Source organism: Perognathus longimembris, chromosome 13 (assembly GCF_023159225.1).
Source record: "Perognathus longimembris pacificus isolate PPM17 chromosome 13, ASM2315922v1, whole genome shotgun sequence".
Taxonomy (NCBI): Eukaryota; Metazoa; Chordata; class Mammalia; order Rodentia; family Heteromyidae; genus Perognathus; species Perognathus longimembris.
Genome location: NC_063173.1, coordinates 13,664,594 through 13,736,682, shown reverse-complemented (window position 1 = coordinate 13,736,682; position 72,089 = coordinate 13,664,594). Strand labels below are relative to the sequence as shown.

At 37.1% G+C, this 72,089-nt stretch overlaps 5 protein-coding genes and 2 pseudogenes across 5 annotated transcripts; all 7 read left to right on the top strand.

The window, feature by feature from the left end:
- The first annotated feature begins 15,567 nt into the window (after positions 1–15,567).
- LOC125362007 lies at positions 15,568–16,514 on the top strand (annotated as a pseudogene).
- A 13,413-nt stretch (positions 16,515–29,927) lies between these two features.
- Positions 29,928–30,887, top strand: LOC125361613 (olfactory receptor 52Z1-like). The gene has a single exon (XM_048360176.1). The coding sequence runs from the start codon at positions 29,928–29,930 to the stop codon at positions 30,885–30,887; it is 960 nt and encodes a 319-aa protein (XP_048216133.1).
- Positions 30,888–36,571: 5,684 nt separating this feature from the next.
- On the top strand, positions 36,572–37,522 carry LOC125362019 (olfactory receptor 52A5-like). The gene has a single exon (XM_048360676.1). It carries the CDS (start codon positions 36,572–36,574, stop codon positions 37,520–37,522), a length of 951 nt encoding a protein of 316 aa, XP_048216633.1.
- An 8,528-nt stretch (positions 37,523–46,050) lies between these two features.
- LOC125362174 (olfactory receptor 51G2-like) lies at positions 46,051–47,010 on the top strand. Its single transcript, XM_048360876.1, has one exon. It carries the CDS (start codon positions 46,051–46,053, stop codon positions 47,008–47,010), a length of 960 nt encoding a protein of 319 aa, XP_048216833.1.
- Positions 47,011–48,590: 1,580 nt separating this feature from the next.
- LOC125362386 lies at positions 48,591–49,387 on the top strand (annotated as a pseudogene).
- A 7,860-nt stretch (positions 49,388–57,247) lies between these two features.
- On the top strand, positions 57,248–58,204 carry LOC125362385 (putative olfactory receptor 52P1). Its single transcript, XM_048361239.1, has one exon. The coding sequence runs from the start codon at positions 57,248–57,250 to the stop codon at positions 58,202–58,204; it is 957 nt and encodes a 318-aa protein (XP_048217196.1).
- Positions 58,205–66,074: 7,870 nt separating this feature from the next.
- Positions 66,075–67,022, top strand: LOC125362199 (putative olfactory receptor 52P1). The gene has a single exon (XM_048360908.1). It carries the CDS (start codon positions 66,075–66,077, stop codon positions 67,020–67,022), a length of 948 nt encoding a protein of 315 aa, XP_048216865.1.
- Positions 67,023–72,089: the final 5,067 nt, after the last annotated feature.

Below are 72,089 nucleotides of genomic sequence, written 5' to 3'. Positions count from 1 at the left end.
ATGGCCATACCCACTAGCCACATGGGTTTCTCATAGAAACAAAGTGAATCAGGTACTTATTTTATTTTCCTTATATCATCGGGGATTTTTTTCCCCTCTTTGCTGTTAGGAAACTGAATCATAAAGGTATTGGAATAAAGAAAGAGCAAGAAACAACCTCAACATACCAGATGAACTTGAAAGGAAAGTTGAAGAGGGAAACCCATACCATGAGTTGAGGAGAGTCAGAAGACAAGAGGCATGGCATAATTGGAGGAGGTGTGAGGTAGGGATAATGGTGGGGAAAGTCCCAGAGAGCTGGAGGGCTCAAAGAGCTTCCCAGGTTAATGATACAGAGCCTATTGTTTGAGCAAGTTTCCTTCGCTGTGTCTCAGGTGTCTATCACCTGAGAGGATGGGAAAGTGGGCTTGCATGTTTAGACTAAGATTCTGGGCTAGAGATGGGGCTGGAGAATTTTGGGAAGATACCCCTGGGGAAGGATAGTCAGTGGGCCAAGCCATGGAAGCCATATGGAGTTATGAGGCCAGAGAAGATTTCTATCACTATCCAACTTCTAATTTTTATCCTAGTTTTTGCCTCTTTTAATTATTGCCAGAATCTTGAATTATTATCCAAAAATAAGATTCTGTAAATGTTGGGATCCATCTTTCTCGCCTTGATTGAAGGGGCTTGATGAACCTCCCCCAGCCCTGGGAATGCGGCCCTGCTACCCTCTCTGGATCAGAATCCAGAGAAACCGGTTGGGCAAACAGCCCCCAACCCACGCTAGCCAGCCCGGCGCCTACCAACCCCGCCCTGGCTCAGCGCGCTTGAGTGACGTTAGCCCTTGGGGGTCAGGTGATACCTTTCAGCCTATCGACATCCTGGCTAAACCCCTCCCTCAGAATCATTTCCCCTTGTCCTTGTCTCAATAAAGTTAGTTCACTCTAAGAAGCTAGCCCCGTTGCATGTGTATGCCAGACTTCTAGCGTAAGGAGGCGGGCACACATCTGCGGCAGATCACGTGCGCGACAGGTCGGAGCTATCTCCCCTGTTCCACTCTAGCTTATCTGCAGGTCGGATGACTAGGGGAGAGGGCGTGAAAGGGAGGGTGGAAAGGAAGAAGTAAGAGTCCGAGCTGGGAGGGGCAAAAAAGCCCAACATGTAAATATTTCTGGTTAAAAATTGAATCGAGCAGGCTGGGAATGTGGCTTAGTGGTGGAGTGCTTGCCTAGCTTGCATGAAGCCCTGGGTTCGATTCCTCAGCACCACATAAACAGAAAAAGCCGGAGTGGCACTGTGGCTCAAGGGCTAGCCTTGTGCAAAAAGAAGCTCAGAGACAGTGCTCTGGCCCTGAGTGCAAGCCCCAGGACTAGCAAAAAAAAAAAAAAAGAATCAGAATTAACAAATACATATATGGACAGAGATTAAGGGTTAAATCCCTAGATTTAGCAAAATGAGATAGCCTGTATCAGTGCTTCCCATAATATAATGTTGATATCTGGAGGGAGATAAAAATGGAATCAAATATATCACATATAAATCACATGAGTACATTACTATTCTTCTTTGAAAATCAAGTGGTTTGCATGTCATATGAAAAAGAATCTTAGGTTTTGATAGCTATCAAGCAGTATGGAACACTTTTTTTTTTCAAATTTTTATTATCAAACTGATGTACAGAGAGGTTACATTTTCATACGTTAGGCATTGGATACATTTCTTGTACTGTTTGTTACCTTGTCCCTCATACCCCCCTCCCTCCCCACCCTTTCCCTTCCCTCCCCCCGGAGGTGTTCAGTTCACTTACACCAAACAGTTTTGCAAGTATTGCTTTTGTAGTTGTTTCTCTTTTTTACCCTGTGTCTCTCAAATTTGGTATTCCCTTTGAATTTCCTACTTCCAATACCAGGAAACACGGTTTCCAATATACTCAGATAAGATTACAGAGATAGTGTAGGTACAACCATAGGAAGGTGATACAAGAACATCAATAATAATAGAAGCTACAGATACACATAGGACATTGAAAGTAGTTACAACTGTGATATAACAATTGTTTCCATAACATGGAGTTCATTTCACTTAGCATAATCTTATGTGTTCATAAGGGTATAGCTATTGGGCCTTGCAATGCTCTGCTATGACTTGCCTAAACCTGTACTAATTATTCCCAATAAGGGAGACCATAGAGTCCATATTTCTTTGGGTCTGGCTCACTTCACTTAGTATAACTTTTTCCAAGTCCTTCCATTTCCTTACAAATGGAACAATGTCATTCTTTCTGCTAGAGGCATAAAATTCCATTGTGTATATGTACCACATTTTCCTGATCCATTCGTCTACTGAGGGGCATCTGGGTTGGTTCCAGATTCTCGCTATGACAAATTGTGCTGCGATGAACATTGTTGTGCTGGTGGCATTACTGTGATTTTGTTTGTGGTCTTTTGGATAGATACCCAAAAGTGGGGCTGCTGGGTCATAGGGGAGTTCTATATTTAGCCTTCTGAGGAATCTCCATACTGCTTGCCAGAGAGGCTGAACCAGTTTACATTACTATGGAACACTTAATTATTCACATTACTAAAATGAATCAGAGCCAGAAGTGTGCCAAAATTACTTTGGCTTCTGAAGTTTGTTTTATAAATCTAATGATTTATTCCCCCAGAAGTTATTTATGTTTATTGACTGGTTGTGTGTAAGTGGTAGTCAAATGAACACTTACAATAAGCCCATATAACTATGTTGGAAAGACAATTCCCATGTAGATGAAGTGGGATTAAATTTGAATATGACATGAAATTCTGTCACAGCTAATTTTGTTGAGGGGGATTGGTTGAGCTCACACTGGATTTCTGGCTATTTTGAAGAGAAAAAAATTTCTAAGTCTTGGAGTGATTAGTTGACAGGGTTTTCAGAAAGCAATGGACTCTGTAGTGAGAAATATACTGAACAGAGCACAGAGGCAGCTGATGTTTGTCAGGGCTGGAGAGCTTGAGGTAGTCTGGTCCAGACAGTAAAATCTAATATTATGACATTTAGCGAAATCAAGTGATTCATGGCAAAGCAAATGGTTAATGATGTACTTCAAAGTTAAACAAAACTTAACACACAAAAACTTTAAGTATTTTCTACCCAGATGCTGGTGAGCATTGTGGACTCAGAGGACTGGTATAACCAAAAGTGGTTAGATTCTGTAACTAAAAATGTGAATGACTGTGTAAAAGAAACAAGATGGAGTAAAAACAGCTGATATACCAAGACACACAATGGATCCTTACAGAAATTAGCTGTAGTGGTTCCAGTGCTTTGGATATGGGTAATACAGAATTCAAGGCAGTTGCTGCTAGAATGGCCAGAAAGTAGAATATGGCCTGATGTTCCAAAGGGTAAATGAAAAAAATGGTGGTGATAGATAATTAATTGCCTTAGGAATGCTGCTAGCTTCAGCAAGCATATAGTGATGAGGATTCAATCATGCCAACAAGAATTTGGGAGAATTGACATTGGAAAAGACAGAAAAGAATGAATACAATGTCACAGGCCAATAGACATGGATGAATTCATAAGTAATGACTTATTGTAGTTCATGGAATCATGAATTCTAAGCATTTGGTCAGCACTGAACTACAATCCCAGCTTAACTTTTCTGTTAAACTAGAAGTAAAAATCTATACCAAATGAGAATTCACAAAGCATGAGTTGGTTCTTTTAACCAACTGATCATCCTAATCTCAGGCTGGTATGAGAATATTGAAAAAAGGAATTTTGAGAGCTGGATTTTAAGAAAACTTGCCAGCAGTGTTCACAGGAGTCAAACATAGAAGAAGCTCAGTCAAATTAGCAGAGAAAAGAAACAGGCCAAGACATCATCAATCAGTTTTTTTTTTTTTTCATCAATCAGTTTAAAAATGTAAGTTAGTTGTCTGATGGATAGGCAGGCCATTCCAGGTTCTCTGTCATATTGTGCATTCTGGAGTGCTTTCCAGAACAAACTACAAATAATAGCACTCAAATATTACTGAGATCCTAACAAATTTGAAATCCTGCAGTGCCTACAGGAATATTGTTCAGAGAATTATTGAGTCCTTCAAAACTTCACAAGCTGCTGTGGCATGATCTCAATGAAGGTTGCATCTATATCTTTCAGACTTCAGATCTGGGGTTGATTTCTTCTATTTTGGAGATTTTTTTAAGGGCCACATATAACATGTAACTCAGAGATAATACAAGAGAACAAAGAAGATATATGGGATTTGGAATATACAGAGACTTTGAAGTGGTAGAGAAGAAGGCAATGATTTGTAGAATTCTCCCCGAGGAATTAGTTTTGGTAAAAGATAATTTGCAGAATTATTGGAAAAATCACTTGTCTTTCTGGTTTCTTAAGTGATATTTTGCCAAACTCTCTGTCTTCTTGTTCCCTTATCTTTCTTGTAATGGATAGTACATGCATAAAGATACTAATGTATACCAAATTATGGCTTTTTGTCGTTGTTTCCTCCCCTTTGATTACTTTTAGCTCTCTCTAGGCATACTTCACACATCTTTTCATAGAATTAAAGTCAGCTAATTTTTAGTCCCTATAGTTGTTCTTTGAGATGGGTCTCAATATGTTTCCCAAGCTTGCCTTAGGCATCAGCCTTCTGAGTGCTGGACTCCAGCTCATTTTCCACAGGTATCAAAATATAAATTCTTAGATGAATTATCAGAGCAACTTGTTGATACTTTACCTTCTTTTACATCTTACATTATTCTTTATATTCTATTTTTCAGATACATGTGACATTTATAGATATTTGTGCAAGTTAATCTAACTATCCTTGGTCTTTTCTGCAGTCTAGGATTGTTTAGTCCCCTCTTTAAACAGAATTTAGATTCATGGCAAAGATTAAGACATGCCCCATGAAAGTGCAAGAGGAAAAAAATGGAGGAAAATCTGGCTTTGCTTTATTGAATTTTCAACCTAATACCTGACCATCTAGTTTTCTACAAGGCCCGGATTAGTTATCTTTCTCAATGCTCAGAGAAAGGCGGAGAAGGTGAGACCCTGTGCAGATACTAGCCAGTTCTGCTCTCTTTCCTCTTTCTGTTCCTCTATCTGCCTATTTATTTTGGATAGTGATAATCAGGTTCATATTTTACCACAGTAGCAGCTTGTACAGCTAAGTCAGCAGTGAACATTCTTAACATTAGGTTGGAAAGGAAGAACGTCCTTGTATAGGATGTGACATTTGTGAATTCTTAGATGTTCTAGTCATTCTTTCAATGGGGCCAGCTTGTCTTCCACTGGCAGGGTAAGAGTTTGTTTTCTAGAATTCCAAGTAAAATGTACTTCAAGCATATCTTCACATTGTATTTTCATAGCAAGATAAATCCATAAAGAACCTAAAACTTTTCCCTCCTCTGTGCAATGAGAATAATAATAATTTTCTGCACAGGTCTCCTATAAGAACTAAGTAAAATTAAGTTGAGAAAGGGGCCAGTTCAAACCCTCGAAACCCATTGGCTGCCATCATGGAAATTTTATTTGGTAACCTTCACATTGAAGTTACCAAATAAAATTATTTTAGTGGGAGCACACAGAGTTTGCTAGTGTACAGTAAAGTTGAATGCTCCATATGTCAGAAACATTTACACAACTATATACACATAATATAAATATATTAGAATATTTACTGCAATGTTTTAGACCACATTTAGAAAGAACACTAATATTATGTCAATAGACAAATCAGTAAGTATACTGTAATACAGTAAGCACACCCTATTAGAAGGTATATTTCCTGTAGTTTTCAACGATAATGAATGAAAACAAAACAGATTTTCAAGTCAAATTTTTAAGTTCTTGTACAAACTAAACATCTTAGTGGACTCAGGGACAGTCCCAGTCAATCCCACTTTGCCCTCAAGTGTGTTTAAAGCATTGCATAATCTGTAAAACATCACCATGTCCTTAATTTTGTGAAAAAGTCATTTCCACAAAGAATATGTTTTCTCCAAAGCAATGTAGAAAGAAATGTGCTTAGGTTAGGTGATAAAATGAAGATTTTAGGTTTGTAGAATGTGGGCACTGGAAGTTGGGGAGGATCATAGGAAAAATAAAACCAGGCATCTTTATTAGTGAGCTCTGTATACCCAGAACGTGCAGTGTTTCTGCTCCATGGCTATCTCCTTGGAACTATATATACCTACGGGTACCAGGTTTTACTGTGTGTGTGTATGTGTGTATGTATGTGTGCACGTGTGCACACATCTGTAAAAGCATGTCTGTTCACAAACACACACACATTTACGAAGCATCACCATTAATTAAAAATTCTCAAGCATAGTCATGAAACATGGAACTAGTGTGATGGTTTACGCCTGTAACCCCAGCCCTAGGGAGGGCTTGAGAGTGAGGCCAGCATAGACTACATAGAAAAAGGAAAGTGGTTTGAGACTTGGAGTGTGAGCCATGCCTATAATCCAAAATACTTGGGAGATGGATGTGGAGAGGGTTCTGGTTAGAGGCAGCCTAAGTAACAAGCAAACTAGATGCCATCTCCTCTCTTCCAAAGCTGGAGCTGGAGGTGTGCTCTTATTGCAGGGATGCAACCAGGAAGGTTGTGGTTCAGACTGTCTGAGGCAACCATTGACCATCCTACCTAAGAAATAATTTAAGCAAGCAGGGATGGTGGTGTCTCTTATGTGGGAGATATGCTGCGTACCTCAGTTTAAATCCTAGTAATTGAGCTGCCTGCACATAGCATATGTTCAGTTGTATCTGTAGAGTACAATTAAATAGTCTAATAAAAACGAAACCAATGGAATAACTTAGGCTTTTCTTTAGAACATCACATACTGAACACTGATTCTGACAATAGCCTCCTAACAGGGCCTTCAGTGGTGAGGCTTCCAGTCTCACCATTGTATCACCTTTTATCCTTAAACCTAAGAGGACAATCTTGAAAGTAAATAATTTTTAAAAAGTTTATCTCTTAGAAGTGGTAAATAAATGATTACCAGAAGGCAAAGCCAAGTAGTGCACAAGAGAGATAGGAAAAGTTGTGTGTTGTACAATGGGTATAAGGTTGCTGTTGGAACTGGTGAATAAGTATTAGTTACTGATTACACTGCATGTTGACTAAATTAATATGAATACATTCAGCTTTCCAATTTGCCATAAAAGATGTTTTTGGCATGTCATAAAAAAATGACCTATTGATGAGCTGAGCATGTGACTCAAGTGGCAAATCACTTCTCATCAAGAGCCAGGCCCTGAATTCAAACCCTCCACCATACCTCCCTCCCCAAATGACAAATTGGTGACATGATGAATATACTAATTAGCTTAAATGGATCTTTGTATATTGCGTACCTAGATCAAAGTATCATCTTCTGCTCCCTAAATATGTACAATCATAATTTGCCAGAAGTTTATAAGACATAAATTTAAAATATTTCCTTTTGTTTCTCACTTATCTGCTTGCTTTCATTTTTGACTCAGCACTCACCAGTTTTTAATGGTCAGTTTTATATCATCTCAAATTTTCTGAAAAGAAAAAGTACTAAACCAAAACATAATTTTCTATAAGAGAGACAGCTGTTGTTATAGTGCAATTAAATAGTCTCAGCTTCAATGGAAACTATTGAAAACACACATATGATCACAGTTTACGAGCCCTACTATGTCACACATTTTTATTATCATGCTTCCAAATTACAAATAATACTCTTCCTGTTTCTACACAGTGGGAGTATTATTTATACATGCCTCATATTCTGTACAATAAATAAGGTGATGAGCAGTAAATTAAAAAAAGATTATAAAAACAACAGTTTTAAGTATTCATGTGAAGTGGGATTCTAATTGCACCTTGAGTTTGTGTTGAGCAATTGTCTTGATGTCAGTGTATTCAGAATCTAGAAGCATTTAGTTGTTTGGATTTGCCTTACATGAGTTTATCTCTTCAGCCATGCATAGACCCAAGAGCAACAGACCTCATTTATGCTCATGCTGGGAAATACAGCTGCTTCCTAAATGAGAGAGAGAGAGGGAGAGAGAGGAGAGAGAGAGAGAGAGAGAGAGAGAGAGAGAGAGAGAGAGAGAGAGAGAGAGACAGACAGACAGACAGAGACAGAGAGAGAGAGAGAGAGAGGGAGAGAGACACACACACACACACAGAGAGAGAGAGAGAGAGATAAGAAGGTCAATAGCACATGTCTGCCCCCTGCTGGTGCAGGAATATCCTTTCCCCGGGTGACCACATAATGTGTTGTAGGAAGCAAGCACAGCTTGTGTGGATAAATACCTCAATTACCCTGAAAGAAGAAGCAAAACATCTAATAAGAAAGAGGCATCTTTGGGCTGGGAATGTGGCTTAGCGATAGAGTGCTTGCCTAGCATGCATGAAGCCCTGGGTTTGATTCTTCAGCACCACATACACAGAAAAAGCCAAAAGTGGAGCTGTGGCTCAAGTGGCAGAGTACTAACCTTGAGCAAAAAGAAGACAGGGACAGCGCTCAGGCCGAGTCCCAAGCCCCAGGACTGGCAAAAAAGACAGAAGGAAAGGAAGGAATAAAGGAAGGGAGGGAGGGAAAGAGGGAGGGAGGGAGGGAGGAAGGAAGGAAGGAAGGAAGGAAGGAAGGAAGGAAGGAAGGAAGGAAGGAAGGAAGGAAGGAAGAATCTTTGAACTCTGAAACAATGATTTGTATAACCACAGGATGGCTTTCCAAATCAGCATTCCTGACAAAGGAAAGAAAATAAGTGCATTCCCATCACAGTCCCAGATTCCTACTACTATTATTTGTCTTCTCAACTTGTTTTCTGCCCAAGAAACTAACCAAAAAAATCATACATCTAATGCTGAGACACCACAACAGAGTGTTTGAGAACTGTATTTTATATTTTACTTTGAGATTCTGGTTTGTTTGACAGATCCCATCACTTTACTTTTTATTTCCTTTCTTGGCCTCAGCATAAGGCCCATCCTGTGTCTCACAATACATGAAAAATTTCCCCAACACTGAAATTAATGCTCTTTCATTAATATGATAAAGCTGAACCACTTTACTCCTTATTATGAACCAAGAAACATTAAGAGTTTACCTAAGCACATTATCCCAATGGAAAAAATATATAGTTGTGTGTGTGTGTGTGTGTGTGTGTGTGTGCGCGCCTGTCCTGGGGCTTGAACTCAACTGTGCTCTCTTCCTAAGTTTTTGTGCTCTAGGGTTGCACTCTACCACTTGAGCTCACTCCCAGCTTTTTGTAGTTAATTGGAGATAAGAGTCTCATGGCTTTTTCTGTCAAGGCTGGCTTCAATTCTCAGATCTCAGCCTCTTGAGTAACTAGGATTACAGGCATGACCACAGGTATCCAGCTAGCATCTTACATTTTTATTTAAATTATGGACATTTCCCAATTAAATAAGTGTTAATTTAGCATCATATTGCATACCCTAACTATCCACAATGTTATCCCCTTTAAAATGTGAAGGGCTCTTGCCAGGTGCAGGTGCCTCCCGCCTGTAATCCTTAGGTACTCCGGAGGTTGCGATCTGAGGATCACCGTTTCAAACCAGCCTGGGTAAGGAACGCCCTGAGACACTTATCTCCAATTAACTGTCCAAAACACACACACACTGTGGGCTCTCTCTCTCTCTCTCTGGACTTCCCCTCGCTTGGGGGGGGGGGGTGGGAAGGGGCTTATCCGCCCCTTCCTGGGTGGTCCTCTATCGCTCCCACGTGGGAGCGATGGCCACAGATAGCCTCGGTGGCGTGTGGTCGCAGGGTGCCCCAAAACCGCCAAGAACTACACGGATGCGCGGCCACTGGAGAAAACCTCTGGGGCTTCTGTTTATTCAAATGAGGAGCCTCCCAGATATACCCCAAAGGCGGGCACAAGAGAGGGGCCCCTGATTGGTCCCAAGGGGCTGTCCCTCAAGTGATGTCAGACTTCCTTCTCTTCTGGTTAAAGACAAGAAGGGGAGGGACAGGCTGAGGTCAGCTGTGGCCCCTTAAAGGTGTAGCTGACCCCAACAACACACAACACACATACACGCACACACACACAGAAAAATCTGTTAATGGAGCTGTGGTTCAAGTGGTAGGGCATTAGACTTGTGCAAAAGAAACTCAGGCCAGCACACAAAACCTGAGTTCAAGCTCTAGGACCAACACACACACACACACACACACACACACACACACATTAAGGGTTCCATTATTTCTATATATTGCTTTGAAGTCATCAGTGCCATTATTTTTTTCTAATCATTTAAAAAAACAAATGGAGGACTAGGGATCTAGTTCCAGAAAAGAGCTCAGGCCTAGCAAGTGCAAGGCCCTGAGTTTGGTCCTCAGCTCCGCAAGTAAGTAAGTAGGTAAGTAAGTAAACAAATAAGTAAATGGAATCATTTGTTTTCTTAAAAAACAGAAACAAAAATCTCTCCTAAATTGCTTTACTTCCTTTTACAGTGTACGGTGATTTCTACTTCTCTCAAATACTTACAGAAATAATTTTAAAATATAATGTTTGAAGACATGAACATATCTAAAATAGTGAGTCATATCATTTCTAAAATACATTGCTTCTCAAATGTCTTAATGGGTTTTCATAAGTGAATATCAGAATATTTTTGTCTCTGGCATTCTATATCATTACGATTCCTTGAATTCAAACGTTTTAGTGTTACCGTCCAATACATCTGCACCTGTTTAGTTATATTGCATGAGAAAAGTGTGCTGATTTCAGGAGATGGTGACCTGGTCTGTACATGTTTCAGGTTCTATCTGAAAAATATCTTAGTTTTGATGAAAACAATTCATTTTATTTTGATTGATTCCCATATTTAGGTTGATTGCTCATTTTTCTTGTGCAAGGATTTCAGAGATGACTACTTTCAATCTTCAAAGACCATGTTAAATATAGTCTTGGACACACTCATGATAGTGGGCTAATATGATAGATGGAACATTGCTGTAAGTATTGAAATGTCTGACATAGAAATGGTGAATAGAATAGGATGGGATGATACACAAATTCAAACTTAACATTTCTGTGGTAATAACACTTAAAATGTAATGTCTTACCAATTTTAGTCACAATCCTGTCCCATAGACTTCTTAAATTTATTGTGTCTGTCTAACTGAAATTTTGTGTCTTTTGACCTGTATCTTCCCAAACAACTTCTTACCCTGTTTTTGGTTAGCTAACATTTCACTCTTTCCTTCTGTGAGTTCAACTTTAAAATGACCTCCCTAAGGCAAAAAATACCATTTTTTTTTCTTCCAACTAAATAGAGGCTCGATTCATTTTGAGTTCATAGATACTATAATTGACACTAAAGTTATTGAGAGAAGTACCCAGTCAAAATTATGAGGTTGGGGGATGATTTAGAGAGAGTTGGCTTTAATTCAACAAAATTTAAGTTGAGTTTCAGAGGCTGGAAGTAGATTGAAGCTCTGAGCTGTGCTTTCTAAAATGAAGACCTTATGTAGGGATAAAGTAAGCATCATTATTGTGCTGAATTACTGTAAAATTCCTTGCATTCCTCTCAGCATGTGTCCTCACTTATGATCCCAAATAACTCAAGACATTTTCATTTCCCTTAATAACTTGATATTTTTGTAAATATGTGCCCTTGCTTTATTTATTTATTTTAAGATTTTGTCTTTTCTTATGAAATTTATAAAAAAAAAAGGAGGTCATTTGGTTCAAGGTCCAAATTGATAACAGAGTTGGAGATAACAAGAAAGATACAGAACCCATGTTAAAAAAAAAAGACTATTCTAAATGTTAAAGTATATTAAGATTTTTATTGTTGTTGTTTTTCCCCCCTAGCAGTGAACATCCAACCGAAGACCTGATAAATGATACACAAGCAAGCACTGTATCCCTCAGCCCCAGCTCCAGCCCATTAAAAATAGTTCTTCCCAAAAGAGCACTCTGAGATCAGTGATGAGAGAAACCTATTCCCACATGGGTACCCTAGCATATAAAATTCTCATCCTCCACTGGCTCAGGCATTAACCTTTCTGCCCTTGTGAGTGCTGCCTGTATTTTCACAGGTTACACTGGTATGGCTGTGGGCTTGAGATTGTGCCTGGTGAGTAGGGAAAGGGGGATTTGTTCTGATGGGAAAAAAATACCTTGGAGGATTTCTTAAGAAGGCAGGATGGCAGAATAATCCACAGTATCTAAAAGTTGGTGTTCAACTAAAAACATCTGATGTGGTAGTGCTAATGAAGGATGAGATGACAGTTTTAAGGTGAGTTTAATAAATTCACCTTACATGTTATCCAGTGGATAACATTTGAGGTGATATTAAGTGGGAAGTTTCTTTGCCAAAAGGTTATATCTGCTTAGACTGGAGAAGATTCACAAGAAATTCTTGGTTTGCTATCAAATAGTTGATGATATCAGATATTTTTTTTTTTTTTGCCAGTCCTGGGGCTTGAATTCAGGGCCTGAGCACTGTCCCTGACTTCTTTTTGCTCAAGGCTAGCACTCTACCTCTTGAGCCACAGTGCCACTTCCAGCTTTTTCTCTTTATGTGGTGCTGAGGAATCGAACCCAGGGCTTCATGTATACCAGGCAAGCATTCTACCACTAGGCCACATTCCCAGCCCCAGGGGACATTTTAAGAGAGGAAGATAGAATTCTGAAGGTTAATAGCTGCCCTTACTGACAGAGTAATATGTTTTATACTTAAAAAGGGTATTTTGTTTGATTTTTGACAGTCTTCTTTTAATGTATTTCTACCTATACACCTTACTTTACCCATGACAAAATGACATTTAAAACTGACTCAAGTGTGTGAAAGCTAGTCAACAGCAGGTAGGGGATTTGAACTATGCTCCTGGCTTTTGATTCTGTATAATCATCTTATAAACTATGGCAAATGTCTATTATGGAAACATAAACCTAGAATCATGATGGGAAATTAAGAGGATAGATTTGGTTTAAGTATGAAGAAGCTCTACTTGACTTTTTCAAAGCTCTATTTTGACTTTTGTCTAAGGTGGCAGACAACTGTAGAAAAACAGAAGTTTTCTGTCACAGGAGCGCTATAATTGAAGAGATGGACTGGTGAACCTCAGGGATGGAGTAATGGGAGAGAGTTTTATTATGGCTGTGTGGATTAGTCCTCATAGTGAATTTGGGTTGAGATTTATAAATGCCTTAGGAATTTTAGAAGCTAGAATCAGAGTGAGGAAGAACTGTCATAGATATTACTATAGTTCTGGATAAGTTCATGCAGGGAAGATCCACATTTCCATATGGCTTAACTTGACTCAAATATAGCAATGCTGAGAGGGGAGAGAGGAAAGGTTAGGGAATGCAGTTACAATATTTAATGTATACATGTGAAAATGGAACTAGGAAAATTGAGGGGATGGGTGGGGTTGGAAGAAATGGGGGAGAAAGATAGATAGGGTAATATATATATATATATATTGGCCAGTCCTGGGGCTTGGACTCAGGGCCTGAGCACTGTCCCTGGCTTCTCTTTGCTCAAGGCTAGCACTCTGCCACTTGAGCCACAGCGCCACTTCTGGCCATTTTCTGTATATGTGGTGCTGGGGAATTGTACCCAGGGCCTCATGTATATGAGGCAAGCACTCTTGCCACTAGGCCATATCCCCAGCCCCAGATAGGGTAATATTTGAGCAAGATACATTGTATTCATAAACTCACATCTTGCACAGGTACCTCTTTGTACAACTATTTAGAAAAAACTATAACATGTTAACTTATGTTTCTTATGTTATGCATTCATTGATAAACACACACTCATTTAAAATGTTTTATTAGCATGATAGGGTAAATATGGAAGCATCAGAACAGGAGGAAATTATTCAAAGATCCTAAGGGAATACATGTTATTTAATGAATGGCAGATGCTATTTTTTGTAATTGGAGGACCAGGAGTAATTTGGAATAATCATAAATTACTGAATGAACTTATCTAGGAAATGAAATTCAACTTTATATATAATAGTGATTTTCTAATGTAAGGATGACAAAGTTTAATGGAATTATATAATGATAAAATGTTATAAACTCCTAAAGTGTAGCTTTGATTATATTTAGACATGTTTGAGGAAGAAAGGAAGAAGCAAATGCTGCTGCAGTCATGCTAGAAGGTGTTCAACCACAGCTGCCCCTGTGCTTCTCTGACACAGTCTAAAGAGACCGGGGTGAAGGAAAAGCAATAGACACACAGATGAAGAAGGTTGATGAGGGCATTTTTCAGTCACCATCTCAGTCCTCCCTTACTATCTTTATCTATTTTATATTTCATGTAAATGGTGTCAGAAAACGAGCTCTAGTTACTAAAAGAAAATGAATATATCTTGCTAGATACTGAAGATTTTACATATTCTGGGTTGGGAATATTTCTTGAGAGACGATTACAGATTGCAAGCAACCACAAAACAGAAAATAACATTTTGTGGAAAGATAAAACAAAGCCTATCTTCACTGCAAACTACGTCTCTGGGTAATGAAGTAGAAGTTTGAAGCATGCTGGCTGGAAGAGAACAGAGGACATCAGAAACACTGTGGAGGATGCACATAAAATGATCAAGTTAAAAATATGGAGAAGGGAATGTTTGCCTGTACAGAAATCATTGTATGAATAGATGTAATGTGCATATGGATGTGAAAAAAATCACTTTTCATAGAGGATTCCATGTTATTTCAAGTGGTTGAGTAGAAATAAATGCTCAGGCTTAGAAAGGTAAAATGTAAGTGCTGAGGAAGAGAGAAAAGTAGAGTGTGCAAGATGTCCCTTGATACTATATACAAGTGCTGTAACATGGTAGGAGATGGAAGGTCAGCATTCAGAGGCAAATTGCTCATCAAGATTAAATAGTATGCAGATAAGTGGTTTAGTTTGGGAATAAACAAGAACTTTTAGATAATAGCTTGAATACATTCTTACTCTGTGAAGGAAGAACCAGACTGTAAGGAGATGACAGAGCAGAAGGAGTGGAATAATATTCTGGAAAAATATTGCTCTGACATTGAAAAAACTCAGTGATCTTCCACTACTGTGGGAAATTCACACTTATGGTAAGGTGAAGTGCAACTCTGAGAATGTCTTGATATTAAATGCTTTTATTCCAGTACCAACTAGCAGATCACAAAGATGCATACATGAGGAATAGTAATCATAAACCTAAGGAAATCTGTTTGCAGATTTTCTTTCTCAGTGTTTGTAATCCAACATAGTACATTGCACATACTAGGCAAATGTTCTACAACCATGTTACATCATGAGCCCAGTATAAAGGGACTCCCTTAGGTCCAATAGGCATGGAGCCAGAAGGAAGCTAGTGATATGATTTTGTTCATTACAAATGGTGAAGGAATGGAGAAACATATTGTCTGGTGGTTGATCTTTCAATAATAATATTTCAAGAGGAGACAAAATTAGAGAGAAGTTGTGGGAATAAAATGGAGAATAATTTTATATCTAATTAAAACATAGTTTGCTAATATGAATTCACTTTTATTGTTTGTAATCCATCACGTCTTAACTTGACATAGAAGTGGACACAACAGTATCAGCTCTTCCTTCTCCTGCCCAGCTTACCATGCTGACAGTGAATGGCTCAGTCTCCTTGCCTCCTGATGCTCGTTGGAATTCCCGGCCTGGAGCCTGCGCAGTGCTGGATTGGGATTCCATTCTGTGTCATGTATGTCATTGCTGTGATTGGGAATTCCCTCCTTTTATTTATCATCAAAACTGAAAAGAGCCTCCATATTCCCATGTACATTTTTTTGGCCATGTTGGCAGCCACAGACATTGGACTAAGCACCTGCATTCTTCCCAAGATGCTAGGCATCTTCTGGTTTCATTCACCAGGCATTTTTTTTATGATGCCTGCCTGTTGCAAATGGGGTTGATTCACATTCTCCAAGCAACAGAATCAGGCATCCAGCTGGCCATGGCCCTGGACCGCTTTGTGGCCATCTGTAATCCACTGAGACACGCTACTATCTTCTCTCAGCAGCTCTTGACTAATCTGGGAGTTGGGGTGACACTCAGGGCTGCCATTCTTATAATACCAGTCCCACTGCTCATCAAATGTCGCTTTAAACACTACCAAACAACAGTGATCTCCCATTCTTACTGTGAACACATGGCCATTGTGAAACTGGCAGCCGAAGATGTGAGAGTCAACAAGATCTACGGTCTGTTTGTTGCCTTCACCATCCTGGGCTTTGACATCATCTTTATTACCTTGTCCTATGTCCAAATCTTCATCATGGTCTTCCAGTTGCCCCAGAAGGAGGCCCGACTCAAGGCCTTCAATAGTACATTGCTCACATCTGCGTCTTCCTGCAGTTCTACCTCCTGGCCTTCTTCTCCTTCTTCACACACAGATTTGGCTCTCATATACCACCGTATGTCCACATCCTCCTGTCCAGTCTTTATCTGTCAGTCCCACCCTTCCTCAACCCAATTGTCTATGGGGTAAAGACTAAACAAATCCGTGACCATGTCCTGTCCATTCTATTTCCCAAAAAATGTTCTTAGAATTAATAATTCCTTCTATATAATTGTTTGGTTCAAGGAACTTGAATGAAGTAAAAACTCATTTTCTCCATAAGATTAATAGAAGGAAATGGTATTATTTACTTTAAGATAAACTGATCAGTGGAGATAGATTTTTAGCTCCCCCCCTATATTCTGATTAAAGATAGAATCATTTCAAGGTATTAAGATTAAGAAAGAAACATTAAGGGCTGGGGATATGGCCTAGTGGTAGAGTGCTTGCCTCATATACATGAAGCCCTGAGTTTGATTCCTCAGCACCACATATACAGAAATAGCCAGAAGTGGCACTGTGGCTCAAGTGGTAAAGTGCCAGCCTTGAGCAAAAAGAAGACAGGGACAACACTTAGGCCTTGAATTCAAGCCCCAGGACTGGGAAAGAAAGAAAGAAAGAAAGAAAGAAAGAAAGAAAGAAAGAAAGAAAGAAAGAAAGAAAGAAAGAAAGAAAGAAAGGCAAAAACTTTAAGTGTTTTATTTCCATCACACTGAAATTTTACTGATGTTTGTAGTTTTTTGCAGGCATTTCATCTTAATAAATTCATTTGCAAGGAATATCTAAAATATTGTGTTATTACATTTCATAATAAAATATAAAAATAAATACAACACTTATTTTCTACAATTATGTGATTTAGAAAAATTATGCTTCATATCTTCATATCTGAGATAGATAATTCTTAAAACAATAATTTTGACTAATTTATGAAGGATATTCTTATGTTGTGATATAAAATTATTCAATGTATCCTTCTGTTTTTGTCCTAATTATTGAAACCTGTAAATATCTCATCTACCCTTCTTGGCCATTTATTTATTTTTGTTTGTTTTTTAATTGTCAAACTGATATACAGAGCAGTTACAGTTTCATACATTAGGCATTGGATACATTTCTTGTACTGTTTGTTACCTCCTCCCTCATTCCCCCCACCCCCCTCCCCCTTTCACTTTCCCCCATGAGTTGTTCAGTAGATATATATATACTAAACAGTTTTGCAAGTATTGCTTTTGTAATCGTTTGTCTTTTTTACCCTGTGTCTCTCGATTTTGGTATTCCCTTACAGTTTCCTAGTTCTAATACCTGTATACACGGTTTCCAATGTACTCAGATAAGATACAGAAATAGTGAAGGTATGACCACAGGAAGGGCATACAAGAGGATCATCAATAATAGAAGCTAAGGTTTCACATGGCATATTGAAAGTAATTACAACAGTGATATGACAGTCGTTTCCACAACATGGAGTTCATTTCACTTAGCATCATCTTTTGTGTTCATAAGGGTATAGCTATTGGGCTCTTGTGATCCTCTGCTGTGAGTAGCCTAAACCTGTGCTAATTATTCCCTATGAGGGAGACCATAGAGTCCATGTTTCTTTGGGTCTGGCTCACTTCACTTAGTATAATTTTTTCCAAGTCCTTCCATTTCCTTACGAATGGGGCAATGTCATTCTTTCTGATAGAGGCATAAAATTCCATTGTGTATATGTACCACATTTTCCTGATCCATTCATCTACTGAGGGGCATCTGGGTTGGTTCCAAATTCTAGCTATGACAAATTGTGCTGCGATGAACATTGTTGTGCTGGTGGCTTTAGTGTGTTCTTGTTTGTGTTCTTTTGGGTAGATGCCCAAAAGTCCTCCTTAGCCATTTATAAAAAACAAAATTTTGGGGGGGAGGGAGGGGGGCATGAGGGACAAGGCAACAAACAGTACAAGAAATGTATCCAATGCCCAACGTATGATACTGTAACCTCTCTGTACATCAGTTTGATAATAAAAATTTGAGAAAAAAAATTTTGGAGAACAGAACTTAATTTCAATGGATCATGCTTTACAGTAGTATAATTAAACTGACAGCTCAACTCATTTCTATAATTTTATTTATGTTTAATTCCCAGCATTTGCTTTTACATCTATAGTTTAACAACTTTGAAATTATTTTTCTAATATATAGCTCTATATCTGTCTATCTATCCATCTATCTACCTACCTACCTACCTACCTACCTACGTATCTATATTTTGCCAGTCCTGAGGCTTGAACTTGGGGCCTGGGTACTGTCCTTGAGATCTTTTAGTCAAGGCGATACCTCTACCACTTGGGCCACAGCTCTACTTCCAGCTTCTTAGTGTTTAATTGGAGATTAGGTCCCACACATTTTTCTGCCAGGGCTGGCTTTGAACTGTGATCCTCAGATCTCAGTCTCCTGAGTAGATAGGATTATAGGTATCAGCCACCAGTGCCCAGGTAGTGCACATACTTTAATAAAATGTTTCTGTAACAATAATATAAAACCAATAACTCAAAATACATTTTATAATATTACCCCAAAGTTATACACAAGGGGAAATTTGCATACGAAAGAATGCAGGAAGTGGTGCTGTGGCTCAAGTGGTAGAACACTAGCCTTCAGCTGAAGAGCTCAGGGACAGTGCCCAGGCCCAGAGTTCAAACTCCACAACTGACCAAAAAAAAAAAAAAAAAAAAAAAAAAAGGAAATGCAGAGAAACTGATTAGAAAACAATTGGAATATTCACAAATACTTCTTTTTAGACAAAAAGAATCAGCAGAGATAGAGACTTTTTAAGAAACATGTTTATTGGACTGTATGGTCTCCCTTATTGGGAATAATTAGTACAGGTTTAGGCAAGTCATAGCAGAGGATCACAAGAGCCCAATAGCTGTACCCTTATGAACACATAAGATGATGCTAAGTGAAATGAACTCCACGTTATGGAAAAGATTGTTATATCACAGTTGTGACTACTTTCAACGTCCCATGTGTATCTGTACCTTCTATTATTGATAATGTTCTTGTATCACCTTCCTGTGGTTGTACCTACACTATCTCTGTAATCTTATCTGAGTATATTGGAAACCGTGTATACTGGTATTAGAACTAGGAAATTGAAAGGGAATACCAAAATTGAGAGACACAGGGTAAAAAAAGACTAACAACTACAAAAGCAATACTTGCAAAACTGTTTGGTGTAAGTGAACTGAACACCTCAGGGGGGGAAAAGGTAAGGGGGAGGGAGGAGGGGGGTAAGAGGGACAAGGTAACCAACAGTACAAGAAATGTATCCATTGCTTAATGTATGAAAGTGTAACCTCTCTGTACATCAGTTTGATAATAAAAATTTGAAAAAAAAAGAAACATGTTTATGGTGTCACACATTTAGTGATTTTTACACAGCCCCAATTTTGCTAATATTTGGAAATTTAAATATCTAAAGGAATACAGTCACAAAGAAGTTATGTGACAGTGAACATTAAATGTTTCCGGGGTTTTGAATATGAGATCTGTGTCCTGCCTCTCCTCATGTCAGCAATAGATAGAACAATGTCTGGGGCTTCTTAAAATCTCATTAAAATTGGCATTAAATGATGAACATATGAAGCATTTTCTTGCTGCTAATGGAGTCAAAGGCAGCGTATTTGGAGCCTATGTTGTACCATGAAATCTATACCTAGGCAATTCTATTAAAGTGACGGATACATTCAGGATTGAAAGAATAATTCTGTCGTCCCAAAATAAATTATGAGGCAAACACAAAACTGGCATTGGAGTAGGGCCATTGGACCTTTGTGCATACACTTCTTAGCTGTTCTTCCTTTCCATCTTCATTCTGTCTCTTGAGGAATTATGTATAACTTTTCTTCAGTCAGCCTCCAAGTCTGAGAACTAGACAATTCAAAACAAAATGGAAGAGTCAGGTATGGTGACAAATACCAGTAATCTCAGCTATTTAGGAAAGAGAAGTAGGAAGACAGCATGAGGCTAGTCTGGACAAAAGTGAGAGACACTATCTGACAGAAGAAGCTAGAATCCAAAGGTCTGGATGTGTAGCTTAAAAGGCAGAGAGTTTTCTGAATAATAGCAAGGCCCAGGTTCAAGCCTACATTAATAAATTAGGAAACCAAGAAAATAAGAAAACATGCCTGAGTACCTCATTTTGTAATGGAGGTCAAAGAAAGATTTACTATGACAAGGCATCTCTGTCTGTGTCTGTCTATCTGTCTTTCACAAACACAGATCATATTATCACAGAGAAATATCTATTGCAATTATAAAATTGAAGAATAAGTGATATAGAAATAAATTCAAGCCTGATATTTTTGTGTTTTTTTGATAAACTATATATAGTTTATACTATAAACATAAACTACATTTGGAAGAAACAGTACAATCACATAAAAGGGGGGAAATCCCAACCTATTTGCTGATGGGGAAAAAAGTAACTGAAAAATTCATGTTTATTCTGCATTGGAGAATTAGTTATTCTGGTATTTATGAAATCAATTGTTCAGAATGGGAAATCATCCTTTAAAATAAATTAAAATATAAGAGTATAAATTCCTTTAGAAAGATTTTTGGCTATAATATATCATAGTAAGCATAAAACGAATATGGCTCTTTCACAGTTATAAAAGAAATAGGAGGTAGGTTATATGGCCTTATGATAAACATGTGATATAGGATTAAGTGTACATATACCAGGCTTTTAAATTGATGAGATGAACTTATATATATGCCCATGAACCCATTACTACAATTAAAGTACAGGAATTAAAATACAGGAAGAACTGTCTCAGGTGAATTTGCCCTGTATCAGTTGTTATTTCTAGGAAATAATTTAACTGAATATAATTAATAAAGACAAGTTTCAATATTTAGATTTTTTTCATGCAAATGTGAGCTATCTGATTGTATTTGGTCCAATTTATTTTATTTTCAGAATTACATTTTACTTATAATAATTCAATTTTATGCAAAATATTCATGGATGTAATATTTTCCATGTAGATGTGGTGTGTTTTTTTCCCAAGTGTGGGGCTCTTCTAAATAAGCCAGCTAGTCACATTTATGCCAAACCTTTTTGCACCTGTGTTTTCATTGGTGGCTAGATACCTAGGTGCGAAGTTATTGCATCATAGGCTGGATTTATGTTTGCAATTTAGGAGGTAGAGAAAGATGGAGGAAAGCAAGATACTCTAATGATGGTTTACTCACAGAGACAAAAGTTTAGACTGTTGTACATGCCCCAAACCACCTTCAAAGTCCTTAGGAAGCAAGGTGAAAGACCACAGTGCCTGGTTTGGGTAAAATAGATAAGAATACATACATTGAAGAAGACAGGAAGGAAAGAGTTGCCGGTGCCAAGCCTCACACAGCGCAGTTGTAGGAGTACAGTATAAGAGGATAAGCATCCAGCTTAGAGTAGGGACAAGGAATGAATTCCAGACCTTAGAATTAAAACCCATTATCATTATCCTTTGTTTCACCATGTTGATGGTCCCCTTTCCTAATTCAGATAAACATATATACAACACCCAAGGTACCAAAATCAAATACAGTGACAATAGGGGATAAACCATAGGAAAGAAAACCAAAATAAAAAATAATAATTTCACATAGTACATTAAAAACAATAGCAATAAAGAAAAACCTCTTGTTTCCATACCTTGGAGTTCATTTCACTTAACCTCATCTTATATGATCATATGTACATAGCTATTGAGCTATTGTGATCCTCTGCTAGGATTATCCTAGACATATACTGAACATATCCTAAACCTATACTGAACCAACCCAACAGCAATACTCACAAGACAATACATTGGATATTAACTGTATAATTAGGTGGTGGGAGGGAAGATCAGAGAAAAATGAGGGAGAGGGTAACAAGTATGATAGGAAATGTACTCACTACCTTAAAGCCAAAAGAGGTCTTATAAAATACATATATAAGTACTTTTCAGAATGTACCTCTAGAGGGATAAGAGACAGGTTCAGCCACAATGGGAGAAATCTGTTCAGTCATTTTACTTTGAAGAAATAAATACAAATGAGCTTATAGCCATGGAAACATGTCAGTATGGAAAAAATACAAATATGAAAGATGAATGTGACTTGTGTCTCAAAAAGATTAGAGGGAATAAGGCTAACAGAAGAGACAATGCAATGTTCTAAGTATGAGTTAGTCATGGGGCTTGATCTCAGGGCCTGGGCACTGTCCATAAGTTTTCTTGTTCAAGGTTAGTGTTGTGCCACTTGAAGCACAACTCCACTTCTGACCTTTTGATGCTAAATTGAAGGTAAGGGTATCATGGACATTCCCATTTGGGCTGGCTTTGTATTGTGATCCTCAGATCTCAGCCTCCTGAGTAGCTAGGATTACAGGCATGAGCTACCAGCTTCTGGCTCAAAAAATGTATGCTAATGAAAAGAGTATGAATCTTCAAGGGAACATGTCACTTAAGGGCATAGAATAACAAAGTTTGAAATTACCCAAGTAAGTTATGGGAAGTTCTTATGTTCACCTGTGCATCCTATTCTTTGTTATTGTGGTCACCAACAGACCATCAGATGGAGAGGCCAAGTTCTATCAATATGTAAACCTCACTGCCCCTCCAGCATCTCTTTCCCTTAAATATATTTCTTCCTCTGTTTTCCCAGGATAGATGAAAATATCGGTACTGATTTTTGTTTGTTTGTTTATACACAACAAAGTAAGGAAAAGCTATCCAATTAACCACATGTGATCTTAAGACCATTGAAGGCAAAGTATTTAGAACATAGAAAACATTTAGTGTCTCCAAGCTTCTCTGTATCAGTAATTTCTTACATGACTATTCAGGAGATTCGGAGCATGGCCTAGCATTGAGCATCCAATCTTGATCAGATGATTGTCAGATGTCCTGTTTATGGGCACGTTCTAGTAACATAGGCAAAAGATAAATAGAAAAAAATGCCCCAGATTTCAAGGAATCATTGACAAATTACAGAAAGTCATGGATATTCAGAAAGTTCTATCTGAGAGAATGTAATGAAAAGTTTTGCTTACACATAATTCTTTTGTCTGCATAGAAACCGCTTTGAATCCTATGACTAATGGCATTTGTGCTTTCCATCTTCCTCCATCTTTATCTTTTATTAAAGGTCATTTCAAAGACTGTGAGAATACTGATGGGCTTTCGGAATTATTCGCATGTTGACCAATTCTACCACTTGACCAGTGCAAGAGAAGCAGGGTGAGGGAGCCTTAAGATTTCAAGGGAAATGAAATGAGAGGATTCAGTTTGGTTGCTTTTTTATTTTTTTTTTGACCTTCCCTTTTTTTTTTCTTCAAATTTTTATTATCAAACTGATGTACAGAGAGGTTACAGTTTCATACATTAGGCATTGGATACATTTCTTGTACTGTTTGTTATCTTGTCCCACATACCCCCCTCCCCCCTCCCCCTTACCCTTTCCCCCCTGAGGTGTTCAGTTCACTTACACCAAACAGTTTTGCAAGTATTGCTTTTGTAGTTGTTTCTCTTTTTTTTTACCCTGTGTCTCTCGATTTTGGTATTCCCTTTCAATTTCCTAGTTCTAATACCAGTATACACTGTTTCCAATATACTCAGATAAGATTACAGAGATAGTGTAGGTACAACCACGGGAAGGTGATACAAGAACATCATCAATAATAGAAGCTACAGATACACATGGGATGTTGAAAGTAGCTACAACTGTGATAAAACAATTGTTTCCGTACATGCAGTTCATTTCACTTAGCATCATCTTATGTGTTCATAAGGGTATAGCTATTGGGCCTTGTGATGCTCTGCTATAACTTGCCTAAACTTGTACTAATTATTCCCAATAAGGGAGACCATAGAGTCCATGTTTCTTTGGGTCTGGCTCACTTCACTTAGTATAATTTTTTCCAAGTCCTTCCATTTCCTTACAAATGGGGCAATGTCATTCTTTCTGATAGAGGCATAAAATTCCATTGTGTATATGTACCACATTTTCCTGATCTATTCGTCTACTGAGGGGCATCTGGGTTGGTTCCAGATTCTCGCTATGACAAATTGTGCTGCGATGAACATTGTTGTGCTGGTGGCATTACTATGATTTTGTTTGTGGTCTTTTGGATAAATACCCAAAAGTGGGGCTGCTGGGTTATAGGGGAGTTCTATATTTAGCCTTCTGAGGAATCTCCATACTGCTTGCCAGAGTGGCTGAACCAGTTTACATTCCCACCAACAATGAAGTAGGGTTCCCTTTTGGCCACATCCCCTCCAACAATTGTTATTGTTAGTTTTCTTGATATATGACATTCTTACTGGGGTGAGATGGAATCTCAATGTTGTTTTGATTTGCATTTCTTTTATGGCCAGTGATGTAGAGCACTTTTTCATATGTCTCTTGGCCATTCTCATTTCCTCATCAGAGAAGTCTCTTTGTAAGTCTTTTTTTTTTTTTTGGAATCTTTATTTTTTATTTTTTTATTTTTTAAGTTTTTATTATAAAACTGATGTACATAGAGGTTACAGTTTCATACGTTAGGCATTGGATACATTTCTTGTACTCTTTGTTACCTTGTCCCTCATACCCCCCTCCCTCCCCCCCTTTCTCTTCCCCCCCCCCCCCCCGAGGTGTTCAGTTCACTTACACCAAACAGTTTTGCATGTATTGCTTTTGTAGTTGTTTCTCTTTTTTTTTACCCCGTGTCTCTCAAATTTGGTATTCCCTTTCAATTTCCTACTTCCAATACCCATAAACACTGTTTCCAATATACTCAGATAAGATTACAGCGATAGTGTAAGTACAACCACAGGAAGGTGATACAAGAACATCATCAATAATAAAAGCTACAGATAAACATATGACGTTGAAAGTAGTTACAACTGTGATATAACAATTGTTTCCACAACATGGAGTTCATTTCTCTTAGCATCATCTTATGTGTTCATAAGGGTATAGCTATTGGGCCTTTTGATGCTCTGTTATGAATTGCCTAAACCTGTACTAATTATTCCCAATAAGGGAGACCATAGAGTCCATGTTTCTTTGGGTCTGGCTCACTTCACTTAGTATAATTTTTTCCAAGTCCTTCCATTTCCTTACAAATGGGGCAATGTCATTCTTTCTGATAGAGGCATAAAATTCCATTGTGTATATGTACCACATTTTCCTGATCTATTCGTCTACTGAGGGGCATCTGGGTTGGTTCCAGATTCTCGCTATGACTAACTGTGCTGCGATGAACACTGTTGTGCTGGTGGCATTACTGTGATTTTGTTTGTGGTCTTTTGGATAGATACCCAAAAGTGGGGCTGCTGGGTCATAGGGGAGTTCTATATTTAGCCTTCTGAGGAATCTCCATACTGCTTGCCAGAGTGGCTGAACCAGTTTACATTCCCACCAACAATGAAGTAGGGTTCCCTTTTGGCCACATCCCCTCCAACAATTGTTATTATTAGTTTTCTTGATATATGACATTCTTGCTGGGGTGAGATGGAATCTCAATGTTGTTTTGATTTGCATTTCCTTTATGGCCAGTGATGTAGAGCATTTTTTCATATGTCTCTTGGCCATTCTCATTTCATCATCAGAGAAGTCTCTTTGTAAGTCTTTAGCCCACTTGATGAGTGGGCTATTGGTTCTTTGCGGTTTTGTTTTGGAAGAAGGTAATTTTTTTAGTTCTGCATATATTTTAGAGATGAGGCCTTTGTCTGTTGAATGTCCGGTAAAGATCTTCTCTCAGTCTGTGGGCTTTCTGTTTATCTTGCGAGCTATGTCCTTTGCCATGCAGAAGCTCTGCAGTTTGATGCAGTCCCATTTGTCCAACCTTTATGCAACAAACTAAAACTAGATCCTTATATATCACCCTGCACCAAAATCAATTCCAAATGGATTTAAGACCTCGAAAGCAAAACAGACACCCTGAAAACACTAAAGGAAGGAATAGGAGAAACACTTGGGCTCCTTGGCACAGGACGGAACTTCCTTAACAAAGACCCAGAAAGGCTACAAATCAAAGTTTGGTTGCTTTTTAACATGGATAAAGTCCTTCTTCTGTTTGTGGCATTTATAACCCTCTGAGGGTACAGGATATGAATTCCCAGCACAAATAAGACCTGAACAGGACAACCTCTATTGACTTGGATGGCTTATAATGATAGCCAGAGGGAATAAAATATTGCACAGATTAGAGAAGAGAATGCAACGGTGCTTCTCCCTGCAGATTCTGTACCAGAATCAGATCCTGGAAATCTTTCACAACAGGAGCAAAACATAATCCTCTAGGAATGAAATTGGGGCCCAAGAGATGGCTAAAGCGAGGTATAAATAGACAGGTCCAGGTTTGCTATCTGTGTGATACTCTTCTCGTTGTGCTTTTCTTCCTCTCAAACTGTTAAATAGCCTCAGAATTTTAACAAATAACAGGTAAGGACTCTGGATCATGATGGATGAAAGAATGAAAAAATAGTATGAGAATAATCCAGGAAGTTGCAGAGACTGCTTTTATTTCAAGAGCTTAATCATCTCATATTTTTCTCTGTCCTGACCAATGGAAACTACACTTAACTTTAGCAAGAGTGACAATTGTACTTCATTTTATGGATATCTTAAAAACATTAAATGGATTGGATGAAGGAAGCTATTTTTCCCTCTAGAAAAGGTTTATACAATGGTTACTTTTCTTTCATGCAGATTTGAAAGCTAGGCAAAGATGTAATACACTTCTTGTGATTCAAAGCTAGGCTTAGTAGTTAAACAAGCTCATTAGTTAATGTTTATGTTTATATACATGTAATAAAAGTACCTTACATAAAATTTAGTAGAATTTATTATGTATCAGATGCTGGTCTAGACACAGATTAAGAGGCTGAAACTCAGATATCTTCTTTAATCTCTCCTCAATATGTAGTAATGGTATTAAATAAACAATGAATCACAAAAACCCCATGTGTCCATCACTCTGTTTCCTGAACCACTAAAAATAAGTGATGGATTTGGAGTGATGATTAGTTAACTGATGTACTATACCCAGTATTTAATTAATTTAATGTGCATCTTACAAAATGAAGAAAAGTTAAGGAAGGGGATGGGTAGAGGATGAATGGGTGAGAATGTTCAAAGGGGTGACATTGATCAAGATGTTTTGTTCACATAAATTGCTTTGTTGAATGGAAACTCCTTTGTACAACTACTTAAAGATTTTTTTTAAATTCAAGATATATAGATATATATGATATGTAGCTTTATGGGTATCCTAAACCAATTCATTCTCAGCCCAATGGATCATATGCCTGAAATAAAGATTATTAATTTTTTCAAAGTAACAAGGATTTTGTTTTCTTCACATTATTTTATAAAAGACTTGGCATCATCTGTTGTTTGGACAGAGATCCATCTGATTTTTATAGCCTTCATCTATCAGTACTAACTTCACAATTTACTAACACTTGAATTTAGTGCTAGTTTCTAGATACATGTTTTGAATTTTTAGACATTTTATATACAAGAGAACTAAGTGTCTAGGAAAATAGACTTCATGGGGTCATAGAAGCAGAATATGACTTAGCATATTTTCAACCAATTCTATGTGGTCCTAGAATCACATTGATTATAATAGTCTTATTATCCGTTCACAATTTGATCAGAGTCATAAATACTGTTACAGAAAAATACTATAAGAAGCTCAGACCTGTCATTTCAGTAACCACAGCTACTATGTATGTAAACAAAACAACATAAATGGTGACTGGTATCCTAAAAGATCACTAGCAAAGTTCAAAGAAAGACTATAGAATTGTTTTTGGTCTTCCTTTAGCTCTCCATTTCTGCTTTTATTTGTAACACATAGATGAATCTCTCCTTGTTGCTAATGTCCTTATGATGTCTTGTTTCCTATAATTCAGCCTCTCATGAGAATTTATCACACACATGATTGACTCTAGCATAGGGTTGTGTTTGCTGAGTGTCAGAATTAATCTTCTCTTTCTCAATCTGAAGCATCAAAATTGCATTAAAAATTGAGGATTGAAAGCTAACTGTTAAATTAAGAGGCTGTAATCAAGTGGCTTATGAAAACAAAGCAGAACCATAGAGAAGTATCTTTTTATTCCAAGATTTCTGAAAAATCTCAGGCCAATTTAAGGCAAGGTGAACTTGGCTGACCATGTGGGTATTACATATTTAATTGCAAGCATAAAAATACCAGGCCCAAAAAGTTCATTTATAAAAAGAAACAAAATGTTTTACACTTAATTAAAAATCAAAGGTAGTGAAACTATACATGGCTAGAATACAGAAATGCAGTGTAATGAAGATATGAGCAGACAGTAAGTTCTTAAAGTCTATATACCACCTAAGAAAATAAAATCTCCGCATTTCATCTGAAAAATAAAATGAGGACTATTTCATATTTATTCCTATTCCATGTTTATATTTAAACACACACACACACACACTCACACACACACACACACACCAGCCTCTAGCCTGCCTTGTCATCTAACACTGCCCTTACATTTTTTGCCAGTCCTGGGGCTTGAACTCAGGGCATGGACACTATCCCTGAGCTTCTTTTGCTCAAGGCTACCACAACGCCTTGAGCCACAGCACCAGTTCTAGTTTTTTCTGTTTATGTGGTACTGAGGAATTGAACCTAGGGCTTCATGCATGCTAGGCAAGCACTCTACCATTAAGCCACATTCCCTGCCCTTTGCTCTTCCTTTTATGCACATTTATTTGGAACTAGTAATCAGTAAATTATCCTTTAATTTTTCATTAAAGGACCATAATTTTTTCAGTGTGAAAACATTAAATTACGTTTTGCTACAATGTACTTGGTAATGTGAAGTACATTGTGTACTTCATCTGTTACCCAAGTGGAATAGAACAGAACTTTTTTTCATCCCATATCTCTAGTCTCTCTCTCTCTCTCTCTCTCTCTCTCTCTCTCTCTCTCTCTCTCTCTCTTTCTCTCTGTGCCTGGCTCATTTTGGCACAGCAAATTGTTTACTTTTTAATGTCTCTAGAATTTGAAGAGCAGATTGAATGACAGATACGGATCAAATCAGTTCCATTTTTGTATCTCCATGGTTAGCACAGGGATTAGCATCAATTCAGTGGTTAATCAGTATGGAAGAGGGCATATGTTCTCTATTGCTTGAAATGCAATTCACCCAACCTAATTAATTCCCTCTTTTAAAAGCAGCTAAATTCAATTTCTTCAGGGATACTGTCAATGAAGTATTTGATGCAGTGCTTTTATAGCTGCTTTTGTTGCGATAGAGAGAAGGAGATAGTAATCGAAACCATATCTTTGAGATTTACTCTGCCTGATTTTGACTCCAGTGGTATCTAGGGCAAAATGAGACCTAGAATAATAGCATCCATGATACATAGTACTTATTTAAGGACTAGGATACATAGCAAACTGTTATTACATGGTAAGTAATTTTGAAAGGATCCTGAATTAATTGTATTACTGTATCACTCAGATGACAATAACTTCTGATCACATCTAATTCAGGCAGTCTGGTGCCCATGAATTCTCAAATTCCTGCTCTTCATTTAAGGTACTAGGCCTAGACTGAAGAGCACAGATGAGCCCTTCTTTCCACAATCACACCAATCCCCAGGAGGTGTGGTATGTCCTCATTGGAATCCCAGGACTGGAAGATTTGCATACGTGGATCTCCATCCCTATCTGCTCCATGTACATTGTGGCCGTCATGGGCAACGTCTTCCTGATCTTCCTGATTGTCACTGAGCGCAGTCTCCACGAGCCCATGTATCTCTTCCTCTCCATGCTGGCCCTAGCAGATGTCCTACTCTCCACAGCCACAGCCCCCAAGATGCTGGCCATCTTCTGGTTCCATTCTACAGCTATATCTTTCAGTAGCTGTGTGGCCCAGATGTTCTTCATCCACTTCATCTTTGTGGCAGAATCTGCAATTCTCCTGGCCATGGCATTTGACCGCTATGTGGCCATCTGTCACCCTCTGAGATACACCACCATCCTTACCTCACCAGTCATTGGCAAGATTGGCATTGCAGCTGTAACCAGGAGCTTTTGCATCTGTTGTCCATTCATCTTCCTTGTATACCGACTTTTCTATTGTGGGAAAAACATCATCCCCCATTCCTACTGTGAGCACATGGGCATTGCCAGGTTGGCGTGTGACAACATCAATGTCAACATTATTTATGGACTGACTGTGGCCCTGCTCTCTACAGGGCTCGATATAATATTCATTATTATGTCTTACACAATGATTCTTTACACAGTTTTTCAGATACCATCCTGGGCTGCTAGATTTAAGGCTCTTAACACATGTGGGTCCCACATCTGTGTCATCCTTATGTTCTATACACCAGCGTTCTTTTCCTTTTTTGCCCATCGGTTTGGAGGCAAAACCATCCCTCGCCACATCCACATCCTAGTGGCAAACCTCTATGTGGTAGTGCCCCCTATGCTCAACCCCGTCATTTATGGAGTGAAGACCAAACAAATTCAAGATCGGGCAATTTTTCTCTTCTCCTCTATGAGTACTTGTTGTTAAACTGACAAATAATGCCAACCACTGAGTGTTTCTGAATAAAACTGTTTGTGTATCTTTTTCTTTAAAAGACTATTTAAATGAAGAACAGAAAGAAAAGAAATTCATAGATATATTTCATCTACATTTGAAAGGATATATGTAAAAGTTTTCACTATACTAAAGTACTGAAAGTTTTTCAAAAAAGAAGTCATTTTAAAAAGTATGATAAAGAGGAAAATATCATCAAAGAACATTTAACTCATCTAAGGAAGTATAATGATGAAACCCCTTTCTGCCATTAATGTAGGCTAAAAAATAATACTTTAAGATGGTGCCTGTGGCTTACATTTGTATTCCTAGCTACTTAGGTAGCTCAGATCTGAAGATCATTGTTTTTAGTTAGCCTGTGCATGAAAGTCCATGAGACTCTTATCTCCAAAAAAAATTAGAAGAAAAAAAAAACTGAACTGGAGAAGTAGCCAAATTTGTAGAGTACCATCTGTGAGCACAGAAACTAAGCAAGTTCTCTCAACAAAATATTTTGAAGAAATTATATTTTCCTCATTGTATGTCCTTGGCATCTATGTCAAGAATCAATATACCAAAATATGTGCGCTTTATTCAGGGTTTTATATTCTCTTCCTTTGATAATTTCTCCTGTTTTTATATAAGTAACACGTAGCTTTGAGATTGTCTTTATAAAAAAGTTATGAAACTACAGAATAAAATTTATAGCACAGTAACACAGTAGTAAAACAATACATAACCACTTGCAAAGAGAGGGCCTCTTATAGCATTATTATATTAAAATATATATAAGGTGTGAAGGATTTAAGATTCATCGAGACAATAATAAAGTTTTAGAAAGAGTCATTACTTCAATAAATTTAAAGTATCTTGTCATAATGAAGAATCTGAAATGACATCTATTTCTAACATCACTGATTCTGGAACTGATAAACATGCATGGTTAATGATACAGCAAATAGTTATTTTGTGTCATTCAACAAACAACCAGAAAAAAACCAACCCCCCCCCCCACATAATCTGGACGTTAGTTAGTCATGAGAAAAGAACAAAGAAATCCTCTAGGTGTATATTCTACATAACAATACCATGTCTTCTTATATATTGCTATAAAAAATCTGGGCACAATGGTATATAACTATAATTCCAGTATCAGGGAGCCTATTCTAGATGCTGCATACGTACCCTGTCCTCTCCCCCAAAATTTCATGATAAAACTAGGGCAGAGGGATCATACCTCACCATTATAGAGACTACTTACAATGGTCATATATTCAGTGTTGTTCTGAATGAGGAGAAACTGAAAGGGTGTCCTCCAAAACTCAGATGTAGACCAGTATCCACTTTCACCACTCTTATGCAGTATACTGCTTCAAATGTGAGGCAGAGTGTTAAGGAAAGTGGAAAAGAAAACAAAGTGGATACAAATAGGAAAGAAAGAAGCAAACTATTTCTGTTTGTAGTTGATTTGAACCTATGCTTGAAAAACCTAAAACCCTATGTTATGCAAATGGCTATTAAGCCTGATGATCACTTTTTAGCAAAATTGAAGAATACAGTCAAGATAAAAAATCACCATCTTTTCTATACATCAATAGTTAAGTCATGAGGTTGGGAATATGGCCTAGTGGCAAGAGTGCTTGCCTCATTTACATGAAGCCCTGGGTTCGATTCCCTAGCACCACATATATAGAAAACAGCCAGAAGTAGCGCTGTGGCTCAAGTGGTAGAGTGCTAGCCTTGAGCAAAAAGAAGCCAGGGACAGTGCTCAGGTCCTGAGTCCAAGGCCCAGGACTGGCAAAAAAAAAAAAAAAAAAAAAAAAAAAAAATTAAGTCATTAATGACAAATTCAAGAAAAACATCCTGTTTTGACTTTCCTAAAACAAGTCAAACCAAAAACAGACCACCAAAACAACCGATTCAATACAACATTAAACAAAGTTATAAGGAAATGTAAACAAAATAAACAAATAAAACACCTATGAATCACTGAGAGAAGAAATTAATTAAAGGTATGAAAAGACTGGAAGAACTATTGTATTCATATATCATCATATTGTTCAAGGGCCAAATAATGGAAAGTCAACTACAGATTCATTCATGCCTGCCAAAATTACTTGACAATCTTTAAGAAAATAGACAAATCGGTCCTAAAATTACTATGGAAGCAAAAAACCCATTGAATGTCTATAGCAATTCTAAGCAAAAAGAATAATGTTGGATGTGCCATGATATCCGAATTAAAACTTTGCTACAGAACATAGTAACAAAAAGAATATAGTACTAGAAAAAAATGACATGAGCCCAAAGGAATACAAGAGAAGATGCAGAAATAATCCCACATAATTCTTGACAAAGGTGTCAAATACACACATTGGGAAAAGAAGACCAGCTGAAAAAAACTAGCTATCTACTTAGGCTGAAACTGCATCCCTAGATCTCACCCTTTACAAAAGTAAACTGAAAATTGACCAAAACCCAGAATATAATCCCTGAATCTTGGAAACTACCTAGAGGAAAACACCTGGAAGCATTTCAAGATATAAGTGTAGGTCATCATTTTCTAAAGCAGACTCCAAAATCTCAGCATGCAAGAGTAAAAATTTGCAAATGAGACAGAATCAAATTCAAAAGCTTCTGCCTCTCAAAACAATTCTGAGTTAATTCATAGCCTACACAAGGAAAGAAAACCTTTGGGATCTAGTCATCTGGCCAGAATTCTAAAACTGAGAATAGATAAAGAAATCAAAGAATTAAACACCCAAAGGAAAAAAATCTAGCCAACAAATGAAGATATCAATTTAATAGTTTCAAGAAATAGAAGTGGCCAATAGATACATGAAAAATATATTCTGAGAAATGAACATCAGAATTGAATTGAGAATCAAAGTCATCCCAAAGAGAACAGCTAACCTTGAGAAGGCAAAACAATGCATCTTGGTAAGGATGGCAGGGAAATGGATGTTCCCTAGAGAGCTCATGGGGAAGCAAATTCAGTCACTATGGAAACAGTACAGAATTCCCCCCCCCCCCAAAACCTGAAAATAGAATTACCTTATGACCTAGTTATACCACTGGAAAATGTATAACCAGAGGCCTCAAAGTCAGCTGACAGCAGTGACTCCTCAATGATCATGTAACACATGCCAAGAAGGCTGTCCTTGGCACCCTTTATAAGGTTGCCTTTAAAAGCTTGAAGAAGCTTGTCTATACACAAGTACTATCTAGGTTCCAGGAGACAGTGACCTCAACTGTGCACACCTTGGAGTTCATCTAGGGGAAAAAAATCATTCAACTTGTTTTCTAAGAAACTATTTCATTTGTTTTAGGTCCTTATTTTGTTCCTCAGATGGTGAGTTGCCCCCTTATTAAAATTGCTGGCTAGTTTCCTGCTGTAGGTACTCTGGTAATGGTGGATTGCAGGAAACAAAAATTTTCATTGGTGCAAAGCTGGAAAGTGGTGCATACAACCATTTCTGTGCAATTGTAACCGGCTATCTCCTGCATGTTACTATTCTTATGCATAAGATCTACTCAAAGAGGATTCAAATTCAAGAACAGAAGTTCTGCTGGATAAATAATGCTCAGGGACACAAACAAAAGCTCTAAAACTCCTGTCATCATCATCATCATCATCATCATCATCATCATCATCTCCCTTTAACAGTTGTATGTAGTCCTGTCCTAGTAGATAATTTCCTATGCCAGGGAGACAATGGGAATACTCTTTTCCTCTCTTCTTGAAGTCAGAGATTAGGGTCTCTTCACCTTTTATTTAATTATTAGATTTAATTAAAGATTTAATATTGTATGATATCAATATTTGCACATGTATACAATGTGGAGTGACTGTATCAAAATATTTACCGTAGGTATTGCTTCAAATATTTTTTGGGAAATTATACTGTGCACCTAATTTCACCAATTTTCAATTGTTCAATAAATATGTTATTGGTTGTTGTCATCATTTTGCATACAGATCTCCGAACCCTAATATGCTTGTCCTCACTGAAATTATTTCTTTTGATTTATATCTTCCTAGAACCATTATCTGTCTAATCAGTCTCTACTAACATGTTCCTGATTTCTGTGTGTTCAATTTCATGATACCTTTTCTACAGCACAAACACTTCTTCCAACCAAGTAAATATACTCTGGTTTCTCTTCAGATCGCATAAATCTTTCGCCTTTTACCAACTAAGTAAATAGAGGGAACAATATTACTTCTGGCTTTATAGATATAAAGGACACTACAATGATTAAAACATTTATCCATGGTGGAAATGGTCATCCATTTGTGGAGCCTTGTTTGGATACAGAAAAGATTTATGTCACCAAAGCTCAAGCAGAAGACTTTAAAGACTCTGAGTTTCTGGGGCTGCGAGGTCCACTTTCAAAGCTTAGCCATTCCCCGGCCCAAATAAGAAAATACTGTTCAGCACATTGTTATGGCAACAATGATTTTTGGCTTTTGGTAAGAATGTGTCCACACAGATTAGCCTATATATCTTGATTTGTTTTTATTTACTCTATTAGATCATCTTGGAGCACTGGGTTTTCTTATGAGATTTGAAAAGAAGAGTCATTTTTGCCTCAAATCCTCCCCAGAGAGCAAATTTTGTTATAGATGCCATTAACAATGCCTAGGTTCTGCTTTAAAAGAAATAAAAACTGAAAAACCCAGTTGGGCATGGAATCCAAGGGCTCACAAATGCTAGGAAAAGTCTTTCCTCCTGACCCACACCTTCAGTCCATGTTCTGATACCCTGACTTAAAAAAAAAAAAAAAAAAGGCCTTCTCCCATAGGAAAAGGTTGAGACTCACAAAGGACTACAGGATCCAAATCCCACAGGGGCACACAATGATATAACAGTCATCCTTCATTGCCTGAAACATGAAGAGGATTTGACTCTGAGTGTTGTGTACATGTCAACAGAGAGTGCCTGGTAGGTCTGTGCTCATATAGGATGGAAATTCACATTAAATATAGGCAAATTTCCATGGTAGGAAATGGAGGAGGAGGACAAGCTCAGAAAGAAACTGCTTAGGAAAAGGACTCTGAGTTAAAAAGTAATTGATTGGTTTTCTGTGTGGAAAAGTGGGAGGTAAAATATATGGTTGAATTTGGAAGGAAAAAAACCCCTGATCCTTTAACAGTTACATTTGAATGTTTAATGAGATAGTCTATGAGAGAAGGATTTGAAGTGGAGAAAAACAGCCTATGAGCTGTAGAATCAGAAGCTATCTGTGGCAAGCATTCCTCTCACTTTGAGAAAACTGAATGATCTGCCTCCACTGTGAATTTTTCCTAGGGCTAGTGTAAGTGTTCTGTAGGCTTTGAAATGTTTTTATGGCAATTTTATCCTAATTAATAAGTCACAAAAACATATCTAATGAGTAGCTGCAGAAGACAGAGGCTCCAATAGTCACAGAGCAGAAGAACACCATCTAGTGAATTTAGTTTTGCTCACTGAAAATGGTTACAGCAAAGGAGAAACATAGAATCTGATGGTCAGAAAGGAGTGGTGAGGATGAATGGATATGATAAACTACAAATCTAGCTAAGATATATTTTGCTGATATAACCTGCGTTGTCTTGTTTTTAACCCATCAAGTTTTAACCTGGCATAGAAGTGGACACAACAGTATCAGCTCTTCCTTCTCCTGCCCAGCTTACCATGCTGACAGTGAATGGCTCAGTCTCCATGCCTCCTGTGCTGATGCTCGTTGGAATTCCCGGCCTGGAGCCTGTGCAGTGCTGGATTGGGATTCCATTCTGTGTCATGTATGTCATTGCTGTGATTGGGAATTCCCTCCTTTTATTTATCATCAAAACTGAAAAGAGCCTCCATATTCCCATGTACATTTTTTTGGCCATGTTGGCAGCCACAGACATTGGACTAAGCACCTGCATTCTTCCCAAGATGCTAGGCATCTTCTGGTTTCATTCACCAGGCATTTTTTATGATGCCTGCCTGTTGCAAATGTGGCTTATTCATTCATTCCAAGCAACAGAGTCAGGCATCCTGCTGGCCATGGCCCTGGACCGCTATGTGGCCATCTGTAATCCACTGAGACACGCTACTATCTTCTCCCAGCAGCTCTTGACTAATCTGGGAGTTGGGGTGACACTCAGGGCTGCCATTCTTATAATACCAGTCCCACTGCTCATCAAATGTCGCTTTAAACACTACCGAACAACAGTGATCTCCCATTCTTACTGTGAACACATGGCCATTGTGAAACTGGCAGCCGAAGATGTGAGAGTCAACAAGATCTACGGTCTGTTTGTTGCCTTCACCATCTTGGGCTTTGACATCATCTTTATTACCTTGTCCTATGTCCAAATCTTCATCACGGTCTTCCAGTTGCCCCAGAAGGAGGCCCGACTCAAGGCCTTCAATACGTGCATTGCTCACATCTGCGTCTTCCTGCAGTTCTACCTCCTGGCCTTCTTCTCCTTCTTCACACACAGGTTTGGCTCTCATATACCACCGTATGTCCACATCCTCCTGTCCTGTCTTTATCTGTCAGTCCCACCCTTCCTCAACCCAATTGTCTATGGGGTAAAGACTAAACAAATCCGTAACCAAGTATTCAAATTGTTTTTCACAAAAAAAGATTCTTGATTGGTAATAACTCCTACAGAACCGTTTGGTTTGTTTCTAAGCAGAAAGTTGCATGCGGTAAAATTTTAAGTCTTATATACTGAAACGCAAAGAGAAACTGAGTTATTTGTATGCAAAAGAACGCAGAAAAACAGATTGACACAATAGGCATATTCACAAATCACATAGTTAGGGAATCATAATGAATAGAAGTATAGACTTATTTAGGACCTGTTACTATGGAGTCATAGATGATTTTCATAATTTCAGATTTACAAAATTTTGGAAGTCTACAGGTCTAATTGGATGGAAATATAAAAAATATATACTTCATTGAATTCCTCTTTGCAGGCATCTTGAACATAAGAATTGTGCACTGCTCAACTTTGTGTCAATAGTGTATGTGATCACGTCAGGGACTTGCTTAGATTTTCATTAAAATTGATACTAAGTAATTAAGACAGGAGACATTTTGCTGTTGTTAATAAAGTTCAAATGTAACACATGGGAAATCTATGATGTAACACACAAGTTGGTTATAAAGGAATCTAACCTAGACTATTGATGCCAGTACTGTTAAGGATTGAAGGTATAATTTTTCAACATTGAAATAGAATATGCAACAAATAGTTTTTTCCATTATATATACATATATACAAAATTTTCAAAAGAGTTTCACCAAAGTATTTCACATATGCGTATGCTATAGTTATTCTGAAAAACTCTTTATTATTATATTTATTTTGGTCAAATCCTAGGTCTAAGAACCAATAAAATGTTTATAAACAAAAACATTGTAGTAAATTTGGGAAAATAACTGGTTCCTAATTCTGAGCAAATTAAATGGTCAAATAACAACATAATATGAGAAAACATCTTTATCTGTTTGTCCTTTGTCTATCTTTCTCTAACACACACACACGCACACACACACACACAGAGACAACTAACTCATCAGTACTACTCATTAGGAACTATGTTGGAAGTGAATTATACAACTTTGGAGGGAGTAAGAGGGTCCAGGAGGGGCAAAAATGAGGGAGATGGTGACACTGGTCAAAAAGAAATGTACTCTAAAATATGGAACCAACCCAGACGCCCCTCAGTAGATGAGTGGATCAAGAAGATGTGATACATATACACAATGGAATTTTATGCCTCTATCAGAAAGAATGACACCACCCCATTCCTAAGGAAATGGAAAGACTTGGAAAAAAATTATACTTAGTGAAGTGAGCCAGACCCAAAGAAACATGGACTCTATGGTTCCCCTCATAGAGAATAATTAATATGCCTCTGGGATAGTCCTAGCAGAAGATCACAATAGCTCAAGAGCTATGCCTTTATGAACACATAAGATGATCCTAAGCAAAATGAAGTTCAAGTTATACAAACAAGTGGTATATCACTGCTGTGGTTACTTTCAACATGCCATGTGAAACCGTGCCCTTCTTTTTGTTTTGTTCCTTTTTTTTTCCATATTCCCTTCATGTGGTTTTATCTTGATAGCACTGTAACTGATTTTAATGCCCTGGATACTGTATATATGTGTATTAGAATTAGGAAAGGGAAAACCAAAATTGAGAGACAAAGGATAAAAAGATAAGCCAATGCAACAGCAATACTTACAAAACTTTATGGTGTAAACCAACTGTACTCCTGGGGGAAGAGGGAAATGGGGAGGGGAGGGGGGAGGAAAATGAGGGAGGAGGTAACAAGTTGGATAGGAAATGAAGTCACTGTATTATGGATGAAACTGTAACCCCTCTGTATTTCACTTTGACAATAAAATAAAAAATTTTAAGAAAGAAATGTACGCAATACCTGACTTATGTAACTGTAACTGCTCTGTACAGCACATGTACAATAAAATATTTTAATTAATTAATTAATTTGTTGTCAATGTTATGTACAGTATTACTGTTGAATTGGTTCACTTTTTACCCTTTGTCTCTCCATTTTGATGTTCCCCTTCCCTTTCCTAGTTCCGATAAATGTATGTACAACACCCAGGATACCAAAATCAGTTACAGTGACATCAAGGGTACAACCATGGAGAAGAAAGACCAAAGAAAAAGGCATGATTTCACATGGATCATTGAAAATAACAATGACAATGATAAGCCACTTATTTCCATAACTTGGAGTTTATTTCACTTAGCATCATCTTATGTGTTCATATGTACATAGCTATTGAGCTATTGTGATCTTGTAATAGGACTAGCCTAGATATGTACTAATTGTTACCAATGAGGGAAACTACAGAGTCTATGTTTCTTTGGGTCTGGCTCACTTCAATAATATGATTTTTTCCAAGTCTTTCTATTTCCTTACAAATGGGGGCAATGTCATTCTTTCTGATAGATACACACATGCACACACACACACACACACACACACACACGTACACACAAAAGGAATAAAACAAAATAAACTGATGAGGAGGCAATACAGAAAAAAAATGGAATGAACTAATAAGCAAAGCACAGAATAACTAATTCTAAATGTTCATTGGAAGCTTACATATGTGTGTATAGGTCTTAGGCCTTGAACTCTGGGCCTATGTGCTGTCTCTAAGCTCCTTTTGCACTAGATGAGAACTCTACCACTTGAACTACTGTAGCACCATTCCAGCTTTTTCAGAGTAGTTTATTGCAGATAAGCATCATACTGACTTTCTTGCCCAGGTTGGCTTCAAACCATGATCCTCAGATTTCAGCCTCCTGAGTAACTAGAATTACAGGCGACATCAGCACACAGCTTCCAAAATTATTTTTTAATTCATTAACTAATAGTATATTCATGCACAGATTAGTATCTGAAAAAAACATCAAGCAGGCAAGGTTTGTTTTCCAGATATCATCCTGGCTTTTATATTTGTTTCTTTTTTTATTTATTAAAATTTTGTTTTTATTTAAAAGATGGTGTACAGGGGGTTACAATTACATAGGTAAGGTAATGATTACACTTGGTTTTAGACAATGTTACCACATCCTTCATTTTCTCCCACTTGCCCCTCCTTATCTCTCCCCCCTCCCCACCACCAAGTTGTAAGGTTGATATCCAATCTATTGTTGAGTACCATTGTTGCATTAATTTGTCCTTTGACCTGCTGTTTCTGTGATTCCCTTTTCCTTTCCTTGGTCAAATAATCTTATATATAAGACACAACATACAGAAAATTAAGAGAGATGAAAGAAAAACAGACTAAAAAGAAAAAAGAAAATTAAACATACAGTATATAACAAGAACCTCTTGATTCTATACTTGGAGTTCATTTTGGTACACTTCATTACATATGGTCCTATGTATTAAGCAATTGGAGTGTTGAGATCGCAAATATATTCTAGTTCTTACATATGAGGGAGGCCATGCAACCTACTTTTCTTTGGGTTTGGCTTACTTCACGTAATATAATTTTTTCCAGGTCTTTCCATTTCCTTATGAGTGGAGTAATGTTATTCTTTCTGGTGGAGGCATAGAACTCTGTTGTGTATATACACCACATCTTCTTGATCCATTCATCTATATGTTTTTTTTCTGACCTTACAGGTACTGATCTAGTGGGCTATGTGAACCTCTAGAAGTTGACACATTTCAGAATGCTGCCTCTATCTACTGAGATATTTAGGATGGAATGTGTGATGTAAGGTTAGTTTCACTTAAGATAATTTGGAAATAGAGGTAAATAGTTATTTTTATTCTGTTGTATAAAATGTATAAAATGTGCTGAGACCAAATATATTTTCAAAATGATCACTAGTGGTCTTCCTTTTAATTTGGGATTCTTGGTTTGGTGAAATTAAAATGGTATCATTGCCATTTACATTAATATTAAATAAGTTGGTTAAGATATAATTTTATAAATCAAATTAATATTAATTAACAGCTAACTTAAATTACCACAATATAAAGATGATTATGAGTGAATCTTGTGCCACAGAAGGCAGGAAGTAAAACTCATTCTACAAGTAGTTACTGAGGAAAGAGATAATTTTGAAGATGTGAAGGTTTCTCATGATATGATGAAAATAGATTTGCCTTTTTATAGATTATCAGTGGATGGGAATTTCCTTATTTATTATTCATGAGAATTAGCATTTTGGTTGCTGGTACTGAAGTTTGATTCAGAGCCTTAGACTCTCCCTTAAATTTTTTGCTCAAAGCTAGTGGTTTACCTCTTGAGCTGCATTCCACTTCTGGTTTTTTAATAATTAATATAGACAAGAGTCTCATGGACCTCTGCCCAGGCTGGATTCCAATCATGATATTCAGATCTCGGCCTCCTTGGTTATTAGAATTATAGCCACGATCCACCATGTCCTATTTCCTATTACTTACTCGAAGTCAGCCATCCTGGAAAATATATTTCTAGAGTAAGTGTATTAAATATGATAATATCCAAGGAGTAGATGGCTATGGACTTCACATTTAAAAAATATTTTCTGTACTGAATGACATTGCTATAACAATTTAACTTTCTATCCATGATTAAAGATTTTCATCAGTGTGCAGTTTATATTTCATCCATTCCACATGTTTCAATAACAGACATTTAGAAGTCAAGGTCATTGTCAAATTGCATGTAACTATTGTGTTCACAAAAATAAAAGTTTTGAAAAAAGCAAATTTAAATCTTAAAACAGAGTCTTGTTTTGTACAATATTGTTGTTATATCAAGCCAAGCTCATCTTCTAGCTCTTGGTGGTAGACTCCTCTACAATTAGTGCTTTTACATTACTTCCATGATATATTATACTTTAGAAAGATTTACTATCCCCTCATATTCTGAACTGAATCTATGGTGTCATTGCATGCTACATTACATCGTTTCCCCCTCACCCCCCAGAAGCTGGGCTTTAAATATCTGAGAATCTCCAGAGCATTCTTTCCCACATACTTGTACATTGCAACATCCACTGAAGTGTGGAATTGGAAATATGAGAGCCATAAACAGAAGAGAAAGGTCATCAATTGAATGTTAGAGCTCACTGGGTTGCAGCCTCTGGTTTACATTTATCAGGAGGCCTTATGTCTCTAAGGACCGGGGAAGTCTTATTAATTCATTCTGCTTGCTCTCAGAATTAGAGTGATCACTCATGGCAAGAGGAACTCTTCTCACATGTATGTAAGACCTGGGGGTAATCAAAGTGGGAGGAAATAGAAAAGCATAGAGGGGAATTGAAGCAAAGGAGATCAAGTTAGATAATCAAATGTGTGAGAAAGGTACACCAGAGATCGCTTCAGGAGAGAAGACAGATTCTCAGCCTAGTTAAAGACATGATTTTTCAAAAATTTCTACACTTCCTGTTTATACTTTCAGTATCCAAGTAGAGAGCAGATTTTCAGATAGATAAGTGTTACTTTTAGATGTCCTATTCCATGGAAAGAAGAATTGCAGGGAAAGAGGAGTTTTGTGGTAGAGAAAATGATTAAAGGCTATGTTGGAACATTCCTGGGTAAAACTAAGAAGAACTAGATCATTCTCAGTGGAAAACAGGATCACTTCCATGAAGAGCTAACCCATGATTTTCCTTTTTTTCCCACTGAGAGGATACCATTGTGTCCCATGTCTCTCCAATCCTGTTACTTGTCAAGGGATTATTGTTGTGGTCCTCCATCATTATCATCATCACTACCACTATTATCATTATTTTGTGGTCTCTTATGTCTGAGGATCTATTTTTTTACCTACAATGCATCCTTTTTCTGTTTCACTTTACTTCAAGTAATACCTTTGTATGTTTTATGACAAATGACCAATGTCTGAGGTGATGAGCATGCCGATTTCCCTCATTTGGTCATTATACACTACATCCCTCAATTTCTAGCACAGTCCTGTCCAATTATTAATATGTGCAGGCAACAAAGGAGACAGATTTGTAGCAGAGAGAAAAAGCAATTTTTCCACATTCAAAATAAAAAATCAAGTAAGATTGAATGCACGATAACAGTGTACGTTCATCTGAATACAGAACCAGAGAGACAAATTATTTACAAGGACAGGAAGGGCAGTTCTGACCTTAAGCCTTTTATAACCTAATCATTGCCATATGCTCTCTGATTCACACTGGCCCTCAGAGGAGGTATTTTCCAGCTTTCAATTCAACCTGGTAGTTCCTCTTAGTTGTGGGGATGAATGCTACAAGATCAGAACAATGTTATAAAGTGAACAAGTAATGAGGTGAAAAAGAAATAACTTTCCTAATTCTGATAGTGGATGAGAAACTAAAACTAACCAAACACACACACACACACACACACACACACTCATACACACACCCCAAGAAGGGATGAGATTGGGTATCCAGGCCTGGGGTGCTCATGAGAACAAAAATAGAGAGAAAGATAAAGAAAACAACCCTAAAATCAAAGGAGGGAATTTGGTTATTTATGGTAGAGTAACCGTATTTATTTCTAATGATCTGTAACATAATATTATTAAGTACAGAGCATATTTTAACATGTATTTTAAGTACCCTCATGACTATGTTTAAAAAAGTAATTAAAAAGGATTATATTGATGGATAGAAATAGGTCACACCATTGTTTCCTTTGTTACAATGTTTATAATGAAAGTAACTATAAATGTCTTCGTACATTAGTATCAATCTTCTGTGTCTGCAAATTAGTAAAAAACTATGCCAGGTTTTGAATTGCGTTTCTAGAATTCCATTATGTTGATAAAGTATGTCAGCAATCTAATTTAGAGGAAACATACTTAGTATGTTTCCCCCAGAAAAATTAATTAGTGATATTTTTCAACATATGAATCAGTAAAAATGCACAAGAGGTCTGGGGATATGGACACTGGCAGACAGAGGAATGAGGCCCCCACCCCGGGGACTTAAGATTTGGAATGAGGAAAAGAGCAGGGCAGTGCCTACAGGTTTATACAATATGTGGGTAGAATCTCATAATCATTAAAGGATCAGAAAGACAGAATCTTTTTTGCAACTTACTTGTTCAAGTTCTTCTTTATGACTATTTCATTTCTGAAAAAATTGTTATTATTAAAGACCCCCAGGCAAATATCTGATGCATGGATTGAGAAAAACTGGAAAGGATTCTACTCTATCAAAAGCAAAGTAGATTTTACAAGACAAGGAGATAAAAATACGTTTGCTATGATTGAAAGCAATCTATTCCATAATTTTTAAATTCTCCTATCAGCATTCTGGTGAACAGAGATGACTAGTAGGTGTTACAAGCACGTTAATTTTTTTTTTTTTTTTTTGGCCAGTCCTGGGCCTTGGACTCAGGGCCTGAGCACTGTCCCTGGCTTCCTTTTTGCTCAAGGCTAGCACTCTGCCACTTACGCCACAGCACCACTTCTGGCCGTTATCTGTATATGTGGTGCTGGGGAATCGAACCCAGGGCCTCATGTATACGAGGCAAGCTCTCTTGCCACTAGGCCGTATCCCCAGCCCCATGCACGTTAATTTTTAACAGGAATATAACATGTCATAGTTAGGGATATTTGTCTTGAGCACAAATGAAATAGGAAAAATAATTAATATGCTGTTCTGCATAGAAATAAATTAATATGAAAATCAGACCCTGATAGGCTCAGTCTGTCTTGAACAGTGCATTTTATGTTTAGTTTTCTCTTGTTTTAGCTTTAAATCTTACATATCTGCTCTGTCTTTCCAAAGGCATGCCCAGTATTTCCCATTTCTCTTTGGAAAACTCAGTGTTGACAAGAACTATACTCATTTCCTTACTTATGTAACTGTAACCCCTCTGTATGTCACCTTTACAATATAAATAATTAAGTAAATCAATCAAACTCAGTCTCTAAACAAACCAAATTCTGAAAATAATAGGAAAAAGATTCTGATTAGCTAAAACATATTCACAGCAGGGTCAAATCTATTTCATCAAAATGAATTGTTTTATATTTTATGATAAAAGATTTAAAAAAAATCTCAGACACTGTTTCAATTAAACATATCTGGATGTAGAGATGGTTCTGGAAGAAAACAGATTGCTATTATAGTGGAAAATTCCAGGACTGTGACATCAAATATGTAGAGTTGGGGGATTGAGAGCAATAAACATTTTGGTTAATACTAGCTTTAATTCTGTAGAGGTACTTACATGAAACTGTAGCACTGTGAAAGAAAAAAGGCCTAAGCAGGTAAAGTATTTCAGGGTAAATCACTGCAGGAAACTTTATAAAAAGCTAATGTAATATCTCAAGAAGAAAACCATAAAGTCAAAACTATGGACTAGAGTTTACATGTTGCTGCTGTTTATGATGTTTGTAAGAAGGCCTCCTGCATTTAGGTGTGTGGTAGAATTAGTATGACTTGGTGGCTAGAAAGAAGTATTTTCCTTAACTAGCAATCATTTGTGACATGGAAGATGAAACAGAAATATAGAATTGTGAATGGGTAAACCAGTAATTCAAAGTAAGTAGAGATGTTTTTATTTCATTTCATTTTTGTTTTTTCTCTTTTTTTCCTTTGAAATAAATCCTGCATTGCCAATTCCATCCCCACTGGAGTGGAACTGTGGAGTGGGACTTTGGTCTAAATATCCACCCTATGGCGGCCTGGAACTCCAGCAGTGCTCCCTCCTCCACCTTCTATCTCACTGGAATCCCTGGCTATGAAGAATATCACCACTGGATTTCCATCCCATTCTGCTTCCTCTACCTGGTTGGGATAACAGGAAATTGCTCCATCCTACATATTGTCCGGACAGACCCCAGGCTCCATGAACCCATGTACTACTTTCTTGCCATGCTCTCTCTCACAGATATGGGTATGTCTCTGACCCCAATGATAACACTTTTTAGGGTGTTGTGGTCCATTTCCAGGGAGATTCCTTTCAATGTCTGTGTCGTCCAAATGTTTGTAATTCACACTTTCTCCTTCACGGAATCATCTGTGCTGTTGGCCATGGCCCTTGACAGGTACGTGGCTATCTGCCACCCCCTGCGGTATGCTACCATTCTCACCCCAAAACTGATTGCCAAGATTGGAATTGCAGCTCTACTCAGGAGTGCTGTTCTAATCATTCCACTTCTAGCCCGTCTGGCCTTCTTTCCCTTCTGTCACTCCCATGTCCTGTCTCATTCCTACTGTCTGCACCAGGACATGATTCGCCTTGCCTGTGCTGACATCAGATTTAATGTCATATATGGCCTGGTTCTGATTACTATGCTTTGGGGTATGGATGCTCTGGGTATTTTAGTATCTTACATTTTCATCCTCCACTCAGTGTTAAGAATTGCATCCCAGGAAGGGAGGCTTAAGGCACTTAACACATGCGCATCCCACATCTGCGCTGTGCTCATTCTTTATGTGCCCATGATCGGATTATCTATTGTCCATCGTTTTGCCAAACATTCCTCTCCCCTCATTCACATCTTTATGGCCCACATCTACTTATTGGTTCCCCCAGTGCTCAATCCAATCATCTACAGTGTAAAGACCAAGCAGATTCGTCAAGGAATCCTCCACATGATTTCTGCCCAGAAAATTGGTGCCACTGTGATGTAGGAGCCTTCTCAACACAATGGTGATTAGTGCTGATGCAGAATTGTCAATGAAAGATTATAGCCAACCATCCAAAATAGAGCTAATGACTCTTCATAAAGAGTTAAAGAAAAAAAGGGGTGGTGCCCATTGATAATCGAGATCTGGACTCGACCTATGCTTCATGAATCCTGTTATGTCACCGAATCACTATATTACGTTTCCATGTGATTATTTTGTTTGTATATTGCTTAGAGGTGATAGAATCTTATGTAGATACAAATCTCATGTTGCCTCTGTCTCACTCATGTTCTTCCCTACCTTGGGAGGTTCCTTTTGTTTAGTAATAGAAAACACTTTGTACTTGGAAGTGATTAAATTCTGCTCTGCTTCTTTCTATTGACATAGCAGTCAAATCAGGCCCTCCTGCTCCTAGGCAAATAATTGAATTCTGAGCATTAGCTAAATCCCCAGTATTAGCAGTAATCTTCTGAAAAGCTGACAATAATTTTTGAATGTTCTCAGTTATTTTCCTTTGAAAATTGTAATTTTAGCCCACTGGTTTAAATGTATCCCTTAAAAATATTTTACTTTTTTTATCTATCTTGAAGATTAAAAAATTTTATTGTAAAGGTAATATACAGAGGAGTTAAAGTTACTTAAATTAGGTTAATGAGTACATTATGAGTAACAATTTAAATATAAATAATGAAGCTTACTATGATGTAAGTACTTAAAAGTTTAGTATTTTTAATTTCCATCTACAACTGTTTTCAGTTCTAAAGTGATAATATAATCATCATAAAACGATCATTTCTTATATCTTTGAAATTGTTTAGCATATAGTTTATATTGCTTACATTATTTATACATAGAGTTGTATAATAATACTTTCAAAATTTAGTGAATGTTTTCTTTCTACACCAGCTCCAAGGAAAAATAAATATAGAGAAAGATCTCCTAAAATTTATGTAAATCTTACTACTAGGTAATGTGTTTAAAACAATATTTTGGCATGTATTAGGGAAATAATAAAAAATTCAGTTCTGGGCTCATTTAAAAAGCATGAACCAAAAATTACTGACATTGATCAAGATTCATGGTATTCATAAATTTCTTTTTTGGATGGCTGCTCCTTTGTATGACTACTTAAAGATAATAAAAGAATGCACAAATGGTAAAATAATTATTGAAAAGGGAAAAATTAGAATGTTACAAGGAGTGACATTGATCAAGATGTATTGTATTCATAAACTGCTTTCTTGAATAGAAACTTCTTTGTCCAACTACTTAAAGTTAATAATAAAAGAGAAAGTTAAGTTTGGATATATATGTATATGTATACATGTAGTTGTTAATAATACACACACATACACATATACACAGCTTTTAAGTCCTGAAGTTGTCAGAGGGCCATAATTTACATAGTAATTAAAATCAGTGATATTAAATATTGTTACAACTTAAAATTTCAAAGGTGGGACACAATAAATATTACTGGCAAGCCATGAAACTTTTGTGGCTACTAAATATGATTTGACAGTCTCTGCTGTTACCACTGTTACCCTTGGCTCAATTAAAAAGATGTAGAAAGTGAACATTGAAATGGGGTCATTACTACTGTGAAGCTGGAACCAAGCCTGCACCAGCCCATGTATTTCTTCCTTTGCATGCTGGCAGTGAATGACATGGGATTTGCTACTTCCCCAGCCCTCAAGATGCTTCAGATCTTCTGGTTTGATGCGCACTGGATTGACTTTGATGTCTGCCTAGTCCAAATGTATTTTATTCACTCCCTTTCTATCGTCCAGTCAAGCATCCTAGTTGCCATGGCTTTTGATCGCTATGTAGCCATTTGCATCCCACTGCAGTACACAGTCATCCTGCCAATGTCAGTGGTCATTAAGACGGGACTTGTCTGTGTGGCCAGAGGTGCACTGATGGTTTTATCATGTCCTTTACTCATTCCTCCTTACTGTGTGAAATATGTTATCGATCATGCCTACTGTGAGCACAAGGCTGTCTGTGGTGAAGCTAACCAGTGCAACACGCACATTAACAGAGTGTATGGGATATTTGTGGCCCTTTCAGTGATGGCATTGGACCCAGGACTCATAGCCACTTCCTACATCAAAATCCTCCAAGCGGTCTTCCGGCTGTCATCTCAGGACCCTGCTCCAAAGCCCTGGGCACCTGTGCTGCCCACATCTGTACCATTCTTGTCCACTACACACCTCCACTCTTCAGCTTCTTAACTCATCATATTGGCAAGAATGTCTCCCTAAGTGTCCACATAATCTTTGCAAGTGTGTACCTCCTCATGCCCCCTACAGTCAACCCCATTGTGTACGGTGTCAAAATGAAGCAGATTTCAAACCAAGTAATGAGGGCATTTTCCTAAGTAAAAAATTCCTCTGGAACCTGAACCATTTAAATTCAATGTACATCTTAGGATCTTTCCTTGGAAACCATGGTGCATTGACATCGTGTCTATGTTGTCCTTAAAACTGTACCGATTGCTTATTTGTGTATAGGTTTATATCTTATATCTATTTTGTATTAGTGTGTATACTTATATCTTTTTCTTCCTATAGATACTTTCAGTAAGCTGATTTGTTATTTAGCATGTATTTTTGTGGTAAAATACAAGGAAAAGTTGGTTTGGGCTCTGATATTTAAGTGTTTGTTAGTGACCATCCCCATCTTTCAGCAACAGCACAAGCTTAAGTTAGAAATATGTTCAATAAATATTATCCTCCAAAATATGAAAAGCCAGGAACATATATTTTTTTTTATTAAGGAAGCCTCTCAAGCCTAGTAAAAATCAATGCTTTTTGACCCTAAGGGTTCAGAATAATGATCCTAGGGAATCATGCAAAAAATCTAATTTCCCCAAAAATATGTTTGGAAAAAAAAGATAGGTTTTCAGCATGTGGCTTTGAATAAAGCAATAAACTAGATCCCGGTCTTTCATCTTATACTAATTCATCAATTCAAACTGGATCAAATTCCTAAATGTAAGACTTAAAACCATGAAAATATACCAAAATAGTAGAAGAAACATGATAACTCATTAACATAGGCAGAAATTTTGAGAATAAATTTCAGAGTCTCAGCAAATAGGGGAGAATTGACAATGAGATTGTACTATAGGATGCTAAAATGCTTTGGCACAGCAAAGGATAGAGATTCTAAACTACAAGAGAAGGTTTACAAAGTAGAAGATCCTGACCAGTTACCCATCTGCCAAGATTCTAATAATCAGAATGTTCAAGGAGCTAAAAAAAAAAGCTCTAATGAATGAATAACCCAATTAATAAATGGGCAGAATGATATAATATATTGTTAAATACATATATGTACACACACAGGAACATATCACATGTACAATTATGTAGTACACATTATATACACATACATAGTACATGCTAATATATATAACATATTGTACATGCTAATATATATATATAATGAATTGTAAGAAGCCATCTGCACAAATGAAATCATGTTATTTGCAGAGGAAGGATGGTTCTAGAAAATACCATATATTGAGCCAATTAAACCTTGCCCTCCTCCCCCCCAAAAAATGTGCATGTTTTCTCTTATAAGTAAGTGGATTGAATATCAAAAGTACAACTTCCCAGATAAACACACACTATAGCATATGCTCTTACATGATTTAAATGACTAATGTATCCTATATTCGAGAGTGGAACTACATGACAGAAATATTTAGCACAAGTATCAGACAATTTCACAAAATTAATGTCAGGAAGTCTAAATGAGTTTGTAGCAAGGGTTTAATAAGAGGCTGGAAAACAAATGAAAATGATCCAAAAGTTCCAGAACACTCAATGTAAATATATTTTATTTGCAAACTTGAACATATTAAGTTACTAGAAAATGATAAAAATTGTAATTGTGACCTAAGTTTACTGAAATATTTACACAATATAAATTTGCAAATTTTTCATGATTTGAAATCACATTTGAAGATTAATCAAAATTGAGGACACCTAATACAAAGGAAAGTTAGCACATAAAAGAGAGATTTTCAATGTCTTATGCTATAGGTAAAAATATTCATAAAATGTTTGCAAATGCAAAGAAAAGTATATACTATCCCATATAAAACAAGAATAAAAATAGTTTATAAGAAGGAAAAATGGGCAAAGCATTCTTCACCATTTTTCCTGAGGTTCAAAATGGAGTGAAAGTGGTACACTTAAGAAAACAGGGAGGGCTGGGAATATGGCGTAGTGGCAAGTGTGCTTGCCTTGTATACATGAAGCCCTGGGTTCAATTCCCCAGCACCACATATATAGAAAATGGCCAGAAGTGGCACTATGGCTCAAGTGGCAGAGTGCTAGCCTTGAGCAAAAAGAAGCCAGGGACCAGTGCTCAGGCCCTGAGTCCAAGGCCCAGGACTGGCAAAAAAAAAAAAAAAAAAAAAAGAAAGAAAAGAAAACAGGGAAATATCATGTGCAAACAAAGCTAAAAAATCTAAAGGGATGTAAAGAAATAAATCAGTATGTTCATTTATGTACCTGTTTTGGAACAATAGTCAGGTTAAGCCATAGTGGAGAGAATCCATCCATTTATTACTATCTGAAATGATTGTGCATGAGTCCATAGTGCACATTAGAACATGAATATGGAAATATCCATTCATCAAAGAGAGTACATGGAGGAAACTTGTGTCTCAGGAATATGTTACAAGAGAATCTGCTAACACAACCGTGTTCATTGAAGCATTATTTACCACAGCCAAAATATGGAATCAACCCAGATGCCCCTCAGTAGATTAATGGAGCAAGTAAACAGTATTTATACACAATGAAATTCTACTCATCCCTCAGAAAGAACAATACTGTACCATTTATAAAGATATGGAAAGACCTGGAAAAATTGTATTATGTAAGTAAGTCAGAACCAAAAAAAATACTTAAATGTTTTCCCTCATTTTGGGTAACTATAATGCATGTATAACTATACAAGCAAACACACTGAATGCTTTATACACACCCCTACCCTACACAGACATACTCTGGGATGTGATAAATTATATAGAACACTAACATTCACTGACAGGCTAAAGGAAGATATGCATAGGAGTGGTTGAAAAAGGCGTAATAACTATCTGCATATGATTATATAAAATATTTTATGAAATGAGCTCCAAAAAAAAAGAAGAAATATTTTTACCTTGCCATTGTTACTGTTTTTGTTTACTTTTCCTTTTGTCTTTTTAGTGTGTTTGTATTTGGGAGGGTTAGGGGGTGGGGATACAGAAAAAGGTGGAAGAAAAGGTGAACAAATACAACAATGGTACTCACTAGACACTATATGGAAAATGAACTGTACACCTGGAAGGTGGAGATAGGAAGGAGACATTGGGAGAGAGCAAGGCAAGGGGTGATATGGTTCAAAAAGAATTGTACTCATTACCTGATTCATGTAACCATATCCCCTCTGTGTACCAACTCTACAATAACAAGAAAAAAAGAAAGAAAAAAAACTGAGATCCTGAAATGTTCTCAGCACATATTCATTCTCAGAGGACTTTGATATTTTGTGACAGAAATAAAATATGATATCATCATTCCGAAATTAGAATTTGGAATGCTTTCTTAATTTCCACATAGTTTGCCAACACTAAATGAGTTTACTCTTCTTAGTCTTACTGCAATTTTTCCAGAAATCTACATACTTGATTGACGTCTTAGGCATCTTCTGAGACTAGACACCAAGGGACAATCCCTTCAAACTTTGATCTCTAAATGAAAAACACACAAACACAATCCACAAGCAAGCTTCTGGGAATTTACATATTAATAAGGCTCTGCTGAAGGCCGTCATGATTTGTGTTCTAACCTCACCCCATTTACCCTTGATTATATGTCTCTTAGGGAACTACTTAGCTTTCCAAATCTGAAGTCTCTCCTGAGCATCAGAATAGCCCAGTACAAAGCAAATATAATACAACATGTCAGAATCCACACTGTTCAGTGCAATATATTTCACGATATATATCTTCACACTGCTAGATATAAATTAATTCCATTATCATTTAGGACATATCATGGCTTTAAAGATAGTATTGAAGGTAAAGCAGTTAAAAGTAAAATGTAAAGCAAGCTTCATAATCATATAAGGTACATTTAATTTTTTGTGTGTATGGGTTGCTGGTTAGGAGGCTTAAACTCAGAGCATAGGTGCTGTCTTTTGTGTTCAGAACTAGAGCTCCACTACTTCAGCCGAAGTTCCACTTCTGGCTTTTCAGTGGCTAATTAGAAATAAGAATTTCATGAACTTTCAGCCCTAGGAGGTTTTGAACAATCCTTAAATCTTTGCAGAACAGTTAGGATTACAAACTTGAACCTTCAGTGCCTGATTTACACTTGATTTTTTTTTTTTTTTACAGTTACAAAATCTGTGTTGGAAAAGAGTGAACTACTGTTGGAGAGGAACCACATAGCAGATTTATCTGCCTGGCTGTCAGTTTTTAGTCTTCCTTAAGATAGACTGTTAATGGAACATCTTTGTAAATATGTTACAGTATATTATCTTCTTTTCTAACTTATTCCAGAAAGAAAATAGAAAGAACATGTGTCAAGAAGGCAAATAGAATTCAATGAAGGTTTGACAAAATTTTATTTTCAGGATTTTATGTGTCTTTTTTGATGCTCAACATCTGATGAATAAGACTTACAAAAACTGCACTCAAGAATATGGTAATAATACAGAAATAATAACCATTTGATACAAGATTAACATAAACAATAAAGGTATCACAGATAATTCTGAAATGTCTTAAATGATTAGTTGTCTGTCGTTTCAGAATAAAGAGAGTTGAAGAGTTTACTAAATTCAGGTCACGCAATCTTTATGTGTGTGTGCTATTATGTTATGTTGGTATGAAATATGTAGTGGACTAAAAATATGTAGAGAAAATACCATGATATTTCCATAGAGTCATCTACTCTGAAGTAGAAAATTAAAGGTAAGTGTTCACAAGGAAATAACCAGTCCAGGTTGAGAGACGGAATTATGCCATTTTTACTCTTATTATCTTTACATAGTTGTACAAAGGAGTTGCTGTTTAACAAGCAGCTTATGAATTGGATGCATCTTGATCAGCATTATGGCTTTCAGTTATGGCTTTCCCTTTGCCCCACCCTTTACTTTACTTTTCTTATTTTTGTAGTATATACAATTGATTCTGGACTGCAATTTTCTTCCCATACCCCCTTCATTTGTCTCTCTCCCCCCTGTTTCCCCTCTCCACTGGCAAGTTCCCATTTCCTGGTGCTTATTTTGTTGGTCTCGGACTTTTTCTTTCTGAGGAATGACACTATTGAGATCTGGATGGAGTCCACCATACTTCAGTTAACACATTTGGTTTTTTGTTTGTTTTTGTTTTGTTTTGTTGTTGGTCCTAGGGCTTGAACTCTGGAAAACTGTCCCTGAGCTCTTTTTGCTCAAGACTAGCACTCTATCACTTGAACCATAGCACCATTTCCAGTTTTTTTCTGAGTTTCATGGACTTTCCTGCCTGGACCGGCTTCAAACTATGATCCTCAGATCCCAAACTCCTGAGTATCTAGGATTCCAGGCATAGGCCACCTGCTCTCTGCTCAGTTAATACGAGTGTGACCACTTGCATATCACACAGCTTGTTTGTAGGAATGTAAGCTTGTTCAAACACTCTAGAAAGCAGTGTGGAGGTTCCTCAAATAACTAAAGATGGAACTGCCCTGTGACCCAGCGATTCCATTCCTGGGCATTCACCCAATAGATCAAAACAGCCAAGGTATGGGGTTATGCACTTATTTGGTTTTGTTTAGACACAGATAGAATAATAATACCAACAGAAAATCTAATTCCAAGGCAGTCTTTCACCTGCTCTGGTATCTGTCTGCTGAAAATAATGAAGTCATTGAAGTAAATGGCTGTTTTGTTGGAAATAAATCTGGAAGGAGACAGATAAATTCTGGTAGGTGCAAGTAGTAGTGGTAAAGCTGATTGTAGTTTGGTTTGCTGTTGGTTAATGTTTGATTTTATGGACTTAAGGGGGAAAAGTGTCTCCTGCTTAAAAGAAAATTATGGTTTAGGTAATCTCTTGGTGTATATCAGACATATTATCTTAAAAGTGGTAAATTATAGGAAGCTAAAAGATAAGCCTTTAACTTGTCTAAATATATTTATCAAGAATTAAAGTTTTGTAACCTCTGGCAGTGTTTCCTGGCTAAACTGTATGAATAGGTTCTTAGTTTGGTTAATTCATTTCTTACAAGCACACCACTATGTTGACATTACATCCGGGTATTTCTTTACAGACTCTCATATGTCACATTCTCTCAGAAGCAGACATGAGCATGGCGCTTGACATCACAAATCACTGCAGACTCAACAGTCACTTAAGGATCTGAAATGTCTTCAGGTCTGTCAGCATTTGAAAATCTTTCATATTTAAAGATGAACATTTTTATAGATATTGCCTTAAATTTTTATCTCTACCAAGTCTGTATTTTGGTAGTTTCTGCAACCCTCAAATTTTTGCATCTTGGTGAAATTTAATGTTCTGAATTGGTTTTGAAATATTTGACAAGTCTCTGAAAAATTCTGAATTCCAAAATTATAAATACCATGGACAGCCAGGAGCTGGTGGCTCACACCTGTTGTCCTAGCTACTCAGGAGACTGAGATCCAGCCTGGACAGGAAAGTCCTTGATACTGTTCACTCCATTTAATAACCAAAAGCTCTGAAGTGGGACTGTGGCTCAAGTAGTAGTGTGCTAACCTTGAGCACAAAAGGTCAAGGATAGTGTCCAGACCCTGAGTTCAAGCCCCAGAACCAGCACCAAATGCACATATATGTATATATATATTATATATGCATATGTATGAGTGTGTATATTAATAGCATCATATATATCATCATTTATGTTACATATGTAATATATTACATGTCATATATAACACTGAACATATGCCCAGATAGCGTGTGAATGAAATCATCATAATTGTGATTTGCTCTTTCCCATATGTTATTATTTAGATATTAAGTAATGGAAGCATTAACATTTAAAATTTTACAAACCCTAATGAAATTTTCATATCAATGTTATTATGGACCAGAAATCATATTACTTGGATCAATTAGGAAACATGTATAGAAAACACTTGGTTTGGGTAGACATGAAATTATAAAATAAATTATAAAAGATAGCTAAAAAATGTGGCTGAAGACAAAAATGCCAATACTTAATTACTTATGGTAATTTTCATGACAACAAACAGATGCCTAAGCTAGATTATTTTCTGACCTTCCATTGGGAAGATGAGAAAAATATCAGCCAAATTTTTTAGGTCGGTAATTTTTAATTGTCAGGGCCATGTAATGTTCTTGCCCCTCATACAAAGCTGTAGTGCGGAGGAATCCGTTACTACCTAATTTTTCCCCTCTTGTCCTCATCTTTGAAACAAAACATCATTCAACTGTGTGCTTTTTGTTAGATTGATTTTGCCTTCTTCAGACCTTGTATACCAATAAAATCACATATTCTTCATACAAATGCTTACTTTCTATTATACATTAAAGGCTCACTAATTCTAGAATGCAAACTAAACCTAAGTAAGTTCTTTTAATTTTTATAATTTTACAATTTATTTTGAAAATATGACATATGTATATAAAACACTATAATACTGACTTATAAAAAAGCATTCTTTTTCTCAAATTCTGGCATCTTTATTTTTATGTTTTAATTTTAAGACATTTTAGTTTGAGTTCTAATTATTTAGTGATGTTGCCTAAGAATAAGAGTAAAATTCAAAATGAGGCTATATATGAAAATAACTGTTGATTTTTGCTGTGTTCATGTGTATGTTCATGTTTTTGTCTTCATATTTCATCTGAAATCTTTCATTGAAAAAGTGGCTTTATAGAGAGATATTATTTATTAAATATTCTTCTAATAAGAAATTAAAAATTGGAAATAGAACTGAACAAGCTTTAATTCACAGAAAAAGTCTTTAGCAAATAAATTTAATCTTATTAGAAGTTGAAGATGTGGGGAATCTAGAGTGAATTTTGTTTTCTTGAAGGTTTACAGAGAAAACCTGCAGGAGTGGATGAAATTGGGTCTAGCTTCTCCCTTGCAGAACCATGGGGAAATAATTTTGCAATTCTATCTTACTTCCTTAGGAAATGATCTTGGCTCCCTCATACTAAATATGCACCATCCCAGGTTTTAACATGGCAGACAATGTCACAAATCATTACATTTCCTCTTTCTTCCTGGTTGGTGTTCCTGGGCTGCAGGAGTTTCACAGCTGGATTGGCATCCCTGTCTGCCTGCTCCTGGGTCTGACCTTGCTGGGCAACAGCATAATCATCACAACAGTTAAGCTGGAACCAAGCCTGCACCAGCCCATGTATTTCTTCCTTTGCATGCTGGCAGTGAATGACATGGGAGTTGCCACTTCCCCAGCCCTCAAGATGCTAGGGATCTTCTGGTTTGATGCGCACTGGATTGACTTTGATGCCTGCCTAGTCCAAATGTATTTTATCCACACGCTTTGCATTATCGAGTCAGGCCTCTTGGTTGCCATGGCTTTTGATCGCTATGTAGCCATTTGCATCCCACTGCAGTACACAGTCATCCTGACAACGTCAGTGGTCATTAAGATGGGACTTGTTTGTGTGGCCCGAGGTGTACTGATGGTTTTGCCATGTCCTCTTCTCATTAAGAGGCTGCCTTACTGTCTGAAATACATCATCGATCATGCCTACTGTGAGCACATGGCTGTGGTGAAGCTAGCCAGTGCCAACACCCACATTAACAGAGCGTATGGCATCTCAGTGGCCCTCTCAGTGACAATATTGGACCTAGTACTCATAGCCACTTCCTATGTCAAAATCCTCCAAGCGGTCTTCCGGCTGTCTTCTCAGAAGGCGCGCTCCAAAGCCCTGGGCACCTGTGCTGCCCACGTCTGTGCTATTCTTGTTCTCTATACACCTGCACTGTTCACCTTCCTAACTCACCGTATTGGCAAGAATGTTCCTCCTAGTTTCCACATAATCTTTGCAAGTGTGTACCTCCTCTTGCCCCCCACCTTCAACCCACTCGTCTATGGTGTCAAAACAAAACAGATTCGGGCCCGAATAGTGCGTCTCTTCTTCCCAAATAAAAAAATTACCTGTGAATCCTAAAGCATTTAAATACAGCATATTTCTGTTGCCTCTTGCATGGGAAATCATGAGTCAAAGGCAGTAGGAACCATTTTGGGTTCAAATCGATTGGTCTGTGCCTTTAAGATTTGTATAAATGATATTTAATGTTAGAGAATGATACTCTATTTATGCTTTACTTTTATTTAAACTACTGGTGAGAATGTATTTGTTTATTTCATTGTCTGTTCTTTAAATTTTCTAATTTGTCTTATAAAAAACTAGATCAATCTATCTTCCTTTTTTTTTCTTTATTTTTCTAACTTCTGCCTTTAGATATTTTCACTAATTGTTCCCCTTGTTAATGGGCACTTTTTTTTTTGGTAAAATGTAAGTGGTATTTGGGACTTGTTCCTAATAAGCAAATATCATGACATGATTATATATCATTGTTTCAGCAAGAAAACAGCTTGAAATTATAAAATTGTTTAGTGGAATTTACCATCCCAAAGCATGAAGAATGATGAAATATAATGTATTCTGGTGTAAGCCACTTATATCTGGTGAAATCAGGGCATTTTGTCCCTAAGGTCTGAGAGCGAGGCAGGTAAGTACAATTCAGAAAGGTTTTTCACATATACCAAAGAGTACTACTCACAAATTGGAGGGTATTGAAACTATTTTATCATGATGAGTGTTGAGTTTTAATGCTGATTCCTCCAACCCATGAACAGGAAAATGTACACAAACTCATTCTTCACTGAAGCTTCCACAATCTCCTGAAATAGAACAAGCAAAAGCTGAAAAAATTTATTTCTACATGACTATCCTGAAGGAATTTTTTTTTTTTTGGCCAGTCCTGGAGCTTGAACTCAGGGCCTGAGCACTGTCCCTGCCTTCCTCTCCCTCAAGAGTATCACTCTACCACTTGAGCCACAGCACCACCTCTGGCCTATATATGTGGTGCTGAGGAATCAAACCCAGGGCTTCATGTATAGGAGGCAAGCACTCTTGCCACTAAGCCATATTGCCAGCCCGGCTAAATGAAATTTTTCAAAGCGAAACACAGATGTTTTTGAGTAAGAAGAAAGTACAAGTAGACATATATTTGGTGATATGATTAATCGTGCAAACAAATTCATCAAGCTCTAATATTGGAAGCATAAGCATTATACATGAGTCATGTATGTGTTTTGTACAAACACTAAAACAAAACCAATTAAAATTTCAACTATATTGATGTGGTAAGTGGTTAGAAATATAGAAGAATTCAGACTGCGGTGGCATTCAGAATGTGGTGGAATGGAGTTCAATGTACAGCTGGCTTGATAGCATACTTTCTCTCATTTTTAGTCTCTGTTTTTATAATCATGAGAAATTGTTACCATTTTAAAATACCACTATATAATTAAAACTTATTTTTGTAAGCCCTATGGGAACCCTACAAATCTAAATCTGTGAAAATTCCCACTACATTAGGAGGGGATTAAAAAAACACATAATATTAGAGAAAATCATGAAGGACAGAAATAAGACAGCCAGAAAGAATGAAATCAATCACAATAAAATCAGAAGGCAAGTATCGAAGAGAATTCATAAGAATGGTTTCATAGATAGTTATCATAAATGTAGATCAATTTCCCAAATAAATATAAAATGATGAAAAGAACAAAAGAAATCAAAAAGGCTAAACTGAATGTGCTTATTAGAATCTCACTAAGCTTTAAAAACTAAGTATGCACTATCACTATTAACTATCAATTAATTAACAAATATTGTATGTATATCTGTGTAAATCCTGCCATTTCTGATGAAGATAAACTTAAAGGATATTCACATAAAGAAAGAAATTAGAGCCAGAAAAGAGAACCTTATGGTTTCATTGATATTTGGGATCTTGAATATTGAACTCAAAAAATCAGTAAGCCAGATTATCACTATGGGAGACAGGGAAAAGAGAACATGTGGACACACTTGAAAAAGAACATAGTTTTGGTAAGGAAGAGTAAGATCCAAAGATATATTCTCTTGCAAGATGCTGTAATTACTAAAATCATGTGTATTATAATAGCTAAGAATAGATTTTAAAATCTTCCTTAAAAATAAGTAGGAGAGGTGATGTAATGTTACCCTGATTTGGTAATTCCCTAATGCAGTTACATACATACACTTATCTGTAGATCTATCTATCCTTGTATCACTTTAGATCTAACTATCTGTATTTATCTATGTATTGACCATTAATCTAATTTCAATAAACTTTAAACATATTACGTTAGTAGAAGGTGTGAAGATGATAATCATAATGGAAATATGAGAAAATATTTACATGGAACTCACAGCATGAAAATAAACTGCCAAGTTTCGTGGTTTGTAATAAAATCTGAGGAGTTCTGAAAGCCTGAGGACATTTGAGGCCAAGAGAACACATCGCACACAAGGGATATTTCAATGTCTTTCTTTTGGTTTAGTAAAACTGTCCAAGAAATATTTGCAAATCAAGAAGAAAAATCTCACATTGAAAACAAGCAAAGAAAATATATTGGAAAGAATCATGAAAAACGTGCTGTGCTGCTTTCAGAAAGATTCTTAATAAAAGTGCAAATGGTACAAATAAAGAAAACAGTAAAATATCATTTTCATCAGAAAAATGTTAATCAATATGTTCACTTACATATCTCTGGGGAGACAATGGGCAGGTCCAGCCATAATACAAATGAATCTCTCCATTTATTACTTGAAAGAGAGAATGTGCATGAACCCATGGTATGTTTATAAGAACACAACATGATAATATCCACTTCCCAAAGAGGATGGATAGGAAACTTGCATCTCAGTAAAATGTTACAAGGGAGTCAGAATAACAAAACTGAGATCCTGAAATATTCTTAGCACATATTCGTTTACAGATGACCTTGATATTTTGTGACATGAATAAAATTCAATAATCATTGTGTGATCAGAGTTTGCAAAGTTAATTTTCAGATAGCTGGACCATGCTAAGTGGATTTGCTCTTCTTAGTCTTCTTGCAATTTTCCTAGAAAACTACACAGCTGGTGGATATTTTAGACATCTCACTTGGGGACAGTCTTCTAAAATGTTGTTCTTTCCATGAAAACCACAGAACATAAACACCAACCTCCTGCAAGCTCATGGGAACTTAAGTATTAACATGCCTTCTGCAAAGGGACGTTTTGCTTTGATGTTTGTCCTGGACTCATCTATTTTTTATCTTTAATCTTATTTCTCTTAGGGGACCCGTTAACCTCCCAAACCCAAGGGCTCTCCTGAGCATTAATATGGCCCAGTATAAAGCAAACAGAGCTGCAGTATGTGTCAGTCTTTTCAATTCTGTACAAGCTATAATTTATTATTACTTAGAATGCATATATTTAAAGGAAACATTCAAAAGAAGCAGATTAAGTAAACTGTAAGAAAAATTTCATAAACTTATAAATTACATTAAATCTTTAAAGGACATAGAGTTTGTATTTTTATAACTATATTTGTTCCTGAAAAGGAATTGATAATCTTAGCTGGTCTATGTATGTATGTATGTATGTATGTATGTATGTATGTATCTATCTATATCTATAATGCATATCTTTTATTGTCTCTTTTAAGAAATATATTGTTGTTCATGGATTATCATTGCTAATTATTGTTTCAGTGTAATTTCTATTTATGTAACTCATCCAAGAAATTAATTTGGAAGAAGATTCTCCAGAAAAGAAATAGAAGTGAGTGAAGGTTAGCCAAATATTTATGTCTGTCTATGTATGTATGTATGTATGTATCTATCTGTTAACAACATCTGGAGGGTCACAGCTTCTGAAAAGTTACGAATCTACACAATTCTTAAGGAATGAGAAAAGATGTACAGAAACAGCACATCTGTTTTTCAAGATTTTATATTTTCCTTTTGGTGCTCTAAGTCTGCTGGATGAGACAAAATGTACACAAAGAATGAGGTATAGATTCTGACAAATTTACTAACTACATGTCAAACTATTAAAGTAAATTGCTGAAGGTGGCAAAGTCAATTCTTTTATTTCTTACTTAAATAATTATGTGGATGCTTTTCACTCAAGATAAAAAATACAATCAGCTGAAGAGAAGGGAAGAATGTTCTAAATTCTGGTTGAATGTTTGGAAAATCTTTCTTTCTCTCTCTCTCTCTCTCTTTCGCTTTCTCTCTCTCCGTGTGTGTGTGTGTGTGTGTGTGTGTGTGTGTGTGATTATGACTCGGTTGTATATAATGTATAGTTACTTCACACTAGTCATCTACTATGAAGTCACCTACTCTGAAATGGCAAATTATAGGCAAAGGTTTGTGCTTCCTGAATCAGAATCATGGTCAGACTGCCACATGGAATCATGGATTTATTTCATTTAGGAATTGATGGAATGATAACAGAAAATCAGAGGACATAGCAACCTTGTACTCTTCTGTGTCTGTCTGTTGAAAATACTGTTAAATATGAATTCATAGAAGCATCTGGGTATTTTTATTTCCCCTCAAAGTTAGCAGGAGACAAAGGAGACCCTCTAGGAAGGGGAAGTGATGTTGACCTGTGCATATTTCAGAGTGATTCCCAAAAATCTCAGCTTTTATTGCCCAGGATTAAAGTTTTTCTTCTGAGGATAAAGTTGTGTAATACATTATTTCTTGGTATAGATGAGAATAAATGAATAATAATATTTCCATAAAGTTGATTAGTTATGGAAAAGGAAAAGGAAAAATTTTTTAAAGTGTAAACGTACTTGTCAAGAAAAACAAGCTTATTTATCATCTCTGGCAGTGTTTCTAGTTTGGTTAATTGTTTTCTTATTACCACACCTTTATGCTGACATCATGTTCTGATTTTTACAAACAGCCTCTCATATGTTAAATTCTCTCAGAAGGAGACATAAGCATGAAACTTGACATAACAAGTCTCCAAAGAAGAAACCATCACTGAAGGACCTGAAAGGGGTACAAATTTGTAGGTATTTGTGAACCTTTCATGTTTTGTAAACTCAATATTCATAGAGATTGTCTTACATTCTTGTCTGTCGCGTCCACCTCGGCCAGCAAGGAAGACACAACACCGGATTCTTCTCTCAGCAGTTTATTCAGGACCTTGTAAAATATTCTCTCCCCCCCGGGAGCTTCCCGTTTTGCCCTATATACCCTCTGGTTAGCCAACCCCAGTGTGTCACGTGGCGATCACCGATAGGTCCAGGTACGCGGAAGAGAGCCAGACAGCAAGCTATGCCCATTTAAGAAGTTGTTTACAACAGAGAGCACTCGCCGGCAGGAGGGCGGAAGGCGAAGGCCAGCGCCATTTTAGGGCATAGCCGTTCGCAGCTCTCTACACTTGTCTATATCAAGGGTTTTATTTTTCATATGATATGCTGTAATTTCTATAATTCACATTTTCACATTCTTGTAAAAGTTTAGTTTTTGAGATTGTTTTGAAATATGTGGTCATCCTCTGAAACGTTTTCAATTAATTATTGAAAATATCTCAGAACTTCACTAATCATATGCCAAAGTACTATAATTTCAGAGCAGAATGCATAATTGCTAAGAATAGTTTTTCTCATATAATTATTATTTGAATAACATGAAAAATAAGCATTGATATTTAAATATTTATGGATACTGATTAAGCTAGCATATAAATAATGCAGTTTATATGCAAATCATGTGCAAATTTTGACTAGTGGTTTAAATGCTGAGAACAATTAATCAATTAATTAATGTGTTGGTGCTGATAATTGAACTCAAGCCTTATTTTCTCACTTGGTTTTTTTTCAATCAAGTCTGGTGTTCTGCCACTTGAGCTACACCTTCCTCTTCTGGCAGTTTTCTGGAGATAAGAGTTTCTCAGGATGTTCTCAAACTGACTTCCAACAGTAATCCTTAGATATTAATTAGTCTCTTCAGTAGCCAGGATTACAGGTGTGAGCCGCCAGCACCAGAGCTGGGGAGGGGAGTGGGGAGGATATTTTTATGAAGGGTGAATACTGCATAGTTTGGCTCTGGGTACAAAAGACATTCTGAAGAAATGGTAAAGGTCAGCTATAAAAGTTGACAAACGTGGACAGAGGAAGAAGAAGAGACCTACAATTACTCTTGCTGCTGAGATAAAATGAGCTGAATTGTAGATGCCTTGATCTTTGGTGCCATCAGAAAGGATTAGTGACCAAGCCACAGCAGGGTTCCATCTATGAAGCCACAATCTTCTTCAGAAAAAAAGACTGGAAATATTTCATTTATTGTGACTGTCTCTATAAACTTGAACACTTTTATAGAATATATAAATAAAAATACCACTAATGATCATTTTTAGCAGAGAGTGACATTGTCCATCTTCAAATTTAGTTAAAGAGATAACCTCTTTTCAAATCACCTTTTATTATTATATAAAAGGGGATTTTATTGTTACATTTCCACACATATTATGATATTCTACAATACTCTCACCCCTTCTATAACTCTCCCTTTCTTTCTTCCTCCCTTCCCCAAATAATTTGAACAACTTTCATTGTTCCATTCTTATAGTTACAAAAAATCTGCTTTGACAATAAGGATTGAATATTGTTGAATAAAAATTACTGAGGTCATTGCTATTTTTTAAACTCAGTCCCTTCTTTGAAACCCCTTGTTAACCCTAGAAATAAAAGTAACCACGAATAATGTGTTATTCAACAAACAGTTCCATATCCTTAAACTGAAGCCAAAACTGAATTGTTTTGTGACCTTCAAAAGTAAGTAGAGAGAAATAACAGTAAGTTTCCCAGACAGATCAGTTTTAATTTATGCAATCATGCGGCCTCCTCTATCTCTGTCATTACACAACACAGTAGCCTAAGTCATCTGTGGTTTGAGTGTTCCCAGTAGCTAGGCCTAACTGCCCTTTGCCTTTCAAAATGGAATTGCCCAGTGTTCTTTTTGTTGGTTTCTTTCCGTTTTCTTCTATATTCTCTGCCTATAAAATCAACCTCTTTTGCTCTTGGAATGCTTTTTCTGTGTTACACAGTAAACAGATGCCCAATTCTACAAGAAACACTAAAATCAGATTGTTTCTTTCAATCTGTATGAGTTTAATTATGCTTGACAACATAAAATACGTTTAACTATAACTGATTATCAAGTATTGGTTGTCTAAAATTATGGCACGTATTTGCTTTTATGTTGTAGTTTTAACAGACTTTTCTTTCTTTTTTTTTTTTTTTTTTGGCCAGTCCTGGGTCTTGGACTCAGGGCCTGAGCACTGTCCCTGGCTTCTTCTTGCTCAAGGCTAGCACTCTGCCACTTGAGCCACAGCACCACTTCTGGCCATTTTCTGTATATGTGGTGCTGGGGAATCGAACCTAGGTCCTCATGTATATGAGGCAAGCACTCTTGCCACTAGGCCATATCCCCAGCCCCAGACTTTTCTTTGAGATCCAATTATTTATAGATGTTGCCTGAGAACAGCAATAAAATTTAAAAAGACAATGAATATTAAAATAGCAGTTGATTCTTGCTGTGTTCCTTTGTATGTTTACCCTTATGTCTCCATGTTTTCACTCACCAGGTTGAGAAGAAAAACACTGACATTGACAGAAACACTGGATTATTTTACTAACTGCTCCTCTACCAAGAAATGAACGATATGGAGTAAAACCTAATTCAACTTTCATACTCATAAAATCTATAATCAGTACATTGAATCATATTGAATATGATGAATTGGAGAATCTAAAGAGTGATATGATTTATCTGAGTGTCTACAGAGGTTTAAAGAACATTCTGACCTGTAGAGAGACTTACTCAGGGTCTGGATTTCCCCATGCAGAATCACAGAGAAAATACTTTGTAATTCTGTCTTACATCAGTAGGTGACTATTATGTATATATCATCATAAATATTTTTAAACATGGAAGACAATGCCACACATCACTACATTTCCTCTTTCTTCCTGGTTGGTGTTCCTGGGCTGCAGGAGTTTCACAAGTGGATTGGCATCCCTGTCTGCCTGTGCCTGACACTGACTCTACTCGGGAACACCATCATCATTACTACTGTGAAGCTGGAACCAAGCTTGCACCAGCCCATGTATTTCTTCCTTTGCATGCTGGCAATGAATGACATAGGACTTGCCAGTTCCCCAGCCCTCAAGATGCTTCAGATCTTCTGGTCGGATGCGCACTGGATTGACTTTGATGTCTGCCTAGTCCAAATGTATTTTATCCACACGCTTTGCATTATGGAGTCAGGCTTCTTAGTAACCATGGCTTTTGATCGCTATGTAGCCATTTGCATCCCGCTGCAGTACACACTCATCCTGACAACGTCAGTAGTGATTACAATGGGACTTGTTTGTGTGGCCCGAGCTGCATTGTTGGTTCTACCCGGTCCATTTCTCATTAAGAGGCTGCCTTACTGTCTGAAATACATCATTGATCATGCCTACTGTGAGCACATGGCTGTGGTGAAGCTAGCCAGTGCCAACACCCACATTAACAGAGTGTATGGCATCTCCGTGGCCCTTTCAGTGATGGTATTGGACCTTGGACTCATAACCACTTCCTATGTCAAAATCCTCCAAGCGGTGTTCAGGCTGTCTTCTCAGAACGCGCGCTCCAAAGCCCTGGCCACCTGTGCTGCTCATGTCTGCACTATTTTGGTCTCCTACACACCTGCTCTCTTCAGCTTCCTAACTCACCGCATTGGCAAGAACGTCCCCCCAAGCGTCCACATAATCGTTGCAAGTGTGTACCTCCTCGTGCCTCCCGCAGTCAACCCCCTTGTGTATGGCATCAAAACCAAGCAGATTCGTGACCGAGTAGTGGGTCTCTTCTCTCCAAATAAAAAAAAGTTCTGAGAACAGCCACACACAAATGTATATCCTCTTCAGAATCTCACTTGGGGAGTTATGGTACAATGACAGGTGTTTCATCTTGTTCTCAAAACTTTTCGATGAATATAAGCTTTATTAAAGAGGTTTTTGGTGTGACACAATGTTTCTCTATCTTTTCATTTTTACATAAAGTACAGACAGGAATTTCTTTGCTATTTCCTTCCCTATTCTTTCAAATCTAAAATCTGGGTCCAACAAAGTTTTATCTGTCCATCTGTCCAATTTTTTTGTTTTTCTGTTTTTATTTTCTATCTTATATACATTCTCAGTAAGCTGCCTAGTTATTTCATAGGAAATTTTGTAATAAAATAGATACCATTTTTAAATTTCTGTTGCTATACATAAAATTGTAGATATCATCAGTCCCATCCTTTCATAAAAAAGCAATATGGAATTAGAAATATGCTCCCCTCAAATATGAAAACTCAGGGCACACAAAATCATACTTGAATCATTGAATCATTACTTGAAACAAGTAATGCTATACCTAAAATTTCTTGCTCTCTATGGATATTAGACAAAAATGTTTCTGAGAATTTTTAAATATATAGATCAAAGACTTGAATCTATGTCAAAATAACTGATCATCAGAAACGGTCAATAAAAGCATATGTTTGGCTTTTCATAGTCTTTATTTAAAGCAGAACTCATTGTTCAAAGCAGCAATAATAAGATTCAAGGAGATAATGGCACTGGATAGGAGAATGAATAACAACAGTATTAGAATGAATGTTAGGTGCCAATTAGGGAAATCCATTATCAGACACCTGCATTATTGCAAAGCAGTATTATTTGAAAGTGGGCTTGGGTTAGTCTCAACTCTATTCTGACGACTCTCAAGTTGTTCTCAAGTAATCTCAAGATTACTTAGTGTAATCTTAGGTAGTATTACATTTTTGCCTTAACATTCTCTGAAATCTTCCAGCCCAGCAAACACAGAACAAGGCAGGGAGAATTATAAAGAATACATTCAGTGAGTAGTCTATAGCCACAAACACATAAAGTACAAATCTATGTGAATTGTAAGTAACTTGGTAGTAACTTTTGTAAATATACCAGTAAAATAAAGTTTTTTTCAATGTATTGAACTAAGTACACTGATACACATTGTGTATGAGAAACCTAGTCTCATTCTTTCTGACAATTCTGTTGTCTTTTTTTTCTCTTTTAGTTTTTATGTTTTGGCAGCATTGGCTTTTGAACAGGGTCTCACATTTCTTCGGCTGGCACTCTTCCACTTGAGCCACCCTTCTAGGCTAGCATTTTTCTGATTAATTTGGAGACAAAATCTCATAGACCTGTTCACGATCAGGTCCAGCCTATTCCTTTTCCGTTCTCCTCCATTTTCCTAACATATGGTGCTGAAGACCTGGGAGAGACGCACCAGGAGTAACTGGGTCCCTTCCACTGAAGGGCCACGGGCCTCCTTGCAGCTTCTCATCTAGCCTTTCTGCTATACCCTCCTTCTCTTTCCGAGGCCTTTTTCCTTTTGGAGTGCAGAGCCCTCCGAGCTTACTGTGGCCTTTACTTGTGTGGACACCCAGTGCGGCTTGAGGTATTATTGGCCCACTGTGTAAACCCAGAGAGGGCCTCATCTCTCCCCTATTCTCTCTCCTTCACCTGTCCCTGGACTCTCTGTAACCAGGCAGAAGGTTCTTTCCCTTTGACCAACTCCACCCACCATCCAAAAGTCTTCAGGTAACCAGTCACAGTCCATGCCGGAGGCACCCTTACCCAGACCCGGGGACTCCTGGAGTTCCCCCTTCTTGTCTGTGGTGTCCCTAGAGACTCCTGGAGTCTCTCATGCTTAGCTGACCTCCTGACACCCTTTAGGACCTTTGGGGACGCCCTCTCATTATTATTGGGATCCACCTATTTGCCTTCCCAAAGCCTCAGGGACCCCTGGAGCTGTGGGATGGTGGCTCTCGCCTGTAATCCTAGCTGTTAGGAACATGGAGGAGAAGGGAAAAGGAATAGGCCGGACTCCATCCTCAACAGGCGAGCACTGTTTATTGAGGAAGAGCCAGGGGCTCAGACCTTCCCTCGGGATTGGAGGTTGTGCCAACTCTGTGTTATTTTTTTGTTGTTGTTGTTTGTTTTTTAAAAGAAATATTAGTGTTAGCCAGTTCCAGTGGCTCATGCCTGTAATCCTCGCTACTCAGGAGCATGAGATGTGAGGATTGCAGTTCAAAGCCAATCTGGGCGGGAAAGTCTGCATAGTGCTTATCTCCAATTAACTACCAAAAAGGTCAGACACAGAGATATGAGTTAAATAGTAGAGCATGAGCCTCCAGCACAAAAGCTCAGGGCCAGCACCCAGGCTGTGATTTCAAGCCCTACAACTGTCTCACACACATGCACGCACACACACAGAATTGTTAAAACATGAACAAGAGGTGCATTCTAAAAGAAGTAATAGATTTTCTCTATTTCCAGTCAAACACAGATCTTTTTGCCTCAAATATTTTCACTCTTGAGGTAATTCTGTTTTGGAATGTCAATACTTATGCTTGCAAGACAGAAGCTCTCTCACAGACCTAGTAAGTTTGCTTGTCCTATTGGAGATTGGGCTTCTTTTCCTACCCAAGCATGCGCCTGAGAAGATACACCTAAGTTGGGCCAACAAGACAATGAGCTTACTTGGCTGCATCCTTTCTCACTGAAAAGGAGTCTTCAGGTATTTTCCTGTAAAGGCTGCTCTGGAACCACTATCCCAACAATCTCAATCACCCAGAAAGCTGAGATTACTGGTGTGAGCCACTGGCACCCAGTAAAATAAATAAAACCTTTTCAACACAAATAATGATAATATTTTTAAGTCTAAATATAAATTATTATAATTTATTTTATAGAAAGATATGGTATAAATATATTTAAACTTTCTGCTGTTTGAAATTTTTGTTGGAATAAGGTAATTATGCAAAGAAATTTATTTGTGATATTTACAACATACATATTATGTATCTGAGCAAATTCAGCCCCTCTATATGACTCTTAATTGAAATTACTAAAAATATTTTAAAATAATTACTAGTGCTAATTAACTATATGTAAATGAGAGAAACTGAATATAAAAATACGTAAGATTAAAGTCAAATAAAATATCATACCTTATGCTAATTATTCAAGAGGGTATTAGCAAAACTATATTAATTTTAGACAAACACTTTAAATCATATAAAATTATGGAAAAGTAAAAAGTATACTCACTATATTGCTAAAAATTGACCACACAGAGATAAAAATCTTTAATGTGTCTGAAGAAATATATAGATTAAATCTATAAGAAATGAGTAACTTAATAAATGGGTGAAAATGAAATATCATATAATTTCTGCAACGACAATTCACCATAGTAATAATTATACCCCAAATGATATTTAGTTTCTAATTATTAAATACGTACTCTGCCATCCACCTAGGAATTGCCTAGTAGTAATTTCTACTTTTATCCTTATTGCAAATCCATGGGGGTAAATAATGAACATTTAACTTTGTGGATAATGATATTGAGCACATGGGTTTCAATTCAACATATTGGCTTGAGAAGGGGATTTTAAATTGCTACAAAATAACAGTGGTGAGGCCATTTGATTTCAGTTAGCATTTGATCAGGGCTACTCTTGTTTCATTTTATGTCACAGTTCCAAAGCTTTCTATTACTTAGTTGGTGATGGTATTTCTTCTAGGAGGCAAGAATTTAAATTGTGCATTACAGTAAGTATAGATTATCAGATGATTTAGCAAATGAAAACATTCCTTGGTAAGCCATATTTTCTGAATCAATCCAATGACATACCATATTATAGTCCAAAATCAATGGTTGAGAAATTTGTATTGTGTTATTGTTGTTTTGCTTTTTGAGTAGCACCTTCTTCTTCGAATTCCCTACCTTTTTTCTATAAACAACTAAAACTTTCTCACTCCTCTGAGCTGAAGGGAACCAAGGGTCCCTTCCCACCTTTGTTTGAGAAAACACAGAGCACAGTCAGTGTGACTCGGATGCTACTCTCCCATTGCTTTGAGCCATTTTGCAAAACAAATCCCTCAGATTTTCAAGTGGAAAATTAGGTATTACTATTTTTGCATCTAGCTTTTCTCAAAAAACAAAAAAGAACCAAATCGATTTATATCTTTTCTCACTTGGACACTTTGACAGCTGGAGAAAGTATGGCTGAACCTGAAACCTTCAAGATGGTGTCTTTCTTATTATCCTTTCCATCCATATCTGTCCTCATCCATATCATCTGGATAAGGGTTATGCTTTATTTTTAAGAAAATATATGTGTATGTGTGTTTCAAAGGAGTTTTATTCACCCTCAAATGCTTTCCTTCCTGTATGAGTACTAGTTGATACTTTCTCCTCCTCTCTCTCCTTGAGCCAGAGCCTCGCTATATAGCTCCATCTGGCCTCACAATCCTCAACCTCCTGCCTCTTGAGTGCTAGGATTAAGGATTGCACCACCACAGCTGGCTGTAGTCGGTATGTACTGAGTAAAACACTATTATGGTGTAGAGCAAGCAAAAGAAAAAGCAAGAATGTTTACAAGGTAAAATATCTTCACACTTGGAAAAAACATCCATTGTATATGAGAACAAAAATCCTCTGAAGCAAGATTCATTAATTTATGTTACTGGCTTATGTGGAGGTATAATTGACAAATGAAAGCTTTGTATGTGTTTAAGACATGAAAGTGGTCATTTGATACACAATGCTTGTACCATGCTATGCATAATTAACCTTATAATTACCCTATCTACTGTTACATTTAATTTCTCATAATCTCTCTCTCTCTCTCTCTCTCTCTCTCTCTCTCTCTCTCTCTCTCTCTCCCCCTTACCCCATCTTTGGTGAGTGTGTGTTTGTGTTTGTGTATGTGTGTGTTGGTCCTGGGTCCTGGGCACTGTCCCTGAGGTTATTATTTCAAAGCTAGCACTCTCCCACTGATTCACATCTCCATTTCCAGCTTGTTGATTGTTAATTGGAGATAAGATTCTCAAGGTCTTTCCTGCCCAGACTGGCTTCAAACC

Coding starts and splice junctions, on each gene's coding strand:
- LOC125361613 (XM_048360176.1), top strand. CDS start 29,928: ATGAGCCCTTCTTTCCACAATCACACCAATCCCCAGGAGGTGTGGTAT.
- LOC125362019 (XM_048360676.1), top strand. CDS start 36,572: ATGCTGACAGTGAATGGCTCAGTCTCCATGCCTCCTGTGCTGATGCTC.
- LOC125362174 (XM_048360876.1), top strand. CDS start 46,051: ATGGCGGCCTGGAACTCCAGCAGTGCTCCCTCCTCCACCTTCTATCTC.
- LOC125362199 (XM_048360908.1), top strand. CDS start 66,075: ATGGAAGACAATGCCACACATCACTACATTTCCTCTTTCTTCCTGGTT.
- LOC125362385 (XM_048361239.1), top strand. CDS start 57,248: ATGGCAGACAATGTCACAAATCATTACATTTCCTCTTTCTTCCTGGTT.